At 43.8% G+C, this 72,089-nt stretch overlaps 1 protein-coding gene across 1 annotated transcript; it reads left to right on the top strand.

The window, feature by feature from the left end:
• Positions 1-33,023: 33,023 nt before the first annotated feature.
• On the top strand, positions 33,024-37,862 carry LOC123053514 (glutathione hydrolase 1). Its single transcript, XM_044476980.1, has 7 exons — positions 33,024-33,141; positions 33,233-33,558; positions 35,158-35,673; positions 36,090-36,322; positions 36,870-37,134; positions 37,234-37,371; positions 37,479-37,862. The coding sequence occupies exons 1-7, from the start codon at positions 33,135-33,137 to the stop codon at positions 37,698-37,700; spliced, it is 1,707 nt and encodes a 568-aa protein (XP_044332915.1). The 5' UTR covers positions 33,024-33,134; the 3' UTR covers positions 37,701-37,862.
• The last annotated feature ends 34,227 nt before the right edge of the window (positions 37,863-72,089 follow it).

Here is a 72,089-nt window from a genome sequence, read left to right as displayed (position 1 = left end):
CCAGACTTGACAGGTCTCTAGTATATCATAGATCGCCGAAGATTCCTCCATCGGAATGCGACGAAATTTTACAGGGTTGTTGTAGACTCAATTCCGCACAATTCCATCGAAGGAATCGTCAAAGCGATGCTCGAGGAGGCGGTGGCGGCGGATACAAGTTTGCTGTTCAGAAAAATAGCACGGTCGCTCAAGGGCAATGTTGACGTTGAGCCCCCGGGCTCCATGGATGATTCCTCCATGATCTTGATAGAGATCAGAGTTGATGATGACAAGGACATATGTCCGATATTGACGATCTGAAGAGGAGCCTGGTCCTCGGACCAACCGAGGTGACCAGTCGAGCCGGCGATGAAGACACCGGCGTCACAGTTGATCTGCAGACCAGCCATTGATCCCTTGCCGATCACACAGTGGAACTCTCAATGAAAGCACCATTGTCGGTGTCAAAACCGGCAGATTTCGGGTAGGGGGTCCCAAGCTGTGTGTCATGAATCGATGGGTAACAGGAGACAGGGGACACGATGTTTACCCAGGTTCGGGCCCTCTTAATGGAGGTAATACCCTACTTCCTGCTTGATTGATCTTGATGAATATAGAGATTACAAGAGTTGATCTACCCTGAGATCATATGTTGTGGTCTAAACCTGGGGGTATGATGAATAATGTCATGATGCTCTATCGACTAGCCTGGCCTCGGCTTATATAATGTACCGGAGGCCTAGGATAACAAGAGTCCTAGTCGAATACGTTGGTGAAGAGGAGTCCTTGTCTTGATCACCAAGTCTTGTGGAATCTTCCTTGTATGCGGCATGGGCTGTCCGAACTAGCCCAATAGTGAACCGCCATGGGGGTCCTCGGCCCGAGCCAGCTGGTCGGGAGACGACCTGGTGATACCCCCTAGTCCAGGACACCGTCATCAACCCCTATGCATAGATTACCCCAATGTCACCTCAGGAATCCGCGAGTTGAGTGCCAAAACATATATCAAGTGATCTCAAATCCATAAAAGTATTCAATCCGATAACAACGAAATCTCAAAGGGAAACTCAATTCATCACAAGATAGAGAGGGGAAAACACCATATGACCCGACTATATTAACAAAGCCCACGATACATCAACATCGTGACATCTCAAGAACACGAGAGAGAGAGGGAGATTAAACACATAGCTACTGGTACAAACCCTCAGCCCCGAGGGTGGACTACTCCCTCCTCATCGTGGTGGCCGCCGGGATGATGAAGATGGCCACCGGAGATGATTCCCCCCTCCGGCAGGGTGCCAGAAAGGGTCTAGATTGGTTTTCGGTGGCTACAGAGCCTTGCGGTGGCGGAACTTCTGATCTAGGTTAACCCATGATGGTTTCTCTATTTATAGGATTTTTTGGCGTTGGTTTCACGCTAAGATGGGCCTCGAGGTGAGCACAACCCACCGGGGCAAGCCAGGCCGACCAGGCGCGCCCTGGTGGGTTGTGCCCTCCTCGTGGCTCTTCTGGCCCTCCCACGAAGCTTCAGGGGTCTCTTTTGTTCAAAAAAATCGTCAAAAAGTTTCATCTCATTTGGAGAACTTTCATTTCTGCACAAAAAACAACACCATGGTAGTTCTTCTGAAAACAGCGTCAGGCCGGGTAAGTTCCATGCAAATCATACGAAAACCATATAAAATTGTTGTAAACATGGCATGAATACTTCCTAAATTATAGATATGTTGGAGATGTATCACTTGCTAGGCCTGCCGCCAAGGCCACCACGGTGCTAGACAACGCCACCATCCTGTGCGTATCCATCCACATGCGCCCGTCACTGAAACTCTGCAGCGCCATGCAGCCGGGATCCGCCGTCGGTCTTGCGGTAGATGTAACACAGCTCCTCCTCTTGTCCCCTCCAACCTGCACTTACTCCAAAACGATACCTCCAGGAGGGAGAATGACACTGAAGGCACCGTCATCGTCCGATCCGATAGACCCAGATCTAGGGTTTCCCCCAGAACATCCCGATCGAGTAGACGAGACCTATATTGGTACCTATATTACACAAAGTTCTTGTTACTTTCCTGAGAAAATTAGAAGGTGCTCTCCTCTACCAAGGTAACCACAGATACTATCAATAAGCAAAATTCCTTTTTTTCGATAAATGGCGCTTTTATTATCTCAAAATGTAGCATCAAGCAGATAAGAAAACATTGTGAGTAACATCCGGCCTCTGCATAACTAGGATGCACATAGCTAAACAACAAAAGTCTGACAAAAGGAAAAATAACAAAAATGACAAGTCAGCAACAGTAGAGTTCTATAGACCAGCACTATGCCTATGTCAAAAATGGAGGTAGATCGATTAGGAGGTTATGATGCCAGCCATGTTGGAAAAAACCTCCATAGCCACCTGCTCCAACCGCATACACACCGTCTTGAACATCGGTTGGTGCTCCGGCTGTTGTAGTGTAGACCACATATGAAGCAAGTGCATACAACGGAAAATAACTTGTAGAGAAGAAGCATTTTTGTCATTAAAAATTAAATCATTTCTAGATAGCCAAAGCGACCAAAGTAAGGCATACGCTCCCACCCTTATTAGCATTTTGAACTTATTTGAAATACCGTCCAACCAATAACCAAATATATTGGCAACACTTGTGGGCAGATACAAATTTGACGCTATTTGGATGACTGGCCATGTAGAACATGCAAACTTGCATTGGAAAAGGAGGTGCTCGATTGTCTCGTCATGAGCACAAAAGCAACACTACTTACTTCCTGTCCAGTTGCGTCGTGTAAGGTTGTCTTTGGTTAGCACAACTCCCCTACGAAGATACCACATGAAGATTTTAAACTTTTAGTCAAATCTTCGACTTCCAAATTTTCTTGTTATTACTCACTGGTACCTCAGAATGCATTAGCGCACGATACATAGAGTCTACTATGAAAGAACCCGATGTAGTAAGGTTCCAGCGAAAAATATCCCGGCCTTGTGTCAGGTTCATTGAATCCAGTCGGGATAAAAGATTATGCCATGACATAAGTCAGGGGCCAATCAAATCCCGCATGAACGAAATATTCGGTGGGGATGAACTGAGCATGTGCGCAATATATAGTATTATTTTTATCGCGAGCAATGGTATATAAGGCTAGGTATTGTTCTCGGAGACTGGCATTGCCTAGCCATATGTCTTTCCAGAAACAAATTTTTGACCCATCCTTTATCGCGAAAGACCCAAAGCGAAAGAGATGTTTCTTTGCCACCATTAGGCCAGCCCAAAAGTGTGAGTCACCAGGTTTCCAATAGGCCTGAGCCACTGCCTTTTGGCTTAGATACTTGTTGCGCAACATGGTTTGCCAAATACCATCCTCGGTAAAAAGTTTGAACAACCATTTACTAAATAGGGCTACATTCTTGACCTGGAGGTCATAAATACCAAGACCATCTTGGTTTTTCGGCCTACAAACCACGCTCCATTTGGCCAGCCTATACTTTTTATTTTCACCATCTCCTTGCCAAAAGAATCTGGGTCTAAAATAGTCCAGTCTTTGCAGCACCCCTTTTAGGAGTTGGAAAAAAGAAAGCATATAGAGAACCATATTTGTGAGGACGGAGTTAATCAAAACTAGTCGTCCTCCAACTGAGAGCATCTTGCCTTTTCAACTGCTCAACCGTTTCTCTAAATGCTCCTCTACATGTTTCCACTCCGCAATGATGAGACACCGATAGTGAATCGGCATTCCCAGATATTTAATCAGAAATTAGCCATGTGCACAACCAAACAGGTTGGCATAATCGGCAGCCGCCTCAACAACATCTCCAAAGCAGAAACGTTCGCTTTTATGGAAGTTAATTTTGAGACCCGACATTTGCTCAAACGCTGAAAGTAAGGGTTTCAGGTTTCGAGCTTTGTCCAGGTCATGTTCCATAAAAAGAATTGTTTCATCAGCATATTTCAGAATAGATAGGCCACCATCCACAAGGTGTGGCACTACTCCGGCAACCAGGCCGTCCTGCTTGGCGCGATCAATCTGAATAGCCAACATGTCAGCGACAATGTTAAATAACATTGGGGACATGGGGTCACCCTGCCGTAGTCCTTTTTTTGTCTAAAAGTAATGGCCTACATCATCATTGACTTTGATGGTCACACTACCTCCAGTTACAAAATTTTGTATCCACTGGCACCATTTTTTGGAGAAACCTTTCATTCTTAGGGCTTGTTGGAGGAAAGACCATTTGACCTTGTCATAGGCTTTTTTTTGATGCATTTCGTGAACGGTCTCATGCAAAATTACTACACCATCAAATATATTTATTCCTTGCATGAATGTCGTTTGAGATGGCCGGACAATATGGTCAACTACCGAGTTTAACCTATTCGTAGCCACTTTGGTGAAAACCTTGAAGCTAACATTAAGGAGGCATATAGGTCTGAACTGTTGGATCCGTTCAGCCTCCTTACTCTTTGGCAACAAGACAATCTCACCAAAATTAAGTCTGAATAGGTCTAGTCGGTCGGCGTGAAAACAATTGAACAACTCCAAAAGGTCAGTCTTGATGATATCCCATAAATTCTGATAGAATTCTGCGAGGAAACCATCTGGGCCTTGAGCTTTGTTATGTTCCATTTGAAACACAGCCGCTCCCACCTCCTTTTCTGAGAATGGTGCCGTTAGGATATCATTTTCTCTGCCATGACTTGTGAAATATCTTCTGCTCGGGTCTCATTGAGGGTGAAGTTCCCTTTAGTCGGCGCTCCGAACAAAGATTTGTAGTATTTTGTGATATTCTTTTTGAGCTCTTCCTGACCTTCGATCCGCCCCTCATCTTGTTGGAGACTGTAAATACATTTCTTCCTATGCCGCCCATTGGCAACCAATTGAAAGTATTTTGTATTATTAGCACCCATCAAAATGAAATCAGCTTTGGATCTCAGGTAGTATTTGATCTCGTCTTCTCACCAAAGACGGGCAACCTCGCAAAATTCCTTCTACACACATATTTGTATCGTCGGCTCAACCGAGTGAGATGTCAAATTCTGGCGGAAGGAATGATTGATTAATTGGTACACTGTACACCTAGCGTGCAGCCGTACCAGCCAGCATCCAAAATCTCAAAAGAAAAAGGAGATAGATATTCGGGACCTGCATATTTTTATGGTTGGCACCAAAGTACTCCCTCCGTTCCTAAATATAAGTCTTTATAGGGATTGCACTAGGTGGACTATATACGGAGCAAAATGAATGAATCTACACTTCAAATGCATCTATATACATCCGTATGTGGTTCATAGTGAAATCTCTACAAAGACTTATATTTAAGAACGGAGGGAGTACACCACATGCATGCATGAATCACGCACGAGTGACTGTGCATGCATGTGAAGAACATGGTCCTATCGGCCTTTCTCGTCCTCCTCCTCTGAGTTCGTGTCTCTTTTGCTGTTCGTGACATTGTTGTGTTGTGAGCTGTGACCGATCGAGGATCAGCGATCGGTGCTTGTCCCTTCGTTCGGAGAGGCAAACAGCTCGACGGGTCGGTGTCTCGTGCCATCATGGTAAGCGAGAGTCGTCTGATTTAAATTTAAAACCCATGTGGAATGAATGTGATAGTCTGACTGAGGCGGCTTGGCTCAGTGATAGTCCCATAGCTCCTTAAAAAACAACATGCAGTTGTCCTCTTCCCATTTGTACGTTGAGCCGCGTCACCAATTCCGGGTTTACTTCTTGACCTCAGACTGGAACCAAGACTTCTACCTATAATAATACTCTTTTTTTTTCTAAAATGTGAGCTCTGCCTCAGGGTTTACTTCATGACCTCAGACTGGATCGATCCAAGACTTCTACATAAGATAATGTTTTGATTGTTTTTTGCCAATACATTTGGCGCGATGATGTATACGCCTCACCTAGTGTATCTGCTGATCGGTGAGCTAATATTCGATGTCTATTATCTTGATTTTATTAGCGGCAATTTGCAAAGCTAGGGTCAACTACAAACGCTATGACAACTCAAACATATTTTTTGGTGTCCAATGCCCGCAAAGGTTTAATAATCCCACCAAGCGGAGAAATGATTCTACACAGATGCCAGAACAAATAGATTGCTAAACAAATCTAATATTTTTTCTCATGTTCTCGTAAATTACTCATCCCGGATCTCGCAAAAATTAATTTACTCATCTCGTAATCTAGTCCTATTGCATTGTATCGATGGTTATATAAACATCTTTTTGATGACCGCATGTACCCCACAGAGCAATATCATGATTGGTATCTCATTCACAAAAAAAAAAGGGTGATTGGTATCTTCAAGCAACAGTTGCCATCGATGTGCAAGCAGGCGAACAAGATAGGGTTGACAAATGGCAAGTATGCTATAAAAGTTGCCGTGAGCAAAATGTTTAGGCAATGTTAATTTAAGCTTGGACATTATCTTCTAAAATAAAGTTACACGTCTCACGCGCTTGGAGTTTGCATGCAATTGATTCATTGATGTTGTTTTTACATTTTTTATGGAACTAATGGATGGACCTTGCAACAGTTTATCCCCCCCCCCCCCCCCCCCAAAAAAAAGGGACGATGAAACCCCGGGCTCTTTATAAGCACGATGCACATGACCTTTCGTATTAACGATTAAGTAGAGTACAGAACAAAGGAAACCACTACCGAACAATTAACAAAATTAAATAACACTTATAAGTCGACTTCTTCTGATCAACACCTTTCAAGAAGAATAAAGTCCTCATGCCATTATCACCACATCCAGCCCGAGACGACGTGGACAAAGATTTGCATCCTATTTGCTTAGACCAGCCAATGAAGACCAGTGCAACAACAAATAGACAACATCTTCAACAAGGTAACAACGCAAGTCCGCAGCTACCGAGCACGACCAGTATAGGCCAGGACAAGAATTTTCACTCTGGACATGAAGGGGTGTTCCGATCAGCATATTGATGACAGACTGTTCGATGGTCGCGTTCGTCGGCACTCCATGTCAGGCCAAAAAAGCACTATTTGACTGGTAGGACGTCTTTCGACCTTAGACCTCTGTCATGGCCATCAGGAGGCGCCAATGCCTCAGTGTGGAACATTCGCTTCCACTCTAGACCACCGCGAGACACACTACAACATCGACCATACCGTCAAAGAATTCATGGAGGAACCGCCGGTGTGCCCTAAACTCATCAGCATCGGCATTGCCACTGGCGCCAAGAACCTCCTCATGTGATGGTTGCTTCCCTTGCACCAGACAAAAATCCCCATTGCGCTGCCAGCGAGCATGCATGACCTCTGTGGCTATGCCTGCAGATAAGTTGAGCGCCTACAAATGCGCCTTTGCACTCCTCGATCTCCTTGCTTCGATCGTCGAGGGTTGCCACCCTCAAACAACCTAGCCCTAAATAAATCTGAACTCTTATTAACCACGATAGGTAGTCCATAGGGAGAGATCCACATGACAGGTGAAGATAGTAGAAAAGTTATTTGCCTTATTTAAGGCATCACCAGAAAGGGAAAGCTCACTTTTATGAAAATTGATTTTTAGTCCAGGCATCTGTCAGGCAGGCACAATATGAATTTCATATTATGTGCACTTTCATAGTCATCTTGTAAAGGAAATATATATCATCTACATATTGCAGCATATTAAAACCATTTTCAATGTTTTCCTCGAGCACTCCTTTGATTAAACCATTTCTTCTAGCTCTATCCATAATCATGGCCAAAGCATCAGAAGCCAAATCAAAGAACAAAGGAGACAAAGAGTCTCCTTGTCTTACCTTTATGGGTGGGAAAGTAAGGTTCTATATTGCCATTAACTCTAATGCCTATATTACCCTCCTAATAGCATGCATAACCCAACCATTCCATTTATAAGGAAAACCTTTTACTTTTAACATTTGCATCACAAGAGGCCAGTTAACCTTATCATAAGCTTTTCCAAAGTCAACTTTAAAGATCCCGCCACTTTGTTTTTTCCACATGAATACTTATAGAGTTTTATGTAAAATCATCACCCACTCCATAACGAATCTGCCCTTTATAAAAATAGTTTGAACGGGTGAAATAACCTCCCCAACTACCTCATTCAACGAGTTCATAAGTACTTTAGTGAAAATTTTGAAACTGGTTGACATTAAGCAGGCAAATACGCCTATACTTTTGTATTTGATTAGCATGAATGGTTTTAAGAGCCAAGGTGATAATCCCATAATGAGTCTAGATATATCCACTTTGCTTGTATGTAAGTAATCAAACATGGCTTTTAAATCAAACTTAACCAAATCCTAGAAGTGTTGAAAAATTCTGTAGTGAAACCATCAAGTCAGGGAGATTTATTATGAGCCATACTAAAAACCCCAGTTTGATCTTTTCCGTAGAAAATCTGCAATTAATTGTGTGCACCTTCTCTTGGAATAGTTTAGGAGCCTATATATCTAAAGATATAGTAGAAACCTTAGGGTGTCCAAATAGATTCTTTATAAAAATGTTAATATAAGTAATCAATTCCTTACCCCCCCCCCCACCCTATCAATTTGACCTTCCTCTAGATCCAAAGAAGTAATCATATTTTTCCGTCGCCTTCTATTGGCCTTAGCATGAAAATATTTAGTATTAGTGTATTCTTCAAAGATATCATTAATTTTAGCCCTTTGTTTCCATTTCAAATCTTCCTATTTCATAAGCCTGTGTCTACCTGTGGTCTTAGATCTTTCTGTTGCTGCCTCATTTAAGTAGTTAGGCCATGTAATTCACATTGTTTGTCAATGGGTATCCAATTTAATCGTGATATCCTTTTTCAGATCTTTGTACCCAAGCATTCATATTTTGATTCCTTCCTTTTTCCTTAAGCTTTCTCAGTCTTCTTTCCATTTATCTATTATAGATCCCTGGATAGTTGGATCCAACCAAGTATCTTGCAAGTAATCTACTACAGTGGCATAAATTGGAAAAGGCTTGTATTGTGTTATTGCCACCAGGGAAACAAATGATTTCGTGGTTGTCATTTGAATGCAGGGTGAAGACAATATATTGTCTACTTCATGTCATCATACTTAATACAATACTCTATTTTATTACTCCCTCCGTCTAGGTGAGTAAGTCATCTTAGGTTGTGCACCGTGACCAAGGAGGAGGAAAGAAAAAGAGACCTTAATGTTTATTTGCTAATTAATAGCATTGCATGCAATGAACTAACCACTGCATGTCGTGTTTGGTAGTCTCAAGTCATTAAAAGCATGCACACCCCTCATCTCTTATTGGTTGATATGTCAAGAAACAAGAAACAAGAAACAAGGTAGAAGTTAATGCACTGCGCCTAAGTGTTTTAAGATTATTTGATTTTCGTAAGATGACTTACACACCTAGACGGAGGGAGTACTTAATACTTTAAGATGCATGCTGGATAGCGGTCTTGGGTGGAGTATTAGCTATGTATGCAGTTGTATAACTATCTATAGATATTTGGACGTGATGCTCATATGTATTTATGCCATTTTTGCTAGTAAAAGGTTTGCAAAGTATCAATGGGAATAAGTAGGTTAATAGGATTATAAGAATAATTTGGAGACATATAAAACTAAAAAAACAATTGCAAACAACAGATTCATACTCCAAGCTGTGTCAATATCCTTTAAGTGTTTGTTTAGTAATTTGAGAAATGACAAGTCATGACCACCTGAACATTGAGACGATATTATTTCCATTGTAGTCTATACGGACAGCAGGGTTCATGATACGGAAAAGGGCATGCATGAGAGTATATTTACCACCGCCTAAAATATTCGTCTTCATGCATTGGAGTATATCTCACCTTCATCATTATTAAAAAGATAAGGACATTTGCTACTTGGAATGATACTATTGTTGATCTGGCAAAGCACTGAATCAAGCAATTCATTTGCCTGTAAGTATATCTCTCACAATTTGCTGACAAGGGCAAAGAAAGTGTAACTTCTATAGAACATGTGAACACATGTATGAACAAAAGTGGGCAGGAGGGATCAGGGATAATGGTAATTACATGGAGGTTATGGAGCTTAAATTTTTTTCCCTGACAGCCAGCTATGAGACATCCAATCTTCAGACAATAAAATAGGGCCCTCTGTTTATGTTATTTTTCATTTCAGCATGACCACTTTGCACACACCCAAATGTAATCAACATGACAACATATTTATTTATCAACCTATGAGATGGAAATCAGGAGCCACATTTGTGAACTCAGGTGTTAATTGTGAACCATCTCTTAAGCTTGCCCGCTGAAGTAAGCCACTGTTTTTATGTTTTGAGAGGTCAAATTTTCATGCTGGTTCTAGCGATGTATTTCAGCCTGATTTTTTTTAACATATAGATATAAATTCATACTGATTGTACGAGAGCTAAATATCTCAACTCTTTTTTACTGGAAATGATATGGATATCATACTCGTGTATTCAGTGATGTCCTAGTGTTCCCGTTTTACTCTTTGAACAATACACGCAAGGTCAAAGCCAAATCGATAGGGAAAAACAAAGAAATATCAATGTAGTGAGTTTGACTTGTACATGCAACGGTCTCGAACATCAAATTCATTACGTTGATACAACCACAAAGTGCAGAACTTGCCTATACTAATTTGTTAAGCTCTTGTCACAGAAGTGTTAAAGCAATTTGTATACAAAGTTCCTTACCTATGGAGAAGCGCGTCTAGTTGTGGTGGTGGTCGGACTTGGGGCCAGAGGAGAGGAGGTAGACGCAGTGCTCCCCCGCTTGGTGGTGGTAGTCGTGGAGCACGGCCAGATTGTTGTCCTCCCGTAGCCAGCGAGAGAAGGTCTGACCATGGGCGAAGGAGGCCGTTGACCGAGATGAATAGATCGCCCCTGCGAGGCATGGCCTTAATGATGACAAATCAGTACTAGTGGCCGGTGATCATTGGTGTCGACCGAGAGCGGTTGTGCGTTCGGGATTCGTGGTGGTGACAGGGAGCTGTGGCGGTTGGCAGATACACCACCGGGTTTGTGGAACCACCAGGTCATGGGAGACGAAGTGTTTGGGTGCTGGCCGACATGCAGAGGGGGCAGGGCTGCGGCTCGATGGCACATGGAGATGGTGGGCAGTGACGGTTTGGGCTACAGGAGGAGGCAACACAATGGGGGTAGAGGGCGGCGGCGCATTCGGGTTGGAGACTGGGTGTGGTACTGCGGTGGGGGTTCTTTTCTTTTTCTTTTTTTCCCTTTTCATAGAAAAAGGGACTTGACCAAACTGTTTTTGACTTAAACAACAGTGCTGGTTAATTACCCAAAACTACAAGGGGCTTTTTGTAAGAACAAAAAGGTTTTCGCTGTTTAACACTTAACACAACACTACGGGTTATTTATCCAAAACTTTAGCGGGCTTTCCGCAAAAACGAAACATTTTCTCTGTTTATAACGCTTCAAATAATACTGTGGGTTAATTATCCAAAACCAGAGAGACTTTTCCTGTAAAATTGCTGATGGTGGATGGGCATAAGCACTAATAATTTTATTAGTAGGTATAGATATAATAGTGTTTAGATCACTATTTTAATGATATAAACGATCTTATATTTGTTTGCAGAGGAAGAACTGTATAAAATCTTTTTTTAGCGAATCAACCTGTGGTTGGATGACTAGGAGGACATTGGTATCCCAGCCCACACTACTGGAATTAGCTAATTTGCCGTCTGTCAAGTCTTCGGACGGCAAAGAAGGTCTTTGACGTCCGTTTGCAGAAAACGGACGGCAAAGAGTAGGCAGATGGCAAAGAAAGATCTTTGCCATCTTCCTACTCTTTGCCGTCAGCTAGCGGACGGTAAAGAATCTTTGCCGTCAGCTAGCAGACGGCAAAGAAGATGGTGGTCCCCACTAACGAGCTGATTAAAAAAAACTTAACGTCCCCCTCTTTGCCGTCAGCTAGCGGACGGCAAAGAGGAAAAAAAGCTGACGGCAAAGGTTTGGCGGACGGCAAAGAACTAACCTACCTAACGGCGAGACCCACCCCGCCCTAGATCCATCTCTCTGTTTCTCTCCTTTCTCCTTCCCGAGCAACCACGCCACCGCCCCGCCGCCCGCCGCCGCGCCCACCCCGTGCTGCCGCCCCCGCCACCCGCCGCCACCCCCACCAGCCGCCCCCACCACCTGTCGCCGCCCCCGCCACCCACCAGCCGCCCCCGCCACCCGCCGCCACCCCCACCACCCGCGGCCCCCGCCACCCACCGCCGCCCCACCACCTGCCGCCGACCCCGCCACCCGCCGCCGCCCCCACCCCGTGCCGCCGCCCCCGCCACCCGCCGCCACCCCCACCAGCCGCCCCCACCACCTGCCGCCGCCCCGCCACCCACCAGCCGCCCCCGCCACCCGCCGCCTGAAGGAAGTATGCCCTAGAGGCAATAATAAAGTTATTATTTATTTCCTTATATCATGATAAATGTTTATTATTCATGCTAGAATTGTATTAACCGGAAACATAATACATGTGTGAATACATAGACAAACAGAGTGTCACTAGTATGCCTCTACTTGACTAGCTCGTTGATCAAAGATGGTTATGTTTCCTAGCCATAGACATGAGTTGTCATTTGATTAATGGGATCACATCATTAGGAGAATGATGTGATTGACTTGACCCATGCCGTTAGCTTAGCACTCGATCGTTTAGTATGTTGCTATTGCTTTCTTCATGACTTATACATGTTCCTATGACTATGAGATTATGCAAATCCCGTTTACCGGAGGAACACTTTGTGTGCTACCAAACGTCACAACGTAACTGGGTGATTATAAAGGTGCTCTACAGGTGTCTCCAAAGGTACTTGTGAAGGAAATATGCCCTAGAGGCAATAATAAAGTTATTATTTATTTCCTTATTTCATGATAAATATTTATTATTCATGCTAGAATTGTATTAACCGAAAACATGATACATGTGTGAATACATAGACAAACAGAGTGTCACTAGTATGCCTCTACTTGACTAGCTCGTTGATCAAAGATGGTTATGTTTCCTAGCCATAGACATGAGTTGTCATTTGATTAACGGGATCACATCATTAGGAGAATGATGTGATTGACTTGACCCATTCCGTTAGCTTAGCACTCGATCGTTTAGTATGTTGCTATTGCTTTCTTCATGACTTATACATGTTCCTATGACTATGAGATTATGCAACTCCCGTTTCCCGGAGGAACACTTTGTGTGCTACCAAACGTCACAACGTAACTGGGTGATTATAAAGGTGCTCTACAGGTGTCTCCAAAGGTACTTGTGAAGGAAATATGCCCTAGAGGCAATAATAAAGTTATTATTTATTTCCTTATTTCATGATAAATGTTTATTATTCATGCTAGAATTGTATTAACCGAAAACATGATACATGTGTGAATACATAGACAAACAGAGTGTCACTAGTATGCCTCTACTTGACTAGCTCGTTGATCAAAGATGGTTATGTTTCCTAGCCATAGACATGAGTTGTCATTTGATTAATGGGATCACATCATTAGGAGAATGATGTGATTGACTTGACCCATTCCATTAGCTTAGCACTCGATCGTTTAGTATGTTGCTATTGCTTTCTTCATGACTTATACATGTTCCTATGACTATGAGATTATGCAACTCCCGTTTACCGGAGGAACACTTTGTGTGCTACCAAACGTCACAACGTAACTGGGTGATTATAAAGGTGCTCTACAGGTGTCTCCGAAGGTACTTGTTGGGTTGGCGTATTTCGAGATTAGGATTTGTCACTCCGATTGTCGGAGAGGTATCTCTGGGCCCTCTCGGTAATGCACATCACTTAAGCGTTGCAAGCATTGCAACTAATGAGTTTGTTGCGAGATGATGTATTACGGAACGAGTAAAGAGACTTGCCGGTAACGAGATTGAACTAGGTATTAAGATACCGACGATCGAATCTCGGGCAAGTAACATACCGACGACAAAGGGAACAACGTATGTTGTTATGCGGTATGACCGATAAAGATCTTCGTAGAATATGTGGGAGCCAATATGAGCATCCAGGTTCCGCTATTGGTTATTGACCGAAGACGTGTCTCGGTCATGTCTACATAGTTCTCGAACCCGTAGGGTCCGCACGCTTAAAGTTACGATGACTGTTATATTATGAGTTTATATGTTTTGATGTACCGAAGGTTGTTCGGAGTCCCGGATATGATCACGGACATGACGAGGAGTCTCGAAATGGTCGAGACATAAAGATTGATATATTGGACGACTATATTCGGACACCGGAAATGTTCCGGGTGATTTCGAAGAAAACCGGAGTGCCGGAGGGTTACCGGAACCCCCCGGGAGAAGTAATGGGCCTTAGTGGAGATTGAGAGGGGCTGCCAGGAGGGGCCGCACGCCCCCTCCCCCTCTGGTCCGAATTGGACTAGGAGAGGGGGGGGCGCCCCCCTTTCCTTCTCCCTCTCCCCCTTCCTTTCCCCCTCCTAGTAGGAGTAGGAAAGAGGGGAGTCCTACTCCTACTAGGAGGAGGACTCCTCCTCCTGGCGCGCCAACAAGGGCCGGCCGGCCTCCCCCTTGCTCCTTTTTATACGGGGGCAGGGGGCACCCCATAGACACAACAATTGATCTATTGATCTCTTAGCCGTGTGCGGTGCCCCCCTCCACCATATTACACCTCGATAATATCGTAGCGGTGCTTAGGCGAAGCCCTGCGTCGGTAGAACATCATCATCGTCACCACGCCGTCGTGCTGACGAAACTCTCCCTCAACACTCGGCTGGATCGGAGTTCGAGGGACGTCATCGAGCTGAACGTGTGCTGAACTCGGAGGTGCCGTACGTTCGGTACTTAATCGGTCGGATCGTGAAGACGTACGACTACATCAACCGTGTTGTGTTAACGCTTCCGCTTTCGTTCTACGAGGGTACGTGGACAACACTCTCCCCTCTCGTTGCTATGCATCACCATGATCTTGCGTGTTTGTAGGAATTTTTTTGAAATTACTACGTTCCCCAACAGTGGTATCCGAGCCAGGTTTTATGCGTTGATGTTATGCACGAGTAGAACACAAGTGAGTTGTGGGCGATATAAGTCATACTGCTTACCAGCATGTCATACTTTGGTTCGACGGTATTGTGAGATGAAGCGGCCCGGACCGACATTACGCGTACGCTTACGCGAGACTGGTTTCACCGTTGCGAGCACTCATTGCTTAAAGGTGACCGGCGGGTGTCTGTCTCTCTCACTTTAGTTGAACCGAGTGTGGCTACGCCCGGTCCTTGCGAAGGTTAAAACAGCACCAACTTGACAAACTATCGTTGTGGTTTTGATGCGTAGGTAAGAACGGTTCTTGCTAAGCCCGTAGCAGCCACGTAAAACTTGCGACAACAAAGTAGAGGATGTGTAACTTGTTTTTGCAGGGCATGTTGTGATGTGATATGGTCAAGACATGATACTGAATTTTATTGTATGTGATGATCATGTTTTGTAACCGAGTTATCAGCAATTGGCAGGAGCCATATGGTTGTCGCTTTATTGTATGCCATGCAATCGCCATGTAATTGTTTTACTTTATCACTAAGCGGTAGCGATAGTCGTAGAAGCAATAGTTGGCGAGACGACAATGATGCTTCGATGGAGATCAAGGTGTCACGCCGATGACGATGGTGATCATGACGGTGCTTCGGAGATGGAGATCACAAGCACAAGATGATGATGGCCATATCATATCACTTATATTGATTGCATGTGATGTTTATCTTTTTTGCATCTTATCTTGCTTTGATTGACGGTAGCATTATAAGATGATCCTTCACTAAATTATCAAAGTATAAGTGTTCTCACTGAGTATGCACCGTTGCGAAAGTTCTTCGTGCAGAGACACCACGTGATGATCGGGTGTGATAGGCTCTACGTTCAAATACAACGGGTGCAAAACAGTTGCACACGCGGAATACTCAGGTTAAACTTGACGAGCCTAGCATATAACAGATATGGCCTCGGAACACGGAGACCGAAAGGTCGAGCGTGAATCATATAGTAGATATGATCAACATAGTGATGTTCACTGTTGAAACTACTCCATCTCACGTGATGATCAGACATGGTTTAGTTGATATGGATCACGTGATCACTTAGAGGATTAGAGGGATGTCTATCTAAGTGGGAGTTCTTAAGTAATATGATTAATTGAACATGAATTTATCATGAACTTAGTACCTGATAGTATCTTGCTTGTCTATGTTAATTGTAGATAGATGGCCCGTGCTGTTGTTCCGTTGAATTTTAATGCGTTCCTTGAGAAAGCAAAGTTGAAAGATGATTGTAGCAATTACACGGACTGGGTCCGTAACTTGAGGATTATCCTCATTGCTGCACAGAAGAATTACGTCCTGGAAGCACCGTTGGGTGCCAGGCCTGCTGCACGAGCAACACCAGATGTTATGAACGTCTGGCAGAGCAAAGCTGATGACTACTCGATAGTTCAGTGTGCCATGCTTTACGGCTTAGAACCGGGTCTTCAACGACGTTTTGAATGTCATGGAGCATATGAGATGTTCCAGGAGTTGAAGTTAATATTTCAAGCAAATGCCCGGATTGAGAGATATGAAGTCTCCAATAAGTTCTACAGCTGCAAGATGGAAGAGAATAGTTCTGTCAGTGAGCATATACTCAAAATGTCTGGGTAGAACAATCACTTGATTAAACTGGGAGTTAATCTTCCGGATGATAGCGTCATTGACAGAATTCTTCAATCACTGCCACCAAGCTACTAGAGCTTCATGACGAACTGTGATATGCAAGGGATGAATAAGATGATTCCCGAGCTCTTCGCAATGCTAAAGGCTACGGAGGTAGAAATCAAAAAGGAGCATCAAGTGTTGATGGTCAATAAGACCACTAGTTTCAAGAAAAAGGGTAAAGGGAAGAAGAAGGGGAACTTCAAGAAGAACAGCAAACAAGTTGCTGCTCAGGAGAAGAAACCAAAGTCTGGACCTAAGCCTGAGACTGAGTGCTTCTACTGCAAGCAGACTGGTCACTGGAAGCGGAACTGCCCCAAGTATTTGGCGGATAAGAAGGATGGCAAGGTGAACAAAGGTATATGTGATATACATGTTATTGATGTGTACCTTACTAATGCTCGCAGTAGCACCTGGGTATTTGATACTGGTTCTGTTGCTAATATTTGCAACTCGAAACAGGGGCTACGGATTAAGCGAAGATTGGCTAAGGACGAGGTGACGATGCGCGTGGGAAATGGTTCCAAAGTCGATGTGATCGCGGTCGGCACGCTACCTCTACATCTACCTTCGGGATTAGTTTTAGACCTAAATAATTGTTATTTGGTGCCAGCGTTAAGCGTGAACATTATATCTGGATCTTGTTTGATGCGAGACGGTTATTCATTTAAATCAGAGAATAATGGTTGTTCTATTTATATGAGTAATATCTTTTATGGTCATGCACCGTTGAAGAGTGGTCTATTTTTGTTGAATCTCGATAGTAGTAATACACATATTCATATGCAGAGTTGATAATGATAGTGCAACTTATTTGTGGCACTGCCGTTTAGGTCATATCGGTGTAAAGCGCATGAAGAAACTCCATACTGATGGACTTTTGGAACCACTTGATTATGAATCACTTGGTACTTGCGAACCGTGCCTCATGGGCAACATGACTAAAACACCGTTCTCCGGAACTATGGAGAGAGCAACAGATTTGTAGGAAATCATACATACAGATGTATGTGGTCCGATGAATATTGAGGCTCGTGGCGGATATCGTTATTTTCTCACCTTCACAGATGATTTGAGCAGATATGGGTATATCTACTTAATGAAACATAAGTCTGAAACATTTGAAAAGTTCAAAGCATTTCAGAGTGAAGTTGAAAATCATCGTAACAAGAAAATAAAATTTCTACGATCTGATCGTGGAGGAGAATATTTGAGTTATGAGTTTGGTCTTCATTTGAAACAATGCGGAATAGTTTCGCAACTCACGCCACCCGGAACACCACAGCGTAATGGTGTGTCCGAACGTCATAATTGTACTTTACTAGATATGGTGCGATCTATGATGTCTCTTACTGATTTACCGCTATCGTTTTGGGGTTATGCTTTAGAGACGGCTGCATTCACGTTAAATAGGGCACCATCAAAATCTGTTGAGACGACGCCTTATGAACCATGGTTTAGCAAGAAACCAAAGTTGTCGTTTCTTAAAGTTTGGGGCTGCGATGCTTATGTGAAAAAAGTTCAACCTGATAAGCTCGAACCCAAATCGGAGAAATGTGTCTTCATAGGATACCCAAAGGAGACTATTGGGTACACCTTCTATCACAGATCCGAAGGCAAAACTTTTGTTGCTAAATTCAGAAATTTTCTGGAGAAGGAGTTTCTCTCGAAAGAAGTGAGTGGGGGAAAGTAGAACTTGATGAGGTAACTGTACCTGCTCCCTTATTGGAAAGTAGTTCATCACAGAAACCAGTTTCTGTGACACCTACGCCAATTAGTGAGGAAGTTAATGATGATGATCATGAAACTTCAGATCAAGTTATTACTGAACCTCATAGATCAACCAGAGTAAGATCCGCACCAGAGTGGTACGGTAATCCTGTTCTGGAGGTTATGTTACTAGACCATGACGAACCTACGAACTATGAAGAAGCGATGGTGAGCCCAGATTCCGCAAAATGGCTTGAGGCCATGAAATCCGAGATGGGATCCATGTATGAGAACAAAGTATGGACTTTGGTTGACTTGCCCGATGATCGGCAAGCCATTGAAAATAAATGGATCTTCAAGAAGAAGACTGACGCTGATGCTAATGTTACTGTCTATAAAGCTCGACTTGTTGCGAAAGGTTTTCGACAAGTTAAAGGGATTGACTACGATGAGACCTTCTCACCCGTAGCGATGCTTAAGTCTGTCCGAACCATGTTAGCAATTGCCGCATTTTATGATTATGAAATTTGGCAAATGGATGTCAAAACTGCATTCCTGAATGGATTTCTGGAAGAAGAGTTGTATATGATGCAACCGGAAGGTTTTGTCGATCCAAAGGAAGCTAACAAAGTGTGCAAGCTCCAGCGATCCATTTATGGACTGGTGCAAGCCTCTCGGAGTTGGAATAAACGCTTTGATAGTGTGATCAAAGCATTTGGTTTTGTACAGACTTTTGGAGAAGCCTGTATTTACAAGAAAGTGAGTGGGAGCTCTGTAGCATTTCTGATATTATATGTGGATGACATATTACTGATTGGAAATGATATAGAATTTCTGGATAGCATAAAGGCATACTTGAATAAGAGTTTTTCAATGAAAGACCTCGGTGAAGCTGCGTATATATTGGGCATCAAGATCTATAGAGATAGATCAAGACGCTTAATTGGACTTTCACAAAGCACATACCTTGACAAAGTTTTGAAGAAGTTCAAAATGGATCAAGCAAAGAAAGGGTTCTTGCCTGTGTTACAAGGTGTGAAGTTGAGTAAGACTCAATGCCCGACCACTGCAGAAGATAGAGAGAAGATGAAAGATGTTCCCTATGCTTCAGCCATAGGCTCTATCATGTATGCAATGCTGTGTCCCAGACCTGATGTGTGCCTTGCTATAAGTCTAGCAGGGAGGTACCAAAGTAATCTAGGAGTGGACCACTGGATAGCGCTCAAGAACATCCTGAAATACCTGAAAAGGACTCAGGATATGTTTCTCGTATATGGAGGTGACAAAGAGCTCATCGTAAATGGTTACGTTGATGCAAGCTTTGACACTGATCCGGACGATTCTAAATCGCAAACCGGATACGTGTTTACATTGAACGGTGGAGCTGTCAGTTGGTGCAGTTCTAAGCAAAGCGTCCTGGCGGGGTCTACGTGTGAAGCGGAGTACATAGCTGCTTCGGAAGCAGCAAATGAAGGAGTCTGGATGAAGGAGTTCATATCCGATCTAGGTGTCATACCTAGTGCATCGGGTCCAATGAAAATCTTTTGTGACAATACTGGTGCAATTGCCTTGGCAAAGGAATCCAGATTTCACAAGAGAACCAAGCACATCAAGAGACGCTTCAATTCCATCCGGGATTTAGTCCAGGTGGGAGACATAGAAATTTGCAAGATACATACGGATCTGAATGTTGCAGACCCGTTGCCTAAGCCTCTTCCACGAGCAAAACATGATCAGCACCAAGGCTCCATGGGTGTAAGAATCATTACTGTGTAATCTAGATTATTGACTCTAGTTCAAGTGGGAGACTGAAGGAAATATGCCCTAGAGGCAATAATAAAGTTATTATTTATTTCCTTATTTCATGATAAATGTTTATTATTCATACTAGAATTGTATTAACCGGAAACATGACACATGTGTGAATACATAGACACACAGAGTGTCACTAGTATGCCTCTACTTGACTAGCTCGTTGATCAAAGATGGTTATGTTTCCTAGCCATAGACATGAGTTGTCATTTGATTAACGGGATCACATCATTAGGAGAATGATGTGATTGACTTGACCCATTCCGTTAGCTTAGCACTCGATCGTTTAGTATGTTGCTATTGCTTTCTTCATGACTTATACATGTTCCTATGACTATGAGATTATGCAACTCCCGTTTACCGGAGGAACACTTTGTGTGCTACCAAACGTCACAACATAACTGGGTGATTATAAAGGTGCTCTACAGGTGTCTCCGAAGGTACTTGTTGGGTTGGCGTATTTCGAGATTAGGATTTGTCACTCCGATTGTCGGAGAGGTATGTCTGGGCCCTCTCGGTAATGCACATCACTTAAGCCTTGCAAGCATTGCAACTAATGAGTTTGTTGTGATATGATGTATTACGGAACGAGTAAAGAGACTTGCCGGTAACGAGATTGAACTAGGTATTAAGATACCGACGATCGAATCTCGGGCAAGTAACATACCGATGACAAAGGGAACAACGTATGTTGTTATGCGGTCTGACCGATAAAGATCTTCGTAGAATATGTGGGAGCCAATATGAGCATCCAGGTTCCGCTATTGGTTATTGACCGGAGACGTGTCTCGGTCATGTCTACATAGTTCTCGAACCCGTAGGGTCCGCACGCTTAAAGTTGCGATGACAGTTATATTATGAGTTTATATGTTTTGATGTACCGAAGGTTGTTCGGAGTCCCAGATATGATCACGAACATGACGAGGAGTCTCGAAATGGTCGAGACATAAAGATTGATATATTGGACGAATATATTCGGACACCGGAAATGTTCCGGGTGATTTCGAAGAAAACCGGAGTGCCGGAGGGTTACCGGAACCCCCCCCCCCCGGAGAAGTAATGGGCCTTATGGGCCTTAGTGGAGAGAGAGGGGCTTCCAGGAGGGACCGCGCGCCCCGTCCCCCTCTCGTCCGAATTGGACTAGGAGAGGGGGGGCGGCGCCCCCCTTTCCTTCTCCCTCTCCCCCTTCCTTTCCCCCTCCTAGTAGGAGTAGGAAAGAGGGGAGTCCTACTCCTACTAGGAGGAGGACTCCTCCTCCTGGCGCGCCAACAAGGGCCGGCCGGCCTCCCCCTTGCTCCTTTATATACGGGGGCAGGGGGCACCCCATAGACACAACAATTGATCTATTGATCTCTTAGCCGTGTGCGGTGCCCCCCTCCACCATATTACACCTCGATAATATCGTAGCAGTGCTTAGGCGAAGCCCTACGTCGGTAGAACATCATCATCGTCACCACGCCATCGTGCTGATGAAACTCTCCCTCAACACTCGGCTGGATCGGAGTTCGAGGGACGTCATCGAGCTGAACGTGGGCTGAACTCGGAGGTGTCGTACGTTCGGTACTTGATCGGTCGGATCGTGAAGACGTACGACCACATCAACCGCGTTGTGTTAACGCTTCCGCTTTCGGTCTACGAGGGTACGTGGACAACACTCTCCCCTCTCGTTGCTATGCATCACCATGATCTTGCGTGTTCGTAGGAAATTTTTTGAAATTACTACGTTCCCCAACAACTTGTTGGGTTGGCATATTTCGAGATTAGGATTTGTCACTCCGATTGTCAGAGAGGTACCTCTGGGCCCACTCAGTAATACACATCACTATAAGCCTTGCAAGCATTGTGACTAATGAGCTAGTTGCGGGATGATGTATTACGGAACGAGTAAAGAGACTTGTCGGTAACGAGATTGAACTAGGTATCGAGATACCGACGATCGAATCTCGGGCAAGTAACATACCGATGACAAAGGGAACAACGTATGTTGTTATGCGGTCTGACCGATAAAGATCTTCGTAGAATATGTGGGAACCAATATGAGCATCCAGGTTCCGCTATTGGTTATTTACCGGAGAGGTGTCTCGGTCATGTCTACATAGTTCTCGAACCCGTAGGGTCCGCACGCTTAACGTTACGATGACAGCTATATTATGAGTTTATATGTTTTGATGTACCGAAGGTTGTTCGGAGTCCCGGATGTGATCACGGACATGACGAGGAGTCTCGAAATGGTCAAGACATAAAGATTGATATATTGGAAGCCTATGTTTGGACATCGGAAGTGTTCCGCTGAAATCGGGATTTTTCCGAAGTACCAGGAGGTTACCGGAACCCCCCCTGGTAACTTGATGGGCCTTAGTGGGCCTAGGTGGAAGAGAGGAGAGGAGGCCAGGGCAGGGCCGCACGCCCCTCCCCCCCAGTCCGAATAGGACAAGGAGAAGGGGGCGGCGCCCCCCTTTCCTTCCTCCCCTCCACCTCTTCCCCCTCTCTCTCTCCTAGTCAAATATGGAAAAGGAGGGAGTCCTACTCCCGGTAGGAGTAGGACTCCTCCTGGAGCGCCTCTCCCCTTGGCCGGCCAAACCCCCCCTTGCTCCTTTATATACGGGGGCAGGGGGGCACCTTTAGACACACAATTGATCATTGATCTCTTAGCCGTGTGCGGTGCCCCCCTCCACCATATTACACCTCGATAATATCGTAGCGGTGCTTAGGCGAAGCCCTGCGTCGGTAGAACATCATCATTGTCACCACGCCGTCGTGCTGACGAAACTCTCCCTCAACACTCGGCTGGATCGGAGTTCGAGGGACGTCATCGAGCTGAACGTGTGCTGAACTCGGAGGTGCCATACGTTCGGTACTTGATCGGTCGGATCGTGAAGACGTACGACTACATCAACCGCATTGTGTTAATGCTTCCGCTTTCGGTCTACGAGGGTACGTGGACAACACTCTCCCCTCTTGTTGCTATGCATCACCATGATCTTGCGTGTGCGTAGAATTTTTTTGAAATTACTACGTTCCCCAACAGTGGCATCCGAGCCTGGTTTTATGCGTTGATGTTATATGCACGAGTAGAACACAAGTGAGTTGTGGACGATATAAGTCATACTGCTTACCAGCATGTCATATTTTGGTTCAGCGGTATTGTGAGATGAAGCGGCCCGGACCGACATTACGCGTACGCTTACGCGAGACTGGTTTCACCGTTGCGAGCACTCGTTGCTTAAAGGTGACTGGCGGGTGTCTGTCTCTCTCACTTTAGTTGAACCGAGTGTGGCTACGCCCGGTCCTTGCGAAGGTTAAAACAGCACCAACTTGACAAACTATCGTTGTGGTTTTGATGCGTAGGTAAGAACAGTTCTTGCTAAGCCCGTAGCAGCCACGTAAAACTTGCAACAACAAAGTAGAGGACGTCTAACTTGTTTTTGCAGGGCATGTTGTGATGTGATATGGTCAAGACATGATGCTATATTTTATTGTATGAGATGATCATGTTTTGTAACCGAGTTATCGGCAACTGGCAGGAGCCATATGGTTGTCGCTTTATTGTATGCAATGCAATCGCCATGTAATTGTTTTACTTTATCACTAAGCGGTAGCGATAGTCGTAAAAGCAATAGTTGGCGAGACGACAACGATGCTACGATAGAGATCAAGGTGTCGCGCCGGTGACGATGGTGATCATGACGGTGCTTCGGAGATGGAGATCACAAGCACAAGATGATGATGGCCATATCATATCACTTATATTGATTGCATGTGATGTTTATCTTTTATGCATCTTATCTTGCTTTGATTGGCGGTAGCATTATAAGATGATCTCTCACTAAAATTTCAAGATAAAAGTGTTCTCCCTGAGTATGCACCGTTGCCAAAGTTTGTCGTGCCCAGACACCACGTGATGATCGGGTGTGATAAGCTCTACGTCCATCTACAATGGGTGCAAGCCAGTTTTGCACACGCAGAATACTCAAGTTAAACTTGACGAGCCTAACATATAACAGATATGGCCTCGGAACACGGAGACCGAAAGGTCGAGCGTGAATCATATAGTAGATATGATCAACATAGTGATGTTCACCATTGAAAACTACTCCATTTCACGTGATGATCGGTTATGGTTTAGTTGATTTGGATCACGTAATCACTTAGATGGTTAGAGGGATGTCTATCTAAGTGGGAGTTTTTAAGTAATATGATTAATAGATCGATCTTAAATTTATCATGAACTTAGTACCTGATAGTATCTTGCTTGTCTATGTTAATTGTAGATAGATGGCCCGTGTTGTTGTTCCATTGAATTTTAATGCGTTCCTTGAGAAAGCAAAGTTGAAAGATGATGGTAGCAATTACACGGACTGGGTCCGTAACTTGAGGATTATCCTCATTGCTGCACAGAAGAATTACGTCCTGGAAGCACCGCTGGGTGCCAGGCCTGCTGCAAGAGCAACACCAGAAGTTATGAACGTCTGGCAGAGCAAAGCTGATGACTACTCGATAGTTCAGTGTGCCATGCTTTACGGCTTAGAACCGGGTCTTCAACGACGTTTTGAACGTCATGGAGCATATGAGATGTTCCAGGAGTTGAAGTTAATATTTCAAGCAAATGCCCGGATAGAGAGATATGAAGTCTCCAATAAGTTCTACAGCTGCAAGATGGAAGAGAATAGTTCTGTCAGTGAGCATATACTCAAAATGTCTGGGTATAATAATCACTTGATTCAACTGGGAGTTAATCTTCCGGATGATAGCGTCATTGACAGAATTCTTCAATCACTGCCACCAAGCTACAAGAGCTTCGTGATGAACTATAACATGCAAGGGATGAATAAGACAATTCCCGAGCTCTTCGCAATGCTAAAGGCAGCGGAGGTAGAAATCAAAAAGGAGCATCAAGTGTTGATGGTCAATAAGACCACTAGTTTCAAGAAAAAGGGCAAAGGGAAGAAGAAGGGGAACTTCAAGAAGAACAGCAAGCAAGTTGTTGTTCAAGAGAAGAAACCCAAATCTGGACCTAAGCCTGAGACTGAGTGCTTCTACTGCAAGCAGACTGGTCACTGGAAGCGGAACTGCCCCAAGTATTTGGCAGATAAGAAGGATGGCAAGGTGAACAAAGGTATATGTGATATACATGTTATTGATGTGTACCTTACTAATGCTCGCAGTAGCACCTGGGTATTTGATACTGGTTCTGTTGCTAATATTTGCAACTCGAAACAGGGGCTACGGATTAAGCGAACACTGGCTAAGGACGAGGTGACGATGCGCGTGGGAAACGGTTCCAAAGTCGATGTGATCGCCGTCGGCACGCTACCTCTACATCTACCTTCGGGATTAGTATTAGACCTAAATAATTGTTATTTGGTGCCAGCGTTGAGCATGAACATTATATCTGGATCTTGTTTGATGCGAGACGGTTATTCATTTAAATCAGAGAATAATGGTTGTTCTATTTATATGAGTAATATCTTTTATGGTCATGCACCCTTGAAGAATGGTCTATTTTTAATGAATCTCGGTAGTAGTGACACACATATTCATAATGTCAAAGCCAAAAGATGCAGAGTTGATAATGATAGTGCAACTTATTTGTGGCACTGCCGTTTAGGTCATATCGGTGTAAAGCGCATGAAGAAACTCCATAATGATGGACTTTTGGAATCACTTGATTATGAATCACTTGGTACTTGCGAACCATGTCTCATGGGCAAGATGACTAAAACACCGTTCTCCGGAACTATGGAGAGAGCAACTTATTTGTTGGAAATCATACAATGTATGTGGTCCGATGAATATTGAGGCTCGTGGCAGATATCGTTATTTTCTCACCTTCACAGATGATTTGAGCAGATATGGGTATATCTACTTAATGAAACATAAGTCTGAAACATTTGAAAAGTTCAAAGAATTTCAGAGCGAAGTTGCAAATCATCGTAACAAGAAAATAAAGTTTCTACGATCAGATCGTGGAGGAGAATATTTGAGTTACGAGTTTGGCCTATATTTGAAACAATGCGGAATAGTTTCGCAACTCACGCCTCCCGGAACACCACAGCATAATGGTGTGCCTGAACGTCGTAATCGTACTTTACTAGATATGGTACGATCTATGATGTCTCTTACTGATTTACCGCTATCGTTTTGGGGTTATGCTTTAGAGACGGCTGCATTCACTCTAAATAGGGCACCATCGAAATCTGTTGAGACGACGCCTTATGAACTATGGTTTGGTAAGAAACCAAAGTTGTCGTTTCTTAAAGTTTGGGGTTGCGATGCTTATGTGAAGAAACTTCAACCTGATAAGCTCAAACCTAAATCGGAAAAATGTGTGTTCATTGGATACCCAAAGGAGACTGTTGGGTACACCTTCTATCACAGATCCGAAGGCAAGACATTCGTTGCTAAGAATGGATCCTTTCTAGAGAAGGAGTTTCTCTTGAAAGAAGTGAGTGGGAGGAAAGTAGAACTTGATGAGGTAAATGTACCTGCTCCCTTATTGGAAAGTAGATCATCACAGAAACCAGTTTCTGCGACACCTACACCAATTAGTGAGGAAGTTAATGATAATGATCATGAAACTTCAGATCAAGTTATTACTGAACCTCGTAGGTCAACCAGAGTAAGATCCGCACCAGAGTGGTACGGTAATCCTGTTCTGGAGGTTATGTTACTAGACCGTGACGAACCTACAAACTATGAAGAAGCGATGGTGAGCCCAGATTCCAGAAAATGGCTTGAGGCCATGAAATCCGAGATGGGATCCATGTATGAGAACAAAGTATGGACTTTGGTTGACTTGCCCGATGATCGGCAAGCCATTGAAAATAAATGGATCTTCAAGAAGAAGACTGACGCTGCCGGTAATGTTACTGTCTATAAAGCTCGACTTGTTGCGAAAGGTTTTCGACAAGTTCAAGGGATTGACTACGATGAGACCTTCTCACCTGTAGCGATGCTTAAGTCTGTCCGAATCATGTTAGCAATTGCCACATTTTACGATTATGAAATTTGGCAAATGGATGTCAAAACTGCATTCCTGAATGGATTTCTGGAAGAAGAGTTGTATATGATGCAACCGGAAGGTTTTGTCGATCCAAAGGAAGCTAACAAAGTGTGCAAGCTCCAGCGATCCATTTATGGACTGGTGCAAGCCTCTCGGAGTTGGAATAAACGCTTTGATAGTGTGATCAAAGCATTTGGTTTTGTACAGACTTTTGGAGAAGCCTGTATTTACAAGAAAGTGAGTGGGAGCTCTGTAGCATTTCTGATATTATATGTGGATGACATATTACTGATTGGAAATGATATAGAATTTCTGGATAGCATAAAGGGATACTTGAATAAGAGTTTTTCAATGAAAGACCTCGGTGAAGCTGCGTATATATTGGGCATCAAGATCTATAGAGATAGATCAAGACGCTTAATTGGACTTTCACAAAGCACATACCTTGACAAAGTTTTGAAGAAGCTCAAAATGGATCAAGCAAAGAAAGGGTTCTTGCCTGTGTTACAAGGTGTGAAGTTGAGTCAGACTCAATGCCCGACCACTGCAGAAGATAGAGAGAAGATGAAAGATGTTCCCTATGCTTCAGCCATAGGCTCTATCATGTATGCAATGCTGTGTACCAGATCTGATGTGTGCCTTGCTATAAGTCTAGCAGGGAGGTACCAAAGTAATCTAGGAGTGGATCACTGGATAGCGGTCAAGAACATCCTGAAATACCTGAAAAGGACTAAGGATATGTTTCTCGTATATGGAGGTGACAAAGAGCTCATCGTAAATGGTTACGTTGATGCAAGCTTTGACACTGATCCGGACGATTCTAAATCGCAAACCGGATATGTGTTTACATTGAACGGTGGAGCTGTCAGTTGGTGCAGTTCTAAGCAAAGTGTCATGGCGGGATCTACGTGTGAAGCGGAGTACATAGCTGCTTCGGAAGCAGCAAATGAAGGAGTCTGGATGAAGGAGTTCAGATCCGATCTAGGTGTCATACCTAGTGCATCGGGACCAATAAAAATCTTTTGTGACAATACTGGTGCAATTGCTTTAGCAAAGGAATCCAGATTTCACAAGAGAACCAAGCACATCAAAAGACACTTCAATTCCATCCGGGATTTAGTCCAGGTGGGAGAGATAGAAATTTGCAAGATACATACGGATCTGAATGTTGCAGACCCGTTGACTAAGCCTCTTCCACGAGCAAAACATGATCAGCACCAAGACTCCATGGGTGTAAGAATCATTACTGTGTAATCTAGATTATTGACTCTAGTGCAAGTGGGAGACTGAAGGAAATATGCCCTAGAGGCAATAATAAAGTTATTATTTATTTCCTTATATCATGATAAATGTTTATTATTCATGCCAGATATCATGATAAAGGTGCTCTACAGGTGTCTCCAAAGGTACTTGTTGGGTTGGCATATTTCGAGATTAGGATTTGTCACTCCGATTGTCGGAGAGGTATCTCTGGGCCCACTCAGTAATACACATCACTATAAGCCTTGCAAGCATTGTGACTAATGAGTTAGTTGCGGGATGATGTATTACGGAACGAGTAAAGAGGCTTGCCGGTAACGAGATTGAACTAGGTATCGAGATACCGACGATCGAATCTCGGGCAAGTAACATACCGATGACAAAGGGAACAACGTATGTTGTTATGCGGTCTGACCGATAAAGATCTTCGTAGAATATGTGGGAACCAATATGAGCATCCAGGTTCCGCTATTGGTTATTGACCGGAGAGGTGTCTCGGTCATGTCTACATAGTTCTCGAACCCGTAGGGTCCGCACGCTTAACGTTACGATGACAGTTATATTATGAGTTTATATGTTTTGATGTACCAAAGGTTGTTCGGAGTCCCGGATGTGATCACGGACATGACGAGGAGTCTCGAAATGGTCGAGACATAAAGATTGATATATTGGAAGCCTATGTTTGGACATCGGAAGTGTTCCGGGTGAAATCGGGATTTTTCCGGAGTACCGGGAGGTTACGGGACCCCCCCGGTAACTTGATGGGCCTTAGTGGGCCGAGGTGGAAGAGAGGAGAGGAGGCTAGGGCAGGGCCGCACGCCCCTCCCCCCCAGTCCGAATAGGACAAGGAGAAGGGGGCGGCGCCCCCCCTTTCCTTCCTCCCCTCCACCTCTTCCCCCTCTCTCTCCTAGTCAAACATGGAAAAGGGGGGAGTCCTACTCCCGGTAGGAGTAGGACTCCTCCTGGCGCGCCTCTCCCCTTGGCCGGCTGAACCCCCCTTGCTCCTTTATATACGGGGGCAGGGGGGTACCTCTAGACACACAATTGATCATTGATCTCTTAGCCGTGTGCGGTGCCCCCCTCCACCATATTACACCTCGATAATATCGTAGCGGTGCTTAGGCGAAGCCCTGCGTCGGTAGAACATCATCATTGTCACCACGCCGTCGTGCTGACGAAACTCTCCCTCAACACTCGGCTGGATCGGAGTTCGAGGGACGTCATCGAGCTGAACGTGTGCTGAACTCGGAGGTGCCGTACGTTCGGTACTTGATCGGTCGGATCGTGAAGACGTACGACTACATCAACCGCGTTGTGTTAACGCTTCCGCTTTCCGTCTACGAGGGTACGTGGACAACACTCTCCCCTCTCGTTGCTATGCATCACCATGATCTTGCGTGTGCGTAGAATTTTTTTGAAATTACTACGTTCCCCAACACCGCCACCCCCACCACCCACCGCCCCCGCCACCCGCCGCCGCCCCCACCCCGTGCGGTCGCCCCGGCGCCCCACCACCCCGGCGTCGCCGCCGCCCCCGCCACCCGCCACCGCGGTCCGGTGAGTTTTTTTTTCTTTTTTTGCTGTTTAATTGTTAGTGTTAGGTTTAGTGCTAGATATATATGTGTTAGTGTTAGATTTAGTGCATGGGTTTTAGATAATTAGTCATATAATTAAAAGAAGTAGAAAAAAGATGAAAAAGGAAGAAGAAGAAAAGAAGAATATGTAGAAGGGGAAGAAGAAGAAGAAGAGGAGGAGGGGAGAAGAAGAAGAAGAAGAAAGTGTAGGAGAAGAAGAGGAGGGGAGAAGAAGAAGAAAGTGTAGGAGAAGAAGAGGAGGGGAGAAGAAGAAGAAGAAGAAGAAGAAAGTGTAGGTGTAGGAGAAGAAGAGGAGGGGAGAAGAAGAAGAAGAAGAAGAAGAATATGTAGAAGGTGCTCTTTGGACCGCCACCCGCCCCCGCCCCTGTCACCAGCCACCCGCCGCCACCCCCACCACCCGCCGCCACCACCCGCCCACCCACCGCCTCTCGCCCCGTCGCCCCGACCACCCGCCGCCCCCCTTTCAGGCACGCTACAATAAGGCGGATAAGGTGCCAGAGGTGTACGACATGTATGCCATGGCCCACACTGCCTCTTTCAAGAAAGTCAAGGCATTCTCTCCGTTTGACCTCGATGATGCAAACAACTTCACCCAACATCTCCTCCCACGACAAGCTCGTGAAATATAGAGGTGAGGGGAAGGCGAGGAAAGGGGAGGACTTTAACTCGAGCCAGGGTCCCATTGATCCAGAGCTGGTGATGATATCTGGTGGCGGGAGGTCCCATGGCTCCATAGCCATTGGAGATGGACTTATCCGTTGTCCTAGCACTCTCCCGGAGATCAAGGCGTGCCAGTCGAGCTCCGCTCCTGAGATAAGGCCTCGTGAACGGCCAGTCCAACTCGCCATCAAAGTTAGTTATACGTACTTAGTTATCTTTCTCCATTACATTGTCTGTGCTTCCATCAATGATTACAAATGGTAACGAGGAGTGGTGTTGCAGGCTGCTATATAGAGTGAGAGAGATATAACGGAGAAACTTCTGGCGGAGGCGGCGGAGAGGCAGCGGGAGTTGGAGGAGAGGACGACAACGATGTTGGAGGAGGAGAGGGCACGGAATGACATGCAGGCAAGGGCCATGTACGAGCTCCTTGTGGTAAGTTTCTTCTGCAGATTAGCCAAAACATTCATGTAGTGTTTGTCTCATTACTAACTAGTATGACTGAGTCGTCAGAACCAAATGTGCAGTCTGTGTGCGAGAAGGCCGGTCAGACCGCTCCGCCGATGCCAGTGATTGCTCCTGGGACCACGGTGAGTTTAATTTGAATGGACATTACTTGCTAGTCTTAACATTTGAGTGTCATCATGCTAACGAGACATTGGAAATGATCTTTGGTGCAGCGTAACTCCAGACAAGCATCGCACGATCCTTCTCCAGCTACCGGCACGAGCCTGCCCGCTCCTACACCTCCATGATCATGGTAAGTTTCTCTAGTGCTTTGCTTAACAAATGCATAAAGACCTAGACTTAGCCTTATTTCCTCCAAAATGCTTACCACTATGACCTAGACTTAGCTTTATTTCCTCCAAAATGACTTAATAAGCTTACTGACCTCCAAAACCATCCATTTTACCTAAGTTAGTTCTAAAATGATCTATACTTAGCTTTGTTTCCTCCAAAATGACCAAAGTTAGCTCTAATATGCTTAGTTAACTAGGTTTGCTCAATAATGACATGTACTTAGCTTACTTATGTCAAAAATGGCATAATTAGCTTAGTTAGCTCATAAACGATCCATTTTACCTAAGTTAGTTCTAAAATGATCCATTTTACCTTAGTTAGCTCATAAACGATCCATTTTACCCAAGTTAGCTCTAAAATGACCCATTTTACCTTACTTAGCTCATAAATGATCCATTTTACCCACGTTAGCTCTAAAATGACCCATTTTACCTTATTTAGCTCATAAATGATCCATCTTACCTAGGTTAGCTCATAAATGATTCATTTTCTTCTTCTTCTTCTAACTTTCTTATTTCCCATTTTGCAGAATTCATTCGCTTCACGAAAGCTAGCATAGATGGAGTGCTTGTTTGGATGAACTATGTTTCTTTTGTATCGATGAACTATGCATGTATGGTAGGATGACACTACTGTAATATGTATGGTTGGATGCATGTATGTGGAACTTGCTATGTATGGTTGATGGAACTACGCATGCATGATGAAATTATATGTGTTGGATATCTCATATGTTTGCTGTGAACTTGTCATGTGAAAAATATATATGTATCATCTATTTGCTGTGAAAATGGTTGGGTATAAGAAAAAACAGAAAAAAAAAGGCAATGCAGGCTCTTTGCCGTCTGCCACCGACGGCAACGGGCTCTTTGCCGTCCGCGGCGGACGGCAAAGAAGCCACGTGGCAACCACCTGTGCTTCCTGGCAGCTGACCCATTTGGTCAGTTTGCCTACAGTGGCAGACGGCAAAGGCTTGAGGCTCTTTGCCGTCAGCCACGGACGGCAAAGACTGCCGTTAGCCACCTAACGGACTAACAGCGAATTTATTGCCGTCGGCTTTCTTTGTCGTCCGGCCTGATGGCAAAGGCCCCTTTGCCGTCCGCTTCAAAAAGCAGACGGCAAAGAAGCTCTTTACCATAGACTACTTTGCCGGAGCCTTTTGCCGTCCGCGGCAGACGGCAAAGGCCTTTGCCGTCCGCCAACCTTGCCTTTGCCGTCTGCCGTGGCAGACGGCAAAGTAGCCGATTCCTGTAGTGCCACCAGGTTCAAATCCTGGTGCTTGTATTATTCCTGAATTTATTTTTAGGGTGATACCTTTCCGTCGACTACGAGACGCTTGTGATGACTTCGTCAATCTCAAGATAATATGCAGCCTTGGTCTCTCGGAGGTGCTCATAGGGGTATGATATGCATTTATGTGTTCATAGAGATGAGTGTATGCGCGTACATGTGAGCGGCTGCTCTGTGTTAAAAAACATTTTTTTTTAAACAAAACTTGTATATAAAACCTGGCCGTGTGGCCTTCTCAGACTCGTCCAACTCGCCGGTCAGATTCTTCCACGCGGTCTTTCCGTGTGTTCTGCTCCCTCCCGCGCCTGCAGATGGCCCGTTAGACTCTGTTCACTCTCTTCCCTCCATGGTGCGCGCAAATGTATCACTCTGCGCTAAGCGACTCCTTTTTCTTTCTCACCTCGAGCAGCTGGACGCCTACGATGGTCGGCGGCCGCGCTCGTCCTGCTCTTCCTTGCCGCCGGGGCGGCGGCGGAGGCTGCACGCAGGGAGGCTGTGACCTCGCCGCACGGCGCCGTGGCGGCCGACGACGAGCGGTGCTCCAGGATCGGGCGTGACGCGCTCCGCTGTGGCGGCACCGCCGTGGACGCCGCAGTCGCCACGTCGCTCTGCCTCGGCGTGGTCAGCCCCGCGTCCAGCGGCATCGGCGGGGGCGCGTTCATGCTCGTCAGGCTCACCGACGGCACGGCCGTCGTTTACGACTCCCGTGAGACCGCGCCGCTGGCGGCTACAAAGGTGCGTGATTGGAAGAGTCGTCTCTTTCCGTAGTCTACTCAAAGACTTGTGGGCTTGTGCATTTCCTTACTTTATTCGTTCAATCATATAATTTGAGACTTGACTACTCCTCGTAATCTAGAATGCAAATTTGCCTGCATGGTTAAGCCCATTGAGCCGAAATATTTTGCGCTGTGTAGGGCGCCTCTCAAGCATCCACACCAAAATTTTCAAACTTACTGACAACAATACCATCAAACCGATGGAGTATCAATCAAACTAAAAATATATATAACCGTAGTACCATACATACACACACCTACTCGGTGGTTAATTCACATGGTTGGTGTGCCTTTCTGGATCCGTTATACTACTATTCCGTTACAACTGGCAAAGAACATGGACATGCCATGCCATGCATGGAAGAGATGAGACACAGCGTTCCCACTCTAGCTGCTCGATTCCTACTCCCTACTACTACTAGTATTGAGTATTGGTCGAAACACTTGCTGTTGCTTGTGTTGGGTTGTAGTACTAAGATAGTATACCTTGGAGTGGCGGGAAGAACAAAGGGAGGACGGTGACTGATCGGCGTGGTCGAGGGCCATACGCGTGGAGGCTAAGCTACATGGTGGCGCCATGTTCAATGCCGCGCGTCCGTGTGTCAACCAGTGGAAAGAAGCGCCCCACGCTATCACGCGCCCACTTGCATCTCTGGGCCGCCGGTTGCAGCACGGACCGGGAAAGCCAAAACGAATCCGCGTTCGGCCGGCCGGCGTGCAAACTGATGCTACGATGCCACCAACCACGTCCCGTTCAGCGCTTCGGCCGCTTCTTTTTTGTCAGTGCACTAGTGCGGCAATGTACAGGAACATGATCCGCGATTCCATATGTCCAGCCAGAAATAAAATTGTGGGTGTGGACACTCAGAAATAATTGATTAGGCTATTGCCTATTATGCTTGGGGTTTGCTTAAAAGGGTTAACTTGGACAAGTTCCTATATGGTAAAAATACCTCAAAATCCCGCTGGCTACGGCACTATCTGCCAGTGGTTAGCTTGCTGTTGTCCCACTTGATCGTTACTACCTCCGTTTTGGTTTACTGGTCTTTATTGTATTTTTTTAACCAAATTTTGACCATAAATTTAACTAACAAAATGTTTATGCATGTCATAAAAAATTATATCATTTGGTATCATTGAAAACTATGTTCAAATAATATAATTTTTGTTGACATGAGTGAACATTTTGTTAGTAAAATCTTTGGTCACAAATTATAAAGGGGACCAATAAACCATGACGGAGGTAGTACATTCTATCTAAGCCGTTACCAGTCTACACGGAATGCCAGGACTTGTTCTCTAATTTTTTTGATAAATGATGATTTTATTAGCTTAAAATGTAGCATAAAGTGGATACAAATCATAATGGGTAACGTCCGGCCTCTGCATAGATAAAATGCACACATCTAAACTTGTTGTCTAATTTGATTATATGGCCAGACTTGAATGAAAGAGTCTTCTTGCCCATTTACCGTTTGGGATTTGGCAAGAAAATTGCTCCTGTACGTAAAGAAAAAAAGTGAATTATGAACACTAGCGATCTTAATTGTACATTCAGGACATGTACGGCGGCAATGACACGCTGAAAGCCAGGGGCGCGCTCTCCATCGGAGTCCCGGGTGAAATCGCGGGCCTCTACGAGGCATGGAAGCGCCACGGCAAGCTCCCATGGAAGGAACTGGTGATGCCGGCCGCGAAGCTCGCCTGGGCGTTCACGGTGTCGCCGTACCTCCACATGCAGATGAAAGCGACCGAAGCCGGCATCCTCGGCAACGCCGGGATGCGGGCCGTGTACGCCTGCAACGGGGAGATCCTCAAGGTCGGCGACGTGTGCCGCAACGGCAAGCTCGCGTGGACCCTCGAGGCCGTCGCGGAGAGAGGGCCGGCCGCGTTCTACAGTGGCCCGGTGGCGGACCTGCTGGTGAAGGACGTGAAGGAGGCCGGAGGGATCATGACCAAGGAGGACCTGGAGAAGTATCAGGTTAAGGTGCGCCGGCCGCTCTCGCAGAGTGTCATGGGCCTTACCGTGCTCAGCATGCCTCCTCCTTCTGCCGGTGGTGCCGGCCTCATGCTGGTAAGTTTTCTACTGTATGTGTTAAATTTTGTTTACTGTTTTGCTATATGTTGCTTTGACGATGGACAGAGATATTGGCTGGTTCTTCTTTTTGTGAAGAGTCAACTAGAGTAGCTATTTTTTGTCAAAAGTTTCAGTGAAAAGATATGCATCGTGCTTAAGAATATTGGTTCTGGATAAGATTGATATAAAGAGTATGTGAAGACTTCACATTTGAAGGATGTGAAGTTCTTTAATGAGATATTTATTCAACACGAGACAAGTACCGTTTCGGTGAGAGATAAGCACAAGAGTTGCATTCAGGTCAAGTGGTGTCATCACACTTTTGGAAGAAAAATCTAACGTTCTGATGGTGACAGTTTCTGTGTGCATGTTTTCTTGATATCCTTTTTTTTTACTTTTTACTCGATGAACAGGTTTTGAACATCCTGGCTCAGTATGGAGTTTCTGGTATCTCTGGCTCTCTTGGGATTCATCGCCTTGTTGAATCCTTGAAACATTACATGGCAGTGAAGATGAATCTTGGAGATCCCGACTTTGTTGATGTTGGTGCGGTTGTCTCTGATATGCTCTCCCCCAAGTTTGCTGCTGAGCTGAGAAGAACGATTTACGATAATATGACATTCTCACCTCAACATTATGGTGGAAGGTAAATAAACCTTATTTTACTAATTAAAATGAAACTACATCAATGAGCTATGGCCGCGTTACTGTACTTTTTGGAAAATAACGGCAGCAGATTAACTGCATTTCAAATTTTGGAAACATATTTTTTCTTTTCATGATTGAATGTTTCCGAGAACTGTCAGTTGCATGTGAATTTGTTACCGTTGTATTGCTAATTAAACCCTTTAGATATATCTTACAAGAAACACAACTGTACGTTTTTAACCAGATTTTCAGGTTTTGTAGCCTGAAGAAAATCCCAACACCTAAAACCTTTTCTGCCCGAACTATTTTGTAGTGACACCATCAACTTTATATGGTCAGTAGCATTTGATTCCTGCGGGATATATGATATCTTGAACCTTTATCGGAGAAATAAACACTGTACCGAAATCACATCACCATCTTGGATGGCATTATGAACCTGAATTTCTCAGTGCACTACTACATCATGGAGCAGTGCCATCTTTCCTGATTCAGTGCGAACTGCCCTACCAATTGATCCTGCCTGACCAACTTGCATATTTCAGGTGGAACATCCTTCAGGACCACGGGACCAGCCACCTATCCATCGTGGACGGCGAGAGGAACGCCGTCTCGATGACGAGCACCGTCAACGCCTACTTCGGATCCCTGATACTGTCCCCGAGCACAGGCGTTCTCCTCAACAACGAGATGGACGACTTCTCCATGCCGGCGAACACCACCGCGAACACTCCGCCGCCGGCTCCCAACAACTTCGTGGCCCCTCTGAAGCGCCCCCTCTCCTCCATGTGTCCAACCATCGTTCTCAAGGTTAGATTAGTAGGCCGCAATGGAAGATGTGAACTCCGTCTTGTAAATCTTCTGACAAGACTGAAGGTTCTGATTGTTTTGGTGCTGTGCCTGTGGCAGGATGGGAAGCTGAAGGCCGCGGTGGGCGCCAGCGGCGGGAGCATGATCCCTGCCGGGACGATCGAGGTGCTCCTCAACCACTTCGCCAAGAACATGGATCCGTTGTCCTCTGTCATGGCGCCGCGAGTTTATCACCAGGTCCCATTCTTAACTGAAACTATTTCTCGTGCTCTTCGTTTCGTCAACCATACACAAATGCAAGCTCGAGACACCATCCCATCCCACAACTCTGACGCTGGTTGCAGCTTATCCCGAACGAGGTTAAGTACGAGAACTGGACGACGGTGACCGGCGACGTATTCTTGCTGGACGCGGCGACGAGAGGCGATCTGCTGAAGAAAGGCCACGTCCTGGAGCCGCTCGCCGGGGGAACCATAAGCCAGCTCGTGGTGCACAACGTCGAGGGCCGCGGGGACCTGACCGCCGTGAGCGATCCCAGGAAAGGCGGCGTCCCGGCGGGGTACTGAACTTGATGGCTGGACCGCGTCTAAGGGTTCATTCGACGGGCATCCTCTCTAGCTGTCATCAGCTCAAGATACACGCGTGATTCTTGTATTTGTTCATGGATTGGAATAAAAAGGGCACCACGTCATCCTGTCAAATAAACACGTGCGCTTCATTATCAAAAAGGTTTTCACCTCACTTCATATAGAGGTAAAGCAACGATCAACGACATGCCACCACAATCTCACGCACACATCTAAAACAAGATACAAAGATGTTGAGAATCATGCCACACCAGCCCAACAACTCCAAGCAAGCAAAAGATGAACAATAAGTACTCCCTCTGATCCTTTTTACTCTGCATATAACAATTGTCTGAAGTCAAACTTTATAAAATTTGACCTTATTTATATGAAAAAATATCAACATCTATCATTCTAAAGTTATACAATATCAAATTTAAGTCATAACACATGTACTGAAATTTGTTTCATACTATGAATGTTGGTATTTTGTTCTATAAAATTGATCAAACTTTACGAGGCTTGACATTAAACAAATTTTATATACGAACTAAAAAGATTCAGAGGGAGTAACACTATGGAGTCGATGGAGCCCTCAACCATGATCAAGCCATTGTGAAGCCGAGTATGCCAATGCACTCAGAACCCGCCGTCGTGGCCGTGGCCGCTATTAGTTTGTGAGTTTAAATAATATAGATCGATCGAAAGAATGTAAAGTTGCAGCGTGACTATGAATGATATCGATGCTTCAATCGAAATAGTGTTCTGCTAGAGTCCTTCCCAATTCGCTCGTTGACGTGTGATGGAATTTTTCGGTGCAATCGATAGTTCGTCAAACACGATTCACTCAAGTTCACCGTGTGTCATATATGGACATCACACTATTGAGGAACGCAGTAATTTAAAAAAAAAATCTACGCACACACAAGATCCATCTAGGTGATGCATCCATCTAGGTGATGCATAACAACGAGCGGGGAGAATGTGTCCACGTACCCTCGTAGACCGAAAGCGGAAGCGTTTAGTAACGCGGTTGATGTAGTCGAACGTCTTCGCGATCCAACCGATCCAAGTACCGAACGCACGGCACCTCCGCGATCTGTACACGTTCAGCTCGGTGACGTCCCTCGTACTCTTGATCCAGCTAAGGCCGAGGTAGTGTTTCGTCAGCACGACGGCGTGGTGACGGTGATGATCAAGTTGCCGACGCAGGGCTTCGCCTAAGCTCTACAATGATATGACCGAGGTGGAAATCTGTGGAGGGGGGCACCGCACACGGATAAGACAACTGTCAACTTGTGTGTTCTAGGGTGCCCCCCTGCGCCCGTATATAAAGGAGCAAGGGGGAGGCCGGCCGGCCCCTAGGGCGCGCCCCCAAGAGGGGAATCCTACTAGGACTCCAAGTCCTAGTAGGAATCTATCAAGAGGGAGGGAGGGGGAAGGAAGGAAGAGGGGGAAGCGAAGGAAAGGAGGGCGCCGCCCCCTTCCTCTCGTCCAATTCGGACCCAAGGAGGGGGGCGCGCGGCCAGCCCCTCCTGGCCCTTCCTCTCTTCCCACTAAGGCCCACAGAGGTCCATTAGTTCCCCTGGGGGTTCCGATAACCCCCCGGCACTCCGATATTTACCCGGTGACCCCTGAAACTCATCCGATGTCCGAATAACATCGTCCAATATATCAATCTTTATGTCTCGACCATTTCGAGACTCGTCGTCATGTCCGTGATCACATCCGGGACTTCAAACTATCTTCGGTACATCAAAACACATAAACTCATAATACCGATCGTCATCGAACGTTAAGCGTGCGGTCCCTACGGGTTCGAGAACTATGTAGACATGACCGAGGCTCATCTCCGGTCAATAACCAATAGCGGAACCTGGATGCTCATATTGGTTCCTACATATTCTACGAAGATCTTTATCGGTCAAACCGCATAACAACATACGTTGTTCCCTTTGTCATCGGTATGTTACTTGCCCGAGATTTGATCGTCAGTATCATCACACCTAGTTCAATCTCGTTACCGGCAAGTCTCTTTACTCGTTCCGTAATGCATCATCCTGTAACTAACTCATTAGTCACATTGCTTGCATGGCTTATAGTGATGTGCATTACCGAGAGGGCCCACAGATACCTCTCCGACAATCGGAGTGACAAATCCTAATCTCGATCTATGCCAACTCAACAAACACCATCGGAGACACCTATAGAGCATCTTTATAATCACCCAGTTACGTTGTGATGTTTGTTAGCACACTAAGTGTTCCTCCGGTATTCGGAAGTTGCATAATCTCATAGTCATAGGAACATGTATAAGTTATGAAGAAAGCAATAGCAATAAACTAAACGATCATAGTGCTAAGCATCCAGATGGGTCAAGTCAATCACATCATTTTCTAATGATGTGATCCCGTTCATCAAATGACAACTCTTGTCCATGGCTAGGAAACTTAACCATCTTTGATTAACGAGCTAGTCAAGTAGAGGCATACTAGTGACACTCTGTTTGTCTATGTATTCACACATGTACTAAGTTTCCGGTTAATACAATTCTAGCATGAATAATAAACATTTATCATGATATAAGGAAATATAAATAACAACTTTATTATGGCCTCTAGGGCATATTTCCTTCAGTCTCCCACTTGCACTAGAGTCAATAATCTAGATTACATTGTAATGATTCTAACACCCATGGAGTCTTGGTGCTGATCATGTTTTGCTCGTGAGAGAGGCTTAGGCAACGGGTCTGCAACATTCAGATCCGTATGTATATTGCAAATCTCTATGTCTCCCTCCTTGACTTGGTCGCGGATGGAATTGAAGCGTCTCTTGATGTGCATGGTTCTCTTGTGAAATCTGGCTTCCTTCGCCAAGGCAATTGCACTAGTATTGTCACAAAAGATTTTCATTGGACCCGATGCACTAGGTATGACACCTAGATCGGATATGAACTCCTTTCATCCAGACTCCTTCATTTGCTGCTTCCGAAGCAGCTATATACTCCGCTTCACACGTAGATCCCGCCACGACGCTCTGCTTGGAACTGCACCAACTGACAGCTCCAGCATTCAATAAAATACGTATCCGGTTTGTGACTTAGAGTCATCCGGATCAGTGTCAACGCTTGCATCGACGTAACCGTTTACGACGAGCTCTTTGTCACCTCCATATACGAGAAACATATCCTTAGTCCTTTTCAGGTATTTCATGATGTTCTTGACCGATGTCCAGTGATCCACTCATGGATTACTTTGGTACCTCCCTGCTAAACTAATAGCAAGGCACACATCAGGTCTGGTACACAACATTGCATACATGATAGAACCTGTGGCTGAAGCATAGGGAATGACTTTCATTTTCTCTCTATCTTCTGCAGTGGTCGGGCATTGAGTCTGACTCAACTTCACACCTTGTAACACAGGCAAGAACCCTTTCTTTGCTTGATCCATTTTGGACTTCTTCAAAACTTTATCAAGGTATGTGCTTGTGAAAGTCCAATTAAACTTCTTGATCTATCTCTATAGATCTTGATACTCAATATATAAGCTGCTTCACCGAGGTCTTTCATTGAAAAATTCTTATTCAAGTATCCTTTTATGCTATTCAGAAATTCAGTATCATTTCCGATAAACAATATGTCATCCACATATAATATCAGAAATACTACAGAGCTCCACTCACTTTCTTGTAAATACAGGCTTCTCCAAAAGTCTGTATAAAACCATATGCTTTGATCACACTATCAAAACGTATATTCCAACTCCGAGAGGCTTGCACCAGTCCATAAATGGATCGCTGGAGCTTGCACACTTTGTTAGCACCTTTTGGATCGACAAAACCTTCTGGTTGCATCATATACAATTCTTCTTTAAGATATCCATTAAGGAATGCAGTTTTGACATCCATTTGGCAAATTTCATAATCATAAAATGCGGCAATTGCTAACATGATTCGGACGGACTTAAGCATCGCTACGGGTGAGAAGGTCTCATCGTAGTCAACTCCTTGAACTTGTCAAAAACCTTTCGCAACAAGTCGAGCTTTGTAGATAGTAACATTACCGTCAGCGTCAGTCTTCTTCTTGAAGATCCACTTATTCTCTATGGCTTGCCGATCATCGGGCAAGTCAACCAAAGTCCACACTTTGTTCTCATACATGGATCCCATCTCAGATTTCATGGCCTCAAGCCATTTTGCGGAATCTGGGCTCATCATCGCTTCCTCATAGTTCATAGGTTCGTCATGGTCAAGTAACATGACTTCCAGAACAGGATTACTGTACCACTCTGGTGCGGATTTTACTCTGGTTGACCTACGAGGTTCGGTAGTAACTTGACCAGAAGTTTCATGATCATCATCGTTAGCATCCTCACTTACTGGTGTAGGAACCACTGGAACTGATTTCTGTGATGAACTACTTTCCAATAAGGGAGTAGGTACAATTACCTCGTCAAGTTCTACTTTTCTCCCACTCACTTCTTTCGAGAGAAACTCCTTCTCTAGAAAGGATCCATTCTTAGCAACGAATATCTTGCCTTCGGATCTGTGATACAAGGTGTACCCAACAGTCTCCTTTGGGTATCCTATGAAGACACATTTCTCTGATTTGGGTTCGAGCTTATCAGGTTGAAGCTTTTTCACATAAGCATCGCAACCCCAAACTTTAAGAAACGACAACTTGGGTTTCTTGCCAAACCACAGTTCATATGGTGTCGTCTCAATGGATTTAGATGGTGCCCTATTTAACGTGAATGCAGCCGTCTCTATAGCATAACCCTAAAACAATAGCGGTAAATCAGTTAGAGACACCATAGATCGCACCATATCTAATAAAGTACGATTACGACATTTGGACTCACCATTACGTTGTGGTGTTCCGGATGGCGTGAGTTGCGAAACTATTCCGCATTGTTTCAAATGAAGACCAAACTCGTAACTCAAATTCTCCTCCACGATCAGATCGTAGAAACTTTATTTTCTTGTTACAATGATTTCCACTTCACTCTGAAATTCTTTGAACTTTTCAAATGTTTCAGGCTTATGTTTCATCAAGTAGATATACCTATATCTGCTCAAATCATCTGTGAAGGTCAGAAAATAACGATACCCGCCGCGAGCATCAAGACTCATCGGACCGCATACATCAATATGTATTATTTCCAACAAGTTTGTTGCTCGCTCCATTGTTCCGGAGGACGGAGTCTTAGTCATCTTGCCCATGAGGCATGGTTCGCAAGCATCAAGCGATTCATAATCAAGTGATTCCAAAAGCCCATCAGAATGGAGTTTCTTCATGCGCTTTACACCAATATGACCTAAACGGCAGTGCCACAAATAAGTTGCACTATCATTATTAAACTTATATCTTTTGGCTTCAATACTATGAATATGTGTATTACTACTATCAAGATTTAGTAAAAATAGACCACTCATCAAGGGTGCATGACCATAAAAGATATTATTCATATAAATAGAACAACCATTATTCTCTGATTTAAATGAATAACCGTCTCGCATCAAACAAGATCCAGATATAATGTTCATGCTTAACGCTGGCACCAAATAACAATTATTCAGGTCTAAAACTAATCCCGAAGGTAGATGTAGAGGTAGCGTGCCGACGGCGATCACATCGACTTTGGAACCATTTCCCACGCGCATCGTCACCTCGTCCTTAGCCAATCTTCGCTTAATCTGTAGCCCCTGTTTCGAGTTGCAAATATTAGCAACAGAACCAGTATCAAATACCCAGGCGCTACTACGAGCATTAGTAAGGTACACATCAATAACATGTATATCAAATATACCTGTCACTTTGCCATCCTTCTTCTACGCCAAATACTTGGGGCAGTTCCGCTTCCAGTGACTAGTCCCTTTGCTCTCAGGCTTAGGTCCATACTTGGGCTTCTTCACTTGAGCAGCAACTTGCTTGCCGTTCTTCTTGATGTTCCCCTTCTTCCCTTTACCCTTTTCCTTGAAACCGGTGGTCTTGTTGACCATCAACACTTGATGCTCCTTCTTGATTTCTACCTCCGCAACCTTTAGCATTGCGAAGAGCTCGGGAATCGTCTTATCCATCCCTTGCATATTATAGTTCATCTCGAAGCTTTTGTAGCTTGGTGGTAGTGATTGAAGAACTCTATCAATGACACTATCAACTGGAAGATTAACTCCCAGCCGAGTCAAGTGATTGTGGTACCCAGACATTCTGAGTATATGCTCACTGACAGAACTATTCTCCTCCATTTTGCGGCTGTAGAACTTATTGGAGACTTCATATCTCTCAATCTGGGCATTTGCTTGAAATATTAACTTCAACTCCTGGAACATCTCATATGCTCCATGACGTTCAAAACGTCGTTGAAGTCCCGGTTCTAAGCCGTAAAGCATGGCACACTGAACTATCGAGTAGTCATCAGCTTTGCTCTGCCAAGTGTTCACAACATCTGGCGTTGCTCCTGCAGCGGGTTTGGCACCCAGCGGTGCTTCTAGGACGCAATTCTTTTGTGCAGCAATGAGGACAATCCTCAAGTTACGGACCCAGTCCGTGTAATTGCTACCATCATCTTTCAACTTAGCTTTCTCTAGGAACGCATTAAAATTCAATGGAACAACATCACGGGCCATTTATCCACAACAACATAGACATGCAAAATACTATCAGGTACTAAGTTCATGATAAATTAAAATTCAATTAATCATATTACTTAAGAACTCCCACTTAGATAGACATCCCTCTAATCATCTAAATGATCACGTGATCCATATCAACTAAACCATGTCCAATCATCTCGTGAGATGGAGTGGTTTTCAATGGTGAACATCACTATGTTGATCATATCTACTATATGATTCACGCTCGACCTTTCGGTCTCAGTGTTCCGAGGCCATATCTGCATATGCTAGGCTCGTCAAGTTTAACCCGAGTATTCTGCGTGTGCAAAACTGGCTTGCACCCGTTGTATATAAACGTAGAGCTTATCACACCCTAACATCACGTGGTGTCTTGGCACGACGAACTGTAGCAACGGTGCACACTCAGGGAGAACACTTGTACCATGAAATTTAGTGAGAGATCATCTTATAATGCCGTACTAAGCAAAATAAGATGCATAAAGGATAAACATCACATGCAATCAATATAGGTGATATGATATGGCCATCATCATCTTGTGCCTTTGATCTCCATCTCCAAAGCACCGTCATGATCACCATCTTCACCGGCTTGACACCTTGATCTCCATCGAAGCATCGTTGTCATCTCGCCAACAATTGCTTCTACGACTATCGCTACCGCTTAGTGATAAAGTAAAGCAATTACATGGTGATTGCATTTCATACAATAAAGCGACAACCATATGGCTCCTGGCAGTTGCCGATAACTGTGTTACAAAACATGATCATCTCATATAACAATTTATATAATCACGTCTTGACCATATCACATCACAACATGCCCTGCAAAAACAAGTTAGACGTCCGCTACTTTGTTGTTGCAAGTTTTACGCGGCTGCTACGGGCTTAGGAAGAACCGTTCTTACCTACGCATAAAAACCACAACGATTTTTCGTCAAGTTTGCTGTTTTAACCTTCAACAAGGACCGGGCGTAGTCGCACTCGATTCAACTAAAGTTGGAGAAACAGACACCCACTAGCCACCTATGTGCGAAGCACGTCTGTAGAACCAGTCTCGCGTAAGCGTACGCATAATATCGGTCTGAGCCGCTTCATCTAACAATACCGCCGAATCAAAGTATGACATGCTGATAAGCAGTATGACTATTATCGCCCACAACTCTTTGTGTTCCACTCGTGCATATAACATCTACGCATAGACCTGGCTCTGATGCCACTGTTGGGGAACGCAGTAATTTCAAAAATAATTCCTACGCACACGCAAGATCCATCTAGGTGATGCATAGCAACGAGCGGGGAGAGTGTGTCCTGATACGTCTCCGTCGTATCTACTTTTCCAAACACTTTTTCCCTTGTTTTGGACTCTAACTTGCATGATTTGAATGGAACTAACCCGGACTGACGCTGTTTTCAGCAGAATTGCCATGGTGTTATTTTTGTGCAGAAATAAATGTTCTCGGAATGACATGAAAATCAACGGAGATTATTTTTGGAATTAATAAAAAATGCTAGCCAAAGAATCAAGGCCGGGGGGCCCACACCCTGTCCATGAGGGTGGGAGGCGCGCCTACCCCCTGGGCGCGCCCCTGCCTCGTGGGCCCCCTGGAGCTCCACCGACCTCAACTCGAACTCTATATATTCGTGTTCGGAGAGAAAAAAAATCAGAGAGAAGGATTCATCGCATTTTACTATACGGAGCCGCCGCCAAGCCCTAATCTCTCTCAGGAGGGCTGATCTGGAGTCCGTTCGGGGCTCCGGAGAGGGGAATCCGTCGCTATCGTCATCATGAACCATCCTCCATCACCAATTTCATGATGCTCACCGCCGTGCGTGAGTAATTCCATCGTAGGCTTGCTGGGCGGTGATGGGTTGGATGAGATTTACCATGTAATCGAGTTAGTTTTGTTAGGGTTTGATCCCTAGTATCCACTATGTTCTGAGATTGATGTTGATATGACTTTGCTATGCTTAATGCTTGTCACTAGGGCCCGAGTGCCATGATTTCAGATCTGAACCTATTATGTTTTCATGAATATATGTGAGTTCTTGATCCTATCTTGCAAGTCTATAGTCACCTATTATGTGTTATGATCCGTTAACCCCGAAGTGACAATAATCGGGATACTTACTGGTAATGACCGTAGTTTGAGGAGTTCATGTATTCACTAACTGTTAATGCTTTGGTCTGGTACTCTATTAAAAGGAGTCCTTAATATCCCTTAGTTTCCATTAGGACCCCGCTGCCACGGGAGGGTAGGACAAAAGATGTCATGCAAGTTCTTTTCCATAAGCACGTATGACTATATTCGGAATACATGCCTACATTACATTGATGAATTGGAGCTAGTTCTGTGTCACCCTATGTTATAACTATTGCATGAGGAATCGCATCCAGCATAATTCTCCATCACCGATCCAATGCCTATAAGCTTTTCACATATTGCTCTTTGCTTAGTTACTTTTCCGTTGCCACTATTACAATTACTACAAAACTGCTACTGTTACTTTTGCCACCGTTACCGCCACTATCATATTACCTTGCTACTAAATACTTTGCTGCAGATACTAAGTTATCCAGGTGTGGTTGAATTGACAACTCAACTGCTAATACTTGAGAAAATTCTTTGGCTCCCCTTGTGTCGAATCAATAAATTTGGGTTGAATACTCTACCCTCGAAAACTGTTGCGATCCCCTATACTTGTGGGTTATCAAGACTATTTTCTAGCGCCGTTGCCGGGGAGCATAGCTCTATTCTTTGAGTCACTTGGGATTTATATTTGCTGGTCACTATGAGGAACTTGAAAGACGAGAAAACCAAAATTTATCCCTCAACTACGAGGGGAGGTAAGGAACTGCCATCTAGCTCTGCACTTGATTCACCTTCTGTTTTGAGTAAGTTTGTGACACCTAAACCTGCTTCTGCTATTAATTCTGATATGTCGCATGTTATTGATGATGCCACTTCCGCTATGCATGATACTTATGATGAAACTACTTCTATGCTTGATACTATTGTGCCACTAGGTGAATTTCTGGATGAACAACTTGCTAGGGCTAGAGAGAATGAAATTATTGAAACTGATAATATTGATGAAAGTGATGATGAAGATTCTCCCCCTAGATATGAATTACCTGTTGTGCCTAAGGGTTATGTTATGGATGAAGAAACTGCTAGAGACTTTCTTGCTTGCAATGATAGGAGTGATCTTAAGAAATTATTAGCTAAGCTTAAAGAAAAATCTCTGAATGCTAGAATGAAATATGACTTTGCTTTTTCCACTTCACGTATGTTTGTTACTGATAAGGATTATGATTTCTCTGTTGATACTGAGATAATTACTTTGGTTGAATCTGATCCTTTTTATGGCTATGAATCTGAAACTGTTGTGGCACATCTTACTAAACTAAATGTTATAGCCACCCTGTTCACTAATGATGAGAAAATTCGCTACTACTATATCCTTAAATTATTTCCGTTCTCATTAAATGGTGATGCTAAGATATGGTTTAATTCTCTTGATCCTGGTTGTGTGCGTAGTCCCCAGGATATGATTTATTACTTCTCTGCTAAATATTTCCCCGCTCATAAGAAACAAGCTGCTTTAAGGGAAATATATAATTTTGTGCAAATTGAAGAAGAGAGTCTCCCACAAGCTTGGGGGAGGCTTCTCCAATTACTTAATGCTTTGCCTGATCATCCTCTCAAGAAAAATGAAATACTTGATATCTTTTATAATGGACTAACCGATGCTTCTAGAGACCACCTGGATAGTTGTGCTGGTTGTGTTTTCAGGGAATGAACAGTCGATCAAGCTGAATTGCTATTGAATAATATGTTGACTAATGAAAATAATTGGACACTTCCTGAACCAACTCCTAAGCCAACTCCGAAGAAAAGGGGCATTCTATTTCTCAGTCCTGAAGATATGCAAGAGGCAAAGAAATCTATGAAAGAAAAAGGTATTAAAGCTGAAGATGTTAAGAATTTACCACCTATTGAAGAAATACATGGTCTTAATTTGCCGCCTGTTGAAGAAACAGATGGTCTTGATAACCCGACACAGGTAGTAAAGGTAAATTCTCTCTATAGATTTTACGAAGGTGATATTCCTCATTATAAGTCTGCTAGCCAATGCTTAGATGAGTTTGACAATTTTATTGTTAAACAAGAAAACTTTAACGCTTATTTTGGTAGACAATTGAAACACAATGCTTATATGATTGAACACTTGGGTGATCATATGTCTAGCATTAAAGGTGAACTTAAACTTATTAGTAAACATGCTTCTATGGTTACCACTCAAGTAGAACAAGTGCTTAAAGCTCAAAATGATTTGCTCAATGAATTACATAATAAGAAGAATGACTTTGTTGTTAGAGTTGCAACTAGAGGAGGTAAAATGACTCAGGAACCTTTGTATCCTGAGGGCCACCCTAAGAGAATTGAGCAAGATTCTCAGAGAACTAAAGTAGATGCACCTAGTCGTTCTAAGAGAAAGAAAAAGAAAAATGATAGGACTTTGCATGCTTCTAGTGAACCTGTTGTTGACACACCTGAGAATCCCAATGATATTTCTATTTCTGATGCTAAAACACAATCTGGTGATGAACATGAACCTAGTGATAATGTTAATGATGATGTTCATGTTGATGGTCAACCTAGCAATGACAATGATGTAGAGATTGAACCTGCTGTTGATCTTGATAACCCACAATCAAAGAATCAACGTTATGATAAGAGAGACTTTGTTGCTAGGAAGCACGATAAAGAAAGAGAACCATGGGTTCAGAAACCCATGCCATTTCCTCCTAAACCATCCAAGAAAAAGGATGATGAGGATTTTGAGCGCTTTGCTGAAATGATTAGACCTATCTTTTTACGTATGCGTTTTACTGATATGCTTAAAATGAATCCTTATGCCAAGTATATGAAGGATATTAGTACAAATAAAAGAAAGATACCGGAAGCTGAAATTTCCACCATGCTTGCTAATTATACTTTTAAAGGTGGAATACCAAAGAAACTTGGAGATCCAGGGGTACCAACTATACCATGCTCCATTAAAAGGAACTATGTTAGAACTGCTTTATGTGATGTTGGAGCCGGTGTTAGTGTTATGCCTCTCTCTTTATATCATAGACTTGATCTGAATAAGTTGACACCTACTGAAATATCTTTGCAAATGGCCGATAAATGAACTGCTATACCTGTCGGTATTTGTGAGGATGTGCCTGTTGTGGTTGCAAACGTTACTATTTTAACGGACTTTGTTATTCTTGATATTCCCGAGGACGATAGTATGTATATTATTCTTGGAAGACCCTTTTTGAATACTGCAGGGGCTGTTATTGATTGCAACAAAGGCAATGTCACTTTTCATGTTAATGGTAATGAGCATACGGTACACTTTCCGAGGAAACAACCTCAAGTTCATAGTATAAACTCTATTGGAAAAATTCCATCGATTATTTTTGGAGGTTTTGAATTTCCTCTACCTACTGTCAAGAAGAAGTATGATATTCTTATTATTGGGGACGTGCATATCCCCGTTGAGGTAACCTAGTGCTATTCGAAAATTCTCCGGTTTCATGCCACTCGGAATGAGTTTGTTAACAAGACTTGATTGTTGGGGAACGTAGTAATTTAAAAAAAATTCCTACGCACACGCAAGATCATGGTGATGCATAGCAACGAGAGGGGAGTGTGTTGTTCACGTACCCTCGTAGACCGAAAGCGGAAGCGTTAGCACAACGCGTTTGATGTAGTCGCACGTCTTCACGATCCGACCGATCAAGTACCGAACGCACGACACCTCCGAGTTCAGCACACGTTCAGCCCGATGACGTCCCTCGAACTCCGATCCAGATGAGTGTTGAGGGAGAGTTTCGTCAGCATGACGGCGTGGTGACGATGATGATGTTCTACCGATGCAGGGCTTCGCCTAAGCACCCCTACAGTAATATCGAGGTGGACTATGGTGGAGGGGGGCACTGCACACGGCTAAAAGATCAAACAATCAATTGTTGTGTCTAGGGTGCCCCCTGCCCCCGTATATAAAGGAGCAAGGGGGAGGTGCGGCCGGCCAGGAGGAGGCGCGCCAGGAGGAGTCCTGCTCCCACCAGGAGTAGGACTCCCTCCCTTCCTTGTTGGACTAGGAGAGGAGAGGGAAGGAGAGGGGGGGAAAGGAAAGGGGGGGCGCCGCCCCCCCTCCTTGTCCAATTCGGACTTGGGGGGAGGGGCGCGCGACTGCCCCTTGGCCGCCTCTCCTCTTCCACCAATTGGGCCCGTGAGGCCCAATAGCCTCCGGGGGGTTCCGGTAACCCCCCGATACTCCGATATATATCCGATAACCCCCGGAACCATTCCGGTGTCCGAATATAGTCATCCAATATATCAATCTTCATGTCTCGACCATTTCGAGACTCCTCGTCATGTCCGTGATCACATCCGGGACTCCGAACAACCTTCGGTACATCAAAGCATATAAACTCATAATATAACTGTCATCGAAACGTTAAGCGTGCGGACCCTACGGGTTCGAGAACTATGTAGACATGACCGAGACACGTCTCCGGTCAATAACCAATAGCGGAACCTGGATGCTCATATTGGCTCCCACATATTCTATGAAGATCTTTATCGGTCAGACCGCATAACGACATACGTTGTTCCCTTTGTCATGAGTATGTTACTTGCCCGAGATTCGATCGTCGGTATCTCAATACCTAGTTCAATCTTGTTACCGGCAAGTCTCTTTACTCGTTCCGTAATACATCATCCCACAACTAACTCATTAGTTGCAATGCCTGCAAGGCTTAAGTGATGTGCATTACCGAGAGGGCCCAGAGACACCTCTCCGACAATCGGAGTGACAAATCCTAATCTCGAAATACGCCAACCCAACAAGTACCTTCGGAGACACCTGTAGAGCACCTTTATAATCACCTAGTTACGTTGTGACGTTTGGTAGCACACAAAGTGTTCCTCCGGTAAACGGGAGTTGCATAATCTCATAGTCATAGGAACATGTATAAGTCATGAAGAAAGCAATAGCAACATACTAAACGATCGAGTGCTAAGCTAACGGAATGGGTCAAGTCAATCACATCATTCTCCTAATGATGTGATCCCGTTAATCAAATGACAACTCATGTCTATGGCTAGGAAACATAACCATCTTTGATCAACGAGCTAGTCAAGTAGAGGCATACTAGTGACACTCTGTTTGTCTATGTATTCACACATGTATTATGTTTCCGGTTAATACAATTCTAGCATGAATAATAAACATTTATCATGATATAAGGAAATAAATAATAACTTTATTATTGCCTCTAGGGCATATTTCCTTCAGTCTCCCACTTGCACTAGAGTCAATAATCTAGATTACACAGTAATGATTCTAACACCCATGGAGCCTTGGTGCTGATCATGTTTTGCTCGTGGAAGAGGCTTAGTCATCGGGTCTGCAACATTCAGATCCGTATGTATCTTGCAAATTTCTATCTCTCCCACCTGGACTAAATCCCGGATGGAATTGAAGCGTCTCTTGATGTGCTTGGTTCTCTTGTGAAATCTGGATTCCTTCGCCAAGGCAATTGCACCAAGTATTGTCACAAAAGATTTTCATTGGACCTGATGCACTAGGTATGACACCTAGGTCGGATATGAACTCCTTCATCCAGACTCCTTCATTTGCTGCTTCCGAAGCAGCTATGTATTCCGCTTCACATGTAGATCCCGCCACGACGCTTTGTTTAGAACTGCACCAACTGACAGCTCCACCGTTCAATGTAAACACGTATCCGGTTTGCGATTTAGAATCGTCCGGATCAGTGTCAAAGCTTGCATCAACGTGACCATTTACGATGAGCTCTTTGTCACCTCCATAAACGAGAAACATATCCTTAGTCCTTTTCAGGTATTTCAGGATGTTCTTGACACACATCAGGTCTGGTACACAACATTGCATACATGATAGAGCCTATGGCTGAAGCATAGGGAACATCTTTCATTTTCTCTCTATCTTCTGCAGTGGTCGGGCATTGAGTCTTACTCAACTTCACACCTTGTAACACAGGCAAGAACCCTTTCTTTGCTTGATCCATTTTGAACTTCTTAAAAACTTTGTCAAGGTATGTGCTTTGTGAAAGTCCAATTAAGCGTCCTGATCTATCTCTATAGATCTTGATGCCCAATATATACGCAGCTTCACCGAGGTCTTTCATTGAAAAACTCTTATTCAAGTATCCCTTTATGCTATTCAGAAATTCTATATCATTTCCAATCAGCAATATGTCATCCACATATAATATTAGAAATGCTACAGAGCTCCCACTCACTTTCTTGTAAATACAGGCTTCTCCAAAAGTCTGTACAAAACCAAATGCTTTGATCACACTATCAAAGAGTTTATTCCAACTCCGAGATGCTTGCACCAGTCCATAAATGGATCGCTGGAGCTTGCACACTTCGTTAGCTTCCTTTGGATCGACAAAACCTTCCGGTTGCATCATATACAACTCTTCTTCTAGAAATTCATTCAGGAATGCTGTTTTGACATCCATTTGCCAAATTTCATAATCATAAAATGCGGCAATTGCTAACATGATTCGGACAGACTTAAGCATCGCTACGGGTGAGAAGGTCTCATCGTAGTCAATCCCTTGAACTTGTCGAAAACCTTTTGCAACAAGTCGAGCTTTATAGACAGTAACATTACCGTCAGCGTCAGTCTTCTTCTTGAAGATCCATTTATTCTCAATTGCTTGCCGATCATCGGGCAAGTCAACCAAAGTCCACACTTTGTTCTCATACATGGATCCCATCTCAGATTTCATGGCCTCCAGCCATTTTGCGGAATCTGGGATCACCATCGCTTCTTCATTGTTCGTAGGTTCGTCATGGTCTAGTAACATAACCTCCAGAACAGGATTACCGTACCACTCTGGTGCGGATCTTACTCTGGTTGACCTACGAGGTTCAGTAACAACTTGATCTGAAGTTCCATGAACATCATCATTAACTTCCTCACTAATTGGTGTAGGCATCGCAGAAACCTGTTTCTGCGATGAACTACTTTCCAATAAGGGAGAAGGTACAGTTACCTCATCAAGTTCTACTTTCCTCCCACTCACTTCTTTTGAGAGAAACTCCTTCTCCAGAAAGATTCCGAATTTAGCAACAAAAGTCTTGCCTTCGGATCTGTGATAGAAGGTGTACCCAATAGTCTCCTTTGGGTATCCTATGAAGACACATTTCTCCGATTTGGGTTCGAGCTTATCAGGTTGAAGCTTTTTCACATAAGCATCGCAGCCCCGAACTTTAAGAAACGACAACTTTGGTTGCTTGCCAAACCACAGTTCATAAGGTGTCGTCTCAACGGATTTTGATGGTGCCTTATTTAACGTGAATGCGGCCGTCTCTAAAGCATAACCCCAAAACGATAGCGGTAAATCAGTAAGAGACATCATAGATCGCACCATATCTAGTAGAGTTCGATTACGACATTCGGACACACCATTACGCTGTGGTGTTCCGGGTGGCGTGAGTTGCGAAACTATTCCGCATTGTTTCAAATGAAGACCAAACTCTTAACTCAAATATTCTCCTCCACGATCAGATCGTAGAAACTTTATTTTCTTGTTACGATGATTTTCAACTTCACTCTGAAATTCTTTGAACTTTTCAAATGTTTCAGACTTATGTTTCATTAAGTAGATATAGCCATATCTTCTTAAATCATCTGTGAAGGTGAGAAAATAACGATATCCGCCACGAGCCTGAACATTCATTGGACCACATACATCTGTATGTATGATTTCCAACAAATCTGTTGCTCTCTCCATAGTTCCGGAGAACGGCGTTTTAGTCATCTTGCCCATGAGGCACGGTTCGCAAGTAACAAGTGATTCATAATCAAGTGGTTCCAAAAGTCCAGCAGTATGGAGTTTCTTCATGCGATTTACACCGATATGACCTAAACGGCAGTGCCACAAATAAGTTGCACTATCATTATCAACTCTGCATCTTTTGGCTTCAATATTATGAATATGTGTATCACTACTATCGAGATTCAACAAAAATAGACCACTCTTCAAGGGTGCATGACCATAAAAGATATTACTCATATAAATAGAACAACCATTATTCTCTGATTTAAATGAATAACCGTCTCGCATCAAACAAGATCCAGATATAATGTCATGCTTAACGCTGGCACCAAATAACAATTATTTAGGTCTAAAACTAATCCCGAAGGTAGATGTAGAGGTAGCATGCCTACCGCGATCACATCGACTTTGGAAGCATTTCCCACGCGCATCGTCACCTCGTCCTTAGCCAATCTTCGCTTAATCCGTAGCCCCTGTTTCGAGTTGCAGATATTAGCAACAGAACCAGTATCAAATACCCAGGTGCTACTGCGAGCATTAGTAAGGTACACATCAATAACATGTATATCACATATACCTTTGTTCACCTTGCCATCCTTCTTATCCGCCAAATACTTGGGGCAGTTCCGCTTCCAGTGACCAGTCTGCTTGCAGTAGAAGCACTCAGTCTCAGGCTTAGGTCCAGACTTGGGTTTCTTCTCCTGAACAACAACTTGCTTGCTTCTTCTTGAAGTTCCCCTTCTTCTTCCCTTTGCCCTTTTTATTGAAACTGGTGGTCTTATTGACCATCAACACTTGATGCTCCTTTTTGATTTCTACCTCCGCAGCCTTTAGCATTGCGAAGAGCTCGGGAATCGTCTTATCCATCCCTTGCATGTTATAGTTCATCACGAAGCTCTTGTAGCTTGGTGGCAGTGATTGGAGAATTCTGTCAATGACGCTATCATCCGGAAGATTAACTCCCAGTTGAATTAAGTGATTGCAGTACCCAGACATCTTGAGTATATGCTCACTGACATAAATATTCTCCTCCATCTTGCAGCTGTAGAACTTATTGGAGACTTCATATCTCTCAATCCGGGCATTTGCTTGAAATATTAACTTCAACTCCTGGAACATCTCATATGCTCCATGACGTTCAAAACGTCGTTGAAGTCCCGGTTCTAAGCCATAAAGCATGGCACACTGAACTTTCCAGTAGTCATCAACACGTGACTGCCAGGCATTCACAATGTCTGCAGTTGCTGGCGCAGGTGGTACACCTAGCGGTGCTTCCAGGACGTAATTCTTCTGTGCAGCAATGAGGATAATCCTCAAGTTACGGACCTAGTCCGTGTAATTGCTACCATCATTTTTCAACTTTGCTTTCTCAAGGAACGCATTAAAATTCAACGGAACAACAGCACGGACCATCTATCTACAATCAACATAGACAAGCAAGATACTATCATGTACTAAGTTCATGATAAATTTAAGTTCAATTAATCATATTACTTAAGAACTCCCACTTAGATAGACATCCCTCTAATCCTCTAAGTGATCACGTGATCCATATCAACTAAACCATGTCCGATCATCACGTGAGATGGAGTAGTTTCAACGGTGAACATCACTATGTTGATCATATCTACTATATGATTCACGCTCGACCTTTCGGTCTCCGTGTTCCGAGGCCATATCTGTTATATGCTAGGCTTGTCAAGATTAACCTGAGTATTCCGCGTGTGCAACTGTTTTGCACCCGTTGTATTTGAACGTGGAGCCTATCACACCCGATTATCACGTGGTGTCTCAGCACGAAGAACTTTCGCAACGGTGCATACTCAGGGAGAACACTTATACTTTCATAATTTAGTGAGGGATCATCTTATAATGCTACCGTCAATCAAAGCAAGATAAGATGCATAAAAGATAAACATCACATGCAATTAATATAAGTTATATGATATGGCCATCATCATCTTGTGCTTGTGATATGCATCTCCGAAGCACCGTCATGATCACCATCGTCACCAGCGCGACACTTTGATCTTCATCGTAGCATCGTTGTCGTCTCGCCAATCTTATGCTTCTACGACTATCGCTACCGCTTAGTGATAAAGTAAAGCATTACAGGGCGATTGCATTGCATACAATAAAGTGACAACCATATGGCTCCTGCCAGTTGCCGATACTCGGTTACGAAACATGATCATCTCATACAATAAAATTTAGCATCATGTCTTGACCATATCACATCACAACATGCCCTGCAAAAACAAGTTAGACGTCCTCTACTTTGTTGTTGCAAATTTTACGTGGCTGCTACGGGCTTAGCAAGAACCGTTCTTACCTACGCATCAAAACCACAACGATAGTTTGTCAAATTGGTCCTGTTTTAACCTTCGCAAGGACCTGGCGTAGCCACAGTCGGTTCAACTAAAGTTGGAGAAACTGACACCCGCCAGCCACCTGTGTGCAAAGCACGTCGGTAGAACTAGTCTCGCGTAAGCGTACGCGTAATGTCGGTCCAGGCCGCTTCATCCAACAATACCGCCGAACCAAAGTATGACTTGCTGGTAAGCAGTATGACTTATATCGCCCACAACTCACTTGTGTTCTACTCGTGCATATAACATCAACACATAAAACCTGGCTCGGATGCCACTGTTGGGGAACGTAGTAATTTCAAAAAAATTCCTACGCACACGCAAGATCATGGTGATGCATAGCAAAGAGAGGGGAGAGTGTTGTCCACGTACCCTCGTAGATCGAAAGCGGAAGCGTTAGCACAACGCGGTTGATGTAGTCGTACGTCTTCACGATCCGACCAATCAAGTACCGAACACAAGGCACCTCCGAGTTCAGCACACGTTCAGCCCGATGATGTCCCTAGAACTCCGATCCAGCCGAGTGTTGAGGGAGAGTTTCGTCAGCACGACGGCGTGGTGACGATGATGATGTTCTACCGACGCAGGGCTTCGCCTAAGCACCGCTACAGTATTATCGAGGTGGACTATGGTGGAGGGGGGCACCGCACACGGCTAAAAGATCAAATGATCAATTGTTGTGTCTAAGGTGCCCTCTGCCCCCGTATATAAAGGAGCAAGGGGGGAGGTGCGGCCGGCCAGGAGGAGGCGCGCCAGGAGGAGTCCTACTCCCACCGGGAGTAGGACTCCCTCCCTTCCTTGTTGGACTAGGAGAGGAGAGGGAAGGAGAGAGGAGGAAAGGAAAGGGGGGGGCGCCCCCCTCCTTGTCCAATTCGGACTTGGGGGGGGAGGGGCACGCGGCTGCCCCTTGGCCGCCTCTCCTCTTCCACCAATTGGGCCCATGAGGCCCAATAGCCTCCGGGGGGGTTCCGGTAACCCCCGGGTACTCCGGTATATATCCGATAACCCCCGGAACCATTCCGGTGTCCGAATACAGTCATCCAATATATCAATCTTCATGTCTCGACCATTTAGAGACTCCTTGTCATGTCCGTGATCACATCCGGGACTCCGAACAACCTTCGGTACATCAAAACATATAAACTCATAATATAACTGTCATCGTAACGTTAAGCGTGCGGACCCTACGGGTTCGAGAACTATGTAGACATGACCGAGACACGTCTCCGGTCAATAACCAATAGAGGAACCTGGATGCTCATATTGGCTCCCACATATTCTACGAAGATCTTTATCGGTCAGACCGCATAACAACATACGTTGTTCCCTTTGTCATCGGTATGTTACTTGCCCGAGATTCGATCGTCGGTATCTCAATACCTAGTTCAATCTTGTTACCGGCAAGTCTCTTTACTCGTTCCGTAATACATCATCCCACAACTAACTCATTAGTTGCAATGCTTGCAAGGCTTAAGTGATGTGCATTACCGAGAGGGCCCAGAGATACCTCTCCGACAATCGGAGTGACAAATCCTAATCTCGAAATACGCCAACCCAACAAGTACCTTCGGAGACACCTGTAGAGCACCTTTATAATCACCCAGTTACGTTGTGACGTTTGGTAGCACACAAAGTGTTCCTCTGGTAAATGGGAGTTGCATAATCTCATAGTCATAGGAACATGTATAAGTCATGAAGAAAGCAATAGCAACATACTAAACGATCGAGTGCTAAGCTAACGGAATGGGTCAAGTCAATCACATCATTCTCCTAATGATGTGATCCCGTTAATCAAATGACAACTCATGTCTATGGCTAGGAAACATAACCATCTTTGATCAATGAGCTAGTCAAGTAGAGGCATACTAGTGACACTCTGTTTGTCTATGTATCCACACAAGTATTACGTTTCCGGTTAATACAATTCTAGCATGAATAATAAACATTTATCATGATATAAGGAAATAAATAATAACTTTATTATTGCCTCTAGGGCATATTTCCTTCATTGATCAACCTTGTTAGTGGATTCCTTTTGATGAGCATGAGATGGATGAAGTTAGAAAGCACAACCTTCTGTACCCTCCTTTTACTTTCTGTTATTTAGATTAAATTAAGCAGTATTTTCTGTCTATTTTCTGATGTATCCGTGCAATAAAAAATACCCCGAAAATAAAAGTTCTCCAATTGCCCCGAAATTGAAATATGATTTTTTTCTGGAATATTTGAGAATATCTGGCACTGAGAACACATCAGGGGGAGCAAGCTCCAGGCCACGAGGGTCCAGGGCGCGCCCACCCCCCTGGGCACGCCCCCTGCCTCGTGGGCCCATGGTGGCTCCCCTCCACTTATTCCAGCCACCACACACTCCTTCTTCCTCCCAAAAAAATCACCAACCAGCTCAAGCACGAGTTTTAGCTCATCTTGCTGCCATTTTCGATCTCCTTGCTCAAAGCTCCACTCACAAAACTGCTTTGGGGGATTGTTTTTCGGTATGTGACTCCTCCAATGGTCCAATTAGTTTTTGTTCTAGTGCTTTATTCATTGCAAAATTTTGCTGCCTAGGTGACCCTGTTCTTGAGCTTGCATGTCAAATTTATATGGCCCCAACTAGTTCTAATGCATGATATAGTCTCTAGGCACTTGTGGGAGTAGTTGCTATCAATTTTGTTGAGTTTGGTTCACTTTTATTTTAAGTTACTAAAAATTTCAAAAAAAAATTCAGAGGGAGAAATATGTTTAGGAGAATGTACCAAGGTGGTTCTTCAAGGAAGCAAGGACCCAGGTCCGCAATGCGTGAGCCGGACCATGAACTACCCAGAGAAGCTCAAGTGCGGCCTTGTGAATGGCCGTCAGACAATTTCATGGTCCGAGCAGGAATTAAGGAGGAATTTGACGCGTATGTGCGCAATGCTGAACTCGAGGGCTTCATGATTGATAAGTGCCCTCAGTATTATCATCTAACTGATTCCTTTGTGAGAAGGTTCAAATTTTCATCTTCACGTAATTCTCACACTGTCATATTTGATCTTTATGATAAATCTTATACTATGGACTTAGAAGATTTTAATACTGCTTGTAAACTTCCGCAGTGGGGTAGTTTCAGTGAACCTCGCAAATACGAGTTTAGGGATTTTCTTGCTAGTATCACAGTGGGGGAATCTAGAGATATAACACAAGCTACCATAGGGAGCATTCATTTTCCTGCTATACATTATTTTGCTCTCTTTATAGGTAGATGCATAAATGGTAAGGATGAGGCATGTCACATGTGAGTCCCTGATTTTCGTGTTCTCAAAAGTGCTGTGTTAGGAGATAAACAATATAACTTGGGGGCCATCGTTGCACGAAGGTTGCATAATAATGGTTTAAGTGGAGACCTTTTTGGTGGTATTTATGCAACCCGTGTGGCTAATTTTCTTGAGATACCCATACCTGGAAAGATATGGAATTGCCCCCCACTTATCTAGATTACGAGGCTATGGTTCGCCATCTGTTTATTGAGAGGAACAAACAACCTCTCCAGTACCGACTGATGTTTGACAAGCGCCGCATTTTCCATGTTGCTCTCCCTGCTCCTACTTTCTTTGACTTTCAGACAAAAGGGAGACATATTATAACTAGGGAGGAGGCGAACGAGTATAAGAGGAGGACTGAGACAGCTCGCCTCCAAGCGGCAACTCATGAGGCAATAGCTGCTGCATCACAGTACAACCCCAACTACAAGTTTGGATATCCGCCAGGCCAGCCGGCCATAGACCAACTTAGGCCAAAAGCCTAAGCTTGGGGGAGTACGTATTTCTCACCGACATTACATTCATGTTCACACACTTATTCTAGTTGTCGGTGCTCATACCTTTTCATTGTACTATCCATGTTAGTTTATTTTCTTTTCTTGCTTTCTTCTTGTGTGTTTGAAAACCTTAAGAAAAAAAATTAGTAGTAGCTTTTAGCTAGTTTACTTTTCATGCTTGTAGTAGTATTAATTAAAAGAAAACCCAAAAAGATTTTGTGTTCTTATTTTGCCTGTTGGGAGCTTTCCCGTGTAAATAGTTTTATTTCTTTTCTTTTCTTTGGGGGTCGATAGGAGAAGACCATAATGAAAATGCTGAAGTGGCTCTTATATGCATTATTGTTAATTTAACCAAGAGCCCATATTATCTTGTCTTCTCCTTTGTATTGAATGCCTGCAGATTCCAGCTTAGTCCAAAGCACATGCACTATTATTATTATAGACACCGTTCGGTCATGCAAGTGAAAGGCAATAATGACGAGATATGATGAACTGATTGAGATGAGAGAAGCTGGTATGAACTCGACCTCTCTTGTTTTTGTAAATATGATTAGTTCATCATTCCTGATTCAGCCTATTATGAATAAACATGTTTGCAATGACAATTAGAGATTATAGTTTCCCATGCCATGCTTAATTTGCTAGGAGTTTATAATGGTTTACCTTGCGTGCCAACATGCTATTATAATGGTTGTGATGTGGTATGGTAGGGTGGTATCCTCCTTTGAATGATTCAAGTGACTTGACTTGGCACATGTTCACACATGTAGTTGAAACAAATCAACATAGCATTCACGATATTTATGTTCATGGTGGATTATATCCTACTCATGCTTGCACTCAATGTTCATTAATTTTAATGCATGTTCATGACTGTTGTCGCTCTCTAGTTGTTCGCTTCCCAGTCTTTTTCTAGCCTTCACTTGTACTAAGCGGGAATACTGCTTGTGCATCCACTTCCATAAACCCCAAAGTTATTCCATATGAGTCCACCATACCTTCCTATATGCGGTATCTACCTGCCGTTCCAAGTAAATTTGTATGTGCCAAACTCTAAACCTTCAAATGAAATTCTGTTTTGCATGCTCGAATAGCTCATGTATCAACTAGGGTTGTCTGTATCTTCCATGATAGGCGGGTTATTCTCAAGAGGAGTGGACTCCGCTCCTCACTCACAAGAAAATGGCTGGTCACCGGGATGCCCAGTCCCATGCTCTAAGCAAATCAAATCGAAATAATTACAAACAAAACTCCCCCGGGACTCTTGTTAGTTGGAGGCACTCGTTGTTTTGAGCAAGCCATGGATTGATGCTTGTTGGTGGAGGGGGAGTATGAACTTTACCATTCTATTTGGGAACCTCCTATAATGTGTGTAGCATGGAAGATATCGAGATCTCTCAGTTGTTATGTTGACAATGAAAGTATGCCGCTCAAAATGTTATTCATCTCTATTTCAAAATCGAGCTCTGTCACCTCTACAAATCCCTGCTTCCCTTTGCGAAGGGCCTATCTATTTACTTTTATGTTGAGTCATCACCCTCTTATTAAAAAGCACCATCTGGAGAGCACCGCTGTCATTTGCATCCATTACTATTAATTTATATTGTGTATGACTATGACTGGATCTCTTTTACCATGAATTACAATGTTTAGTCAGTCCTTGATCTTCAGAAGTGCTCTGCATTTATGTTTTGCGGTCTCAGAAAGGGCTAGCGAGATACCATCTTGTTATATCATATTATGATTGTTTTGATAAAGTGTTGTCATCCGAGATTTATTATTATTGCTCGCTAGTTGATTATGTCATTGATATGAGTAAACATGAGACCTAAATGTTATTGTGAATATGGTTAGTTCATAATCTTTGCTGAAAACTTGAATGCTGGCTTTACATATTTACAACAAAAGAGCAAACAGAGTTTGTAAAAGTTTTTTCTTTATCACTTTCAGTTTATCAACTGAATTGCTTGAGGACAAGCAAAGGTTTAAGCTTGGGGGAGTTGATACGTCTCCGTCGTATCTACTTTTCCAAACACTTTTGCCCTTGTTTTGGACTCTAACTTGCATGATTTGAATGGAACTAACCTGGACTGACGCTGTTTTCAGCAGAATTGCCATGGTGTTATTTTTGTGCAGAAATAAAAGTTCTCGGAATGACCTGAAAATCAACGGAGATTATTTTTTGAATTAATAAAAAATAATGGCAAAAGAATCAAGGCCAGGGGGCCCACACCCTGTCCACGAGGGTGGGAGGCGCGCCTACCCCCTGGGCGCGCCCCCTGCCGCGTGGCCCCCCTGGAGCTCCACCGACCTCAACTCCAACTCTATATATTCGTGTTCGGGGAGAAAAAAATCAGAGAGAAGGATTCATCGTGTTTTACGATACGGAGCCGCCGCCAAGCCCTAATCTCTCTTGGGAGGGCTGAGCTTGAGTCCGTTCGGGGCTCCGGAGAGGGGAATCCGTCGCCATCGTCATCATCAACCATCCTCCATCACCAATTTCATGATGCTCACCGCCGTGCGTGAGTAATTCCATCGTAGGCTTGCTGGACGGTGATGGGTTGGATGAGATTTACCATGTAATCGAGTTAGTTTTGTTAGGGTTTGATCCCTAGTATTGTTGGGGAACGTAGTAATTTCAAAAAAATTCCTACGCACACATAAGATCATGGTGATGCATAGCAATGAGAGGGGAGAGTGTTGTCCACGTACCCTCATAGACCGAAAGCGGAAGCGTTAACACAACGCGGTTGATGTAGTCGTACGTCTTCACGATCCGACCGATCAAGTACCGAATGCACGACACCTCTGAGTTCAGCACACGTTCAGCTCGATGACGTCCCTCGAACTCCGATCCAGCCGAGTGTTGAGGGAGAGTTTCGTCAGCATGACGGCGTGGTGACGATGATGATGTTCTACCGATGCAGGGCTTCGCCTAAGCTCCGCAACGATATTATCGAGGTGTAATATGGTGGAGGGGGGCACCGCACACGGCTAAAAGATCGTTGATCAATTGTGTGTCTAGAGGTGCCCCCTGCCCCCGTATATAAAGGTGCAAGGGGGAGGCCGCCGGCCTAGGAGGTATAGGCGCGCCAGGAGGAGTCCTACTCCTACCGGGAGTAGGACTCCCCCCTTTCCTTGTTGGACTAGGAGTGGAAGGTGGAGGAGGTGGAGGGGAGGCAGGAAGGGGGGGCACCGCCCCCCTCTCCTTGTCCTATTCGGACTGGGGGGGAAGGGGGGCGCGGCCCTTCCCTGGCCTCCTCTCCTCTCTTCCACCTAGGCCCACTAAGGCCCATTAAGTTACCGGGCGGTTCCGGTAACCTCCCGGTACTCCGGAAAAATCCCGATTTCACCCGGAACACTTCCGATGTCCAAACATAGGCTTCCAATATATCAATCTTTATGTCTCGACCATTTCGAGACTCCTCGTCATGTCCGTGATCACATCCGGGACTCCGAACAACCTTCGGTACATCAAAACATATAAACTCATAATATAACTGTCATCGTAACGTTAAGCGTGCGGACCCTACGGGTTCGAGAACTATGTAGACATGACCGAGACACCTCTCCGGTCAATAACCAATAGCGGAACCTGGATGCTCATATTGGTTCCTACATATTCTACGAAGATCTTTATCGGTCAGACCGCATAACAACATACGTTGTTCCCTTTGTCATCGGTATGTTACTTGCCCGAGATCCGATCGTCGGTATCTCGATACCTAGTTCAATCCCGTTACCGGCAAGTCTCTTTACTCGTTCCGTAATACATCATCCCACAACTAACTCATTAGTTACAATGCTTGCAAGGCTTATAGTGATGTGCATTATCGAGTGGGCCCAGAGATACCTCTCCGACAATCGGAGTGACAAATCCTAATCTCGAAATACGCCAACCCAACAAGTACCTTTGGAGACACCTGTAGAGCACCTTTATAATCACCCAGTTACGTTGTGACGTTTGGTAGCACACAAAGTGTTCCTCCGGTAAACGGGAGTTGCATAATCTCATAGTCATAGGAACATGTATAAGTCATGAAGAAAGCAATAGCAACATACTAGACGATCGGGTGCTAAGCTAACGGAATGGGTCAAGTCAATCACGTCATTCTCCTAATGAGGTGATCCCATTAATCAAATGACAACTCATGTCTATGGCTAGGAAACATAACCATCTTTGATTAACGAGCTAGTCAAGTAGAGGCATACTAGTGACACTCTGTTTGTCTATGTATTCACACATGTATTATGTTTCTGGTTAATACAATTCTAGCATGAATAATAAACATTTATCATGATATAAGGAAATAAATAATACTTTATTATTGCCTCTAGGGCATATTTCTTTCAAGTATCCATTATGTTCTGAGATTGATGTTGCTATGACTTTGCTATGCTTAATGCTTGTCACTAGGGCCCGAGTGCCATGATTTCAGATCTGAACCTATTATGTTTTCATGAATATATGTTAGTTCTTGATCCTATCTTGCAAGTCTATAGTCACCTATTATGTGTTATGATCCGTTAACCCCGAAGTGACAATAATCGGGATACTTACTGGTGATGACCGTAGTTTGAGGAGTTCATGTATTCACTAAGTGTTAATGCTTTGGTCTGGTACTCTATTAAAAGGAGTCCTTAATATCCCTTAGTTTCCATTAGGACCCCGCTGCCACGGGAGGGTAGGACAAAAGATGTCATGCAAGTTCTTTTCCATAAGCACGTATGACTATATTCGGAATACATGCCTACATTACATTGATGAATTGGAGCTAGTTCTGTGTCACCCTATGTTATAACTATTGCATGAGGAATCGCATCCGGCATAATTCTCCATGGCCGATCCAATGCCTATGAGCTTTTCACATATTGCTCTTTGCTTAGTTACTTCTCCGTTGCCACTATTACAATTACTACAAAACTGCTACTGTTACTTTTGCTATCGTTACCACTACTATCATATTACCTTGCTACTAAATACTTTGCTGCAGATACTAAGTTATCCAGGTGTGGTCGAATTGACAACTCAACTGCTAATACTTGAGAATATTCTTTGGCTCCCCTTGTGTCGAATCAATAAATTTGGGTTGAATACTCTACCCTCGAAAACTGTTGCGATCCCCTATACTTGTGGGTTATCATGTCCACGTACCCTCGTAGACCGAAAGCGGAAGCGTTTAGTAACGCGGTTGATGTAGTCGAACGTCTTCGTGATCCAACCGATCCAAGTGCCGAACGCATGGCACCTCCGTGATCTGCACATGTTCAGCTCGGTGACGTCCCGTGTACTCTTGATCCAGCTGAGGCCGAGGGAGAGTTTCGTTTGCACGACGGCGTGGTGACGGTGATGATGAAGTTACCGACGCAAGGCTTCGCCTAAGCTCTATAACGATATGTCCGAGGTGGAAATCTGTGGAGGGGGCACCGCACACGGCTAAGACAACTGTCAACTTGTGTGTTCTAGGGTGCCCCCCTGCCCCCATATATAAAGGAGCAAGGGGGAGGCCGGCCGGCCCCTAGGGCGCGCCCCCAAGAGGGGAATCCTACTAGGACTCCAAGTCCTAGTAGGAATCCTTCAAGAGGGAGAGAGGGCGAAGGAAGGAGGAGGGGGAAGGGAAGGAAAGGGGGACACCGCCCCCTTCCCCTAGTCCAATTCGGACCCAAGGAGGGGGGCGCACGGCCAGCCCCTCCTGGCCCTTCCTCTCTTCCCACTAAGGCCCATAGAGGCCCATTAGTTCCCGTGGGAGTTCCGATAACCCCCCGGCACTCCGATATTTATCCGGTGACCCCCGAAAATCATTTGGTGTCCGAATAACATCGTCCAATATATCAATATTTGTGTCTCGACCATTTCGAGACTCCTAGTTATGTCCGTGATCACATCTGGGACTCTGAACTACCTTTGGTACATCAAAACACATAAACTCATAATACCGATCGTCATCGAGCGTTTAGCGTGCGGACCCTACGGGTTCGAGAACTATGTAGACATGACCGAGGCTCATCTCCGGTCAATAACCAATAGCAGAACCTGGATGCTCATATTGGTTCCTACATATTCTATGAATATCTTTTTCGGCCAAACCGCATAACAACATACGTTGTTCCCTTTGTCATCGGTATGTTACTTGGCCGAGATTCGATCGTCGGTATCATCATACCTAGTTCAATCTCATTATCGGCAAGTCTCTTTACTCGTTCTGTAATGCATCATCCCGTAACTAACTCATTAGTCACATTGCTTGCAAGGCTTATAGTGACGTGCATTACCGAGAGGGCCCAGAGATACCTCTCCGACAATCGGAGTGACAAATCCTAATCTCGATCTATGCCAACTCAACAAACACCATCAGAGACACCTTAGAGCATCTTTATAATCACCCAGTTACGTTGTGATGTTTGATAGCACACTAAGTGTTCCTCCCGTATTCGGGAGTTGCATAATCTCATAGTCATAAGAACATGTATAAGTTATGAAGAAAGCAGTAGCAATAAACTAAACAATCATAGTGCTAAGCTAACGGATGGGTCAAGTCAATCACATCATTCTCTAATGATGTGATCCCGTTCATCAAATGACAACTCTTGTCCATGGCTAGGAAACTTAACCATCTTTGATTAACGAGCTAGTCAAGTAGAGGCATACTAGTGACACTCTGTTTGTCTATGTATTCACACATGTACTAAGTTTCTGGTTAATACAACTCTAGCATGAATAATAAACATTTATCATGATATAAGGAAATATAAATAACAAATTTATTATTGCCTCTAGGGCATATTTCCTTCACACACACGGCTTCTGGAAACAAACTGTTTGTGACAGAAAAATTGGTGAGCCAAATAGTATTCATCATACCTTGTGAAATCAAGAAATGCCTAAATTTGACCCAATGTGGCAAAAAAGATGGAGTTATTGTCTGACTAAACTTTCACCCAATTTGGGCAAAGAACTGACTATGGACCGACTATCAAATTAAATCAAAACATTCATCAAGCCACATGCATTCCCCAACCAACTTAGGGTTTAGAGGATACATTATTTTTGTTCCTTGAGAAACAGAACCACAAAATCATATCCAAGGAAGATCCAAGCAACTAAGCTTGGGGATGCCACGGAAGGCTTGAAAACTTAGGGTTTAGAGGATACATGTTGCTGTTTGAAAACAGAAAGTTTACCGCCGTTGCAAAAATTCCCTAGAAAAGTCAGAATGTGATAAAATGTTGAACCTTTTTGCAAAATAAGCTCTGATAAATTTTCTACAGTGTGTTAAATTTTCAGAATTTTTGGAGTTGAATAAGTATTGATACTCTTGCATTCTTTATAGACTGTACTGTTTTCGCATATTGCTGTTATGTTTGCGTATGTTTTCTTGTTTAATGATTCTATTTGAGGATAGGAGTATTAAATATGCAGAGGAATTTAGTATGCAATGTTGAATAATAATTTTAGTGATTTTCTATAGTAGAGACTGATAAGGTTTTTGCATTGGTTTATACTAACTTATCTCACGAGTGCTTGTCGAGTTTTGTGTGGATGAAGCTTTTGAGATTTAGGGAAACCGTGATATGAGAGGAATTAAGGAGACACAAAAGCTCAAGCTTGGGGATGCCCAAGGCACCCCAAGATAATATTTCAAGAAGTCTCAAGCATCTAAGCTTGGGGATGCCCCGGTAGGCATCCCGCCTTTCTTCTTCTTCAATTACCGGTTAGTATCGGTTGAGCCTAAATTTTTGCTTCTTCACATGAGTTGTGCTATCCTTGGAATGTCATTTTATCTTGTTTTGCCTTTTGTTTTAATAAAATACTTAGATCTGAAAGTTCTAAATTAAATAGAGTCCTCAAATAATTGCCAGGGAGGATAAGTAAGCGGCATTCACATCCCGTCAACGAAGCTCTTTTCTATGTCATTTACTCTTGTGCTTCACTTTTATCCTAAGAGTAAATTGTTGAATAAATTGAATGTCATGAAGTTGAAATCATATCATCCTAGTGGTAGATTCACATTGGGTTTATAAATTGAAATCTTTTGAGGGTTGACAATCACAATATTGGTCATATAAGCAATTCATGAATAATTAGTATAAGGAAGAGAACTTTCACACGCAAATACACTATCTTGGAAATCTTTTGTGATTGTGAGCCCCCGTCAAAATAATATATGCCAAAATTGTTGACGTTGGACAAGGAAGACAACGTAATGATTTATGTTTGTTCATATTTGCTACCTCTTGAGCACTGCGTTGGTTTTTCCTTGAAGAGGAAAGGGTGATGCAGCAAAGTAGCGTAAGTATTTCCTTCAGTTTTTGAGAACCAAGGTATCAATCCAGTAGGAGGCTACGCTCGAGTCCCACGCACCTACACAAACAAATAAGAACCTCGCAACCAACGCGATAAAGGGGTTGTCAATCCCTTCACGGTCACTTACGAGAGTGAGATCTGATAGAGATGATAAGATAATATTTTTGGTATTTTTATGATAAAGAGATATAAAGATGCAAAGTAAAATAAAAGGCAATAAAAATAGCTAAGTGATGGAAGATTAATATGATGGAAAATAGACCCGGGGGCATAAGTTTCACTAGTGGCTTCTCTCAAGAGCATAAGTATCACGGTGGGTAAACGAATTACTGTCGAGCAATTGATAGAATTGAGCATAGTTATGAGAATATCTAGGTATGATCATGTATATAGGCATCACGTCCGTGACAAGTAGACCGAAACGATTCTGCATATACTACTATTACTCCAGACATCGACCGCTATCCAGCATGCATCTAGAGTATTAAGTTCATAAGAACAGAGTAATGCTTTAAGCAAGACGACATGATGTAGAGGGATAAACTCATGCAATATGATATAAACCCCATCTTTTTATCCTCGATGGAAACAATACAATACGTGCCTGGCTGCCCCTACTGTCATTGGGAAAGGACACCGCAAGATTGAACCCAAAGCTAAGCACTTCTCCCATTGCAAGAAAGATCAATCTAGTAGGCCAAACCAAACTGATAATTCGAAGAGACTTGCAAAGATAACCAACCATACATAAAAGAATTCAGAGGAGATTCAAATATTTTTCATAGATAATCTTGATCATAAACCCACAATTCATCGGATCTTGACAAACACACCGCAAAAGAAGATTACATCGAATAGATCTCCAAGAGAATCGAGGAGAACTTTGTATTGAGATCCAAAGAGAGAGAAGAAGCCATCTAGCTAATAACTATTGACCCGAAGGTCTGAGGTAAACTACTCACACATCATCGAAGAGGCTATGGTGTTGATGTAGAAGCCCTCCATGATCAATGCCCCCTCCGGCAGGACGTCGGAAAAGGCCCCAAGATGGGATCTCACGGGTACAGAAGGTTGCGGCGGTGGAATTAGGTTTTCGTGGATGCTTCTGATGGTTTGGGGGTACGTAGGTATATATAGGAGGAAGAAGTAGGTCGGTGGAGCCACGAGGGGCCCAGGAGGGTGGAGGGCGCACCCTGGGGGGGGGGGGGGTAGGCGCGCCCCTACCTCGTGGCCTCCTCGGCTGTTGCTTGACGTCCACTCCAATTCCTATGGATCACGTTTGTTCCAAAAATCACGTTCCCGAAGGTTTCATTCCGTTTGGACTCCGTTTGATATTCTTTTTCTGCGAAACACTGAAATAGGCAAAAAAACAGCAATTTGGGCTGGGCCTCCGGTTAATAGGTTAGTCCCAAAATGATATAAAAGTGTATAATAAAGCCCATTAATCATCCAAAATAGAATATATATAATAGCATGGAACAATAAAAATTATAGATACGTTGGAGACGTATCAAGCATCCCCAAGCTTAATTCCTGCTCATCCTCGAGTAGGTAAATGATAAAAACAGAATTTTTGATGTGGAATGCTACTTAGCATAATTTTCAATGTAATTCTCTTATTTGTGGTATGAATATTCAGATCCGAAAGATTCAAGATAAAAGTTTAATATTGACATAAAAATAATAATACTTCAAGCATACTAACAAAGCAATCATGTGTTCTCAAAATAACATGGCCAAAGAAAGTTATCCCTACAAAATCATATAGTCTGGCTATGCTCTATCTTCACCACACAAAATATTTAAATCATGCACAACCCCGATGACAAGCCAAGCAATTGTTTCATACTTTTGATGTTCTCAAACTTTTTCAATATTCACGCAATACATGAGCGTGAGCCATGGATATAGCACTATGGGTGGAATAGAATGGTGGTTGTGGAGAAGACAAAAAGGAGGGGAAGATAGTCACACATCAACTAGGCGTATCAACGGGCTATGGAGATGCCCATTAATAGATATCAATGTGAGTGAGTAGGGATTGCCATGCAACGGATGCACTAGAGCTATAAGTGTATGAAAGCTCAACAATGGAAACTAAGTGGGTGTGCATCCAACTTGCTTGCTCATGAAGACGTAGGGCAATTTGAGGAAGCCCATCATTGGAATATACAAGCCAAGTTCTATAATGAAAAATTCCCACTAGTATATGAAAGTGATATCATAGGAGACTCTCTATCAATGAAGATCATGGTGCTACTTTAAAGCACAAGTGTGGAAAAAGGATAGTAGCATTGCCCTTCTCTCTTTTTCTCTCATTTTTTTATTTGGGCCTTTTCTCTTTTTTATGGCCTCTTTTTTCTTTTCTTTTTTTCTTTTTCGTCCGGAGTCTCATCCCGACTTATGGGGGAATCATAGTCTCCATCATCCTTTCATCACTTGGGACAATGCTCTAATAATGATGATCATCACACTTTTATTTACTTACAACTCAATACTTAGAACAAAAATATGACTCTATGTGAATGCCTCCGGCGGAGTACTAGGATATGCAATGAATCAAGAGTGACATGTATAAAAAATTATGAACGGTGGCTTTGCCACAAATACGATGTCAACTACATGATCATGCAAAGCAATATGACAATGATGAAGCGTGTCATAGCAAACGGAACGGTGGAAAGTTGCATGGCAATATATCTCGGAATGGCTATGGAAATGCCATAATAGGTAGGTATGGTGGCTGTTTTGAGGAAGGTATATGGTGGGTGTATGATACCGGCGAAAAGTGCGCGGTATTAGAGAGGCTAGCAATGGTGGAAGGGTGAGAGTGCGTATAATCCATGGACTCAACATTAGTCATAAAGAACTCATATACTTGTTGCAAAAATCTATTAGTTATCGAAACAAAGTATTACGCGCATGCTCCTAGGGGGATAGATTGGTAGGAAAAGACCATCGCTCGTCCCCGACCGCCACTCATAAGGAAAACAATCAATAAATAAATCATGCTCCGACTTCATGACCTAACGGTTCACCATACGTGCATGCTACGGGAATCACAAACTTTAACACAAGTATTTCTCAAATTCATAAGCAATCAACTAGCATGACTCTAATATCACCATCTTTATATCTCAAAACAATTATCAAGCATCAAACTTTTTCTTAGTATTCAACACACTCATAAGAAAGTTTTTACTAATCTTGGATGCCTATCATATTAGGACTACCTTCTCAATTTAAGCAAACTATCATGCTGTTTTGTAGGACTCTCAAAATAATATAAGTGAAGCATGAGAGAACAATAGTTTCTATAAAACAAGACCACCGCCGTGCTCTAAAAGATATAAGTGAAGCACTAGAGCAAAAACTATATAGCTCAAAA

Source organism: Triticum aestivum, chromosome 2D (assembly GCF_018294505.1).
Source record: "Triticum aestivum cultivar Chinese Spring chromosome 2D, IWGSC CS RefSeq v2.1, whole genome shotgun sequence".
Classification (NCBI taxonomy): Eukaryota; Viridiplantae; Streptophyta; class Magnoliopsida; order Poales; family Poaceae; genus Triticum; species Triticum aestivum.
This window is presented reverse-complemented; position numbering and strand designations above follow the sequence as displayed.

What these genes read in the sequence shown, in the direction of transcription:
- LOC123053514 (XM_044476980.1), top strand. An exon ending in CCTCAACATTATGGTGGAAG is followed by an intron (nt 36,323 to 36,869) that starts GTAAATAAACCT and finishes TGCATATTTCAG; the next exon opens with GTGGAACATCCTTCAGGACC. An exon ending in GTCCAACCATCGTTCTCAAG is followed by an intron (nt 37,135 to 37,233) that starts GTTAGATTAGTA and finishes TGCCTGTGGCAG; the next exon opens with GATGGGAAGCTGAAGGCCGC.